Raw genomic sequence first — 60,948 nt, 5'->3', positions numbered from 1 at the left:
AAGCTTGAGTGACATTGGCGCACTTGGTCCATCCTCTCCACCCCAAGATTTTGCTCTACACCCACCGGTGGTTACAGCAGTCACAAAAAGTCACAGGTGCAGTTGCAAGTTGTTCTAATTGCTTGTAGACACAGTTGTAGTATCAATTAGTCGCAGGAGCGACACTTACAGTTCGTTACCGGGAACTACTTGATAAAAATGTGGAAAAGGTGTGTGGGTGGTCAGTGAAACTATTTATAATGTACTAAATTTATATAAGCCTGATGATTAATACCCAACTAGATGCCATCTACAAAGAAGAAGAAGGAGATTGAAACGATGAATTTCTAAGCAATGATTCTTTACATCAGTTGGAGGTTGAAACTTTCTTATTTTTTGTCACCTTACCTGAAATTACAGCTAATAGCTTATCATAATTTTAAAATATTATTTCAAATTTATTCGTTGTTCATTTAATGTCAATCAAACAGATTTGATCAAAGAAACGTAATATGACACTTGAGTATACACGTGTAAAGTATTTAACATCAATTCGAGAAGCATTTCCGGGTATCTCCTTTCTTAGTTAGTTGGGCATTTATGCGTCAACGATAGCGGTCCAGGGGGGAGCTCTTGGGACTAAAAGCTAGTCGTGGGAAGGGGGTCGTTCCCAGGGCTAGAACTTCCGTTCCAGGAAAGTTACATTCTTCGCTCATTTCTAAAGGCAGTCCATCTCTCGCCTTCGTCGCAGCTAGTTGATCTTGTGCTACCTTATTTTCTCTGTGTGTATTCTCACGTTATTTAATAAAGACCATGTACCAACGTTTATCGTCTATCTTTGGAATTTACGTAAACCATCACATCTGCCAATATAAAAGGGCACAAATAAAGGAACTAAATAGAGGTTTACAGAGTGGTGGCAAGCGGTTAAGACTAGTGGAGCATATATCACTAGGGGAAAACCTCCAAGTGACATTTGAGTGACCGTTATAAGTACTTACGACATCTTACGCTACATACTGGCAACATATTGAAGAGCTATTTCGCCCGCTACCAAAATTGCTTGTGATATTGAGCCGCAAATACTACAAAAGACTGATAAAAAGGCATCGAAATGTTACGAGGTATTGAACTTTTTTCTATTCAAAGCGCCTTCTTGAGAAACACTTTCTTTTAAATGAACATTTTGAAATAGGCTGTTACACAATGCCTAATATGGATTTCCTCGCGATAGCTTCTACATACTAATTCAAATTTCTACAACTGAGAGTCTCCGGTTCATTTCTACCTTCACTTAGCCATTCTACGTTTGGTGTTTTTTTTACATGATTTTATACAGTTGACGTGTGATCTACATTTGACAGTTTCCAAACAAAATTTAAAATTTTAAATTCGATAATCGAAAATTAATTCTCAATTGTGACTCCATTTGACGCTAGTGATTTAATTGAGACCAACTGCAATTAGATGTAAGACAGACGACCTTTCGTAAGTGATTTAGCACGACTAAACAACCCAGTAAATTTTATTAGACCCTTGTTGTTAAAGGTGAAGTTTATTGCCCAAAATCTGGCGTCCGTAATTAAAGAGCTGTGTTTAAAACAAATATTTAAATTTTTAGAATAACTGCTTTTCAAATTTTAATCTCAATATGTCAGTTTTTATTCCTATTCTCGATCCGGCGGAAACTGGATATAACAAAAAGGTTGCTTTTGATTTTGTAAAACAGTGGAGGGGAGATGGCATATCTCCACCTCTTTTATTTGACTCAAATGATCCTGATTTCGATCAAGATGAACTTTATGATTACCTTCAAAAGATCAAGACATGGGTCCCAAAAAACCCTTCAACTCCCCGAGCACCACCCCAATTAATCCTCCAATAGAACAGCCTCAACAGTCCCAAGTAATAGGATCGCTAATTGACCATTTTTTTAGTAATAACGTCACTCACAAAGTCAGAAAGTGGAAAAATAATTAAGTTTGTTACAAAATTTGTTACAAAGTTTCAAAAATTGAGTTTGTTGCAAAGTTAAAAAAAAAAATTTCAGTTGTTGTTAAATTGGTCTGATTCAAAAGCTTTGCGCCATTTTTGGCCCATGGTTTGTTTCGCTCCTTTTTTGGGAATCTGGATCCCACGATTATAAATTTGTCAAGTATAAAAGGTGGATTACTTGTAGTATATACCCCAGGCAAAATAGTAGGCAAAATGGTTGCAGAGTTTGTAGGCGTGGCTCAATTTAAGGAAAAGGGTATATCTATTCTATAGAAGGATGCAAAAATTAGGAAGGTCATGCAGGGTGTCCTTAGAAGCCAGGGATGATGGTGTAGTTCTTGGAAGATTTGCTCTAAATTTATTCAAGGAGTGGATCAGACCGTCATACAAACGGTATTTGTTAGAGAATAGTGCAGAATTTTTTTTTTGTTTAGGTGATGCGTATAAGGTTGCAATACAATATGAACAGATGGAACAGATAGTGGGGAAAGAAGAAACGTCTTCTTTTTCCGATGAATTTCTTTCTGCGCTGACGAGGGTGAAATTTGGACTCAATGATAATGAGATGGCACTGCGAGATGGTACTGATTCCTCGCAGGGCGGTTTGGCTACCCATGAAAAGGGAGCTGGGTTTGAAGTCCCGTGGGTTGGTACTGATGCCTCACGGGATGGGTTTTTGTTGCTCTGCGAGATGGTACTGATTCCTCGCAGGGGGGTTTGGCGACCCAGGAAAAGGGAGCTGGTTTTGAGGTCCCGTGTGATGGTACTGATGCCTCTCGGGATGTTTTTTTTTGTTGCACTGCGAGATGGTACTGATTCCTCGCAAGGTGGTTTGGCTACCCAGGAAAAGGGAGCTGGTTTTGAGGTCCCGTGGGATGGTACTGATGCCTCACGGGATGGTTTTTTTATTGCACTGAGAGATGTTACTGATTCCTCGCAGGGCGGTTTGGCGTCCCAGGAAAAGGGAGCTGGTTTTGAGGTCCCGTGTGATGGTACTGATGCCTCACGGGTTGGTTTTTTTTTTGTTGCACTGCGAGATGTTACTGATGCCTCGCAGGGCGGTTTTGCTACCCAGGGAGAGGGAGCTGGTTGTAATATCTCGCGAGATGAGGGTGATGCCTCACGGGATGGCTTTAATGCGTAACGCTAATAGTTATGTAGAGATATCAACAGTAGTACTGCCATTTCTCGAACCACAAGTTGTAGAGAAAAACCAAATAGGTCTAAACCGAGGCGTTCCGCAGCAATAAAACCCCGAGGATTTTATTGGGAATAATATCTTAACGCCATTGCAGCATGGTATGATTTTTAGAGTTTCTGCAACTTCATTTATTTGTCGCTGGTATTTTCAGGATTAATTAGCCTTTCCCGGTCATTCCTTTTGCCCTAATTCAAAGTTTATACATAATCCCAACTTTCCTTGTCCTCATCAAATTCAGGGGTATGGGGAACAAGTCTATTTTAAAGTATACAAAGAAAAATGAAGTGTTAAAATATCCAGTTTCCGACTACTGTTGTTAGTGTGGTTCGTTTATACTATGTAAGATTTTACTTATGCAAGTATTGTGAAATGTTTGTATTATGTAATTGTTTACTAGTTCATGCTGTAGAATGTTAGTAGGCGAGAAGTGAATAATTTGGGAAGGGAATGTTTTGAATTCAATTAAAGTTTGGGGGTTTAATGAGAAGGGGATAAGCCAAATTTGGAAAATTTAACTTAAAACAGGGGGGAGAATCTGTAAAGTATTTAACATCAATTCGAGAAGCATTTCCGGGTATCTCCTTTCTTAGTTAGTTGGGCATTTATGCGTCAACGATAGCGGTCCAGGGGGAGCTCTTGGGACTAAAAGCTAGTCGTGGGAAAGGGGTCGTTCCCAGGGCTGGAACTTCCGTTCCAGGAAAGTTACATTCGTCGCGCATTTCTAAAGGCAGTCCATCTCTCGCCTTCGTTGTAGCTAGTTGTTCTTGTGCTACCTTATTTTCTCTATGTGTATTCTCACGTTATTTAATAAAGACCATGTACCAACGTTTATCGTCTATCTTTGGAATTTACGTAAACCATTACATCTGCCACTATAAAAGGGCATATAGAAAGGACCTAAATAGAGGTTTACACACGCCTGGGTATCCTGCATATACACATCCATATCCCCAAGAGACAATACCAACAATAATGGATCCAACGTAGAGGGGTCCGCCAGAATCATCCTAAAAAAAGCAGACTTTAATTTTGATTGAGACGTACAAAAAAGTTCAAATTGTATAATCTGAGCTTTGAAAGGACGAAATTTACACAACATGAATTTTAAAGAGTAAGATAAAAAAAATTAAAGAGTGAGAAAAGAAGAATAACATATTTGGGTAAAAGGAAAGCTTTTTGGAACCAATCAAGACAAGAGAAAATTAACTAAGCCAATAAATAGGGCTTGCTATGTGCCTATGTGCCTATGTGGGGAGAGAAAAGGTGAAAAAGAGAATCTAATTTCCTTGCGGAAAATGTCTCAATGACACCTTGGCAACGCCATCATTGATCTTATTTACATTGGTTATAATTTCAACTGAAAAATAAAAAAGTAAAGGTTAACATACAACTTAAAGTTATTAACCGCCTTTAAAACGTCGTGGTGCAATCATTAATTATTAACGTTGTGCAGAGATGGTAAATATGGCTGGTAAGGAAGGACCCCCCAATGTGCTCAGTCAGCTAGTACACAAAATGTATTTAAATCACTTCCCATGCAAGCCTTGACAAGTGACAATTCTAGTCTTTGGTAAGGCTTGTAAGATAAAATTAAATAAAAAAAACAAGTTTTTTAAACTGAAAGTAAGGAGCGACATTAAAACTTAAAACGAACAGAAATTATTCCGTATATGAAAGGGCTCTCCCCTCCTCAACGCCTCGCTCTTTACGCTAAAGTTTTTTATTGTTTTAAAAATTAAAGTTGTGAGACAGAGTCAAACTTTAGCGTAAAGAGCGAGGCGTTGAGGAGGGGAGAGCCCCTTTCATATATGGAATAATTTCTGTTCGTTTTAAGTTTTAATGTCGCTCCTCACTTTCAGTTTAAAAAACTTGTTTTTTTTATTTAATTTCTGATCGTTTTTTAGTTAATGCAGCTTTTATTTGTATAAAAATTTTACTTTTCTTTTGCTAAATGGATGTCTTTACAAATTAACTTACGTAACTAACTTCTATATTTGTATATATTTCTTCTGGCAAAATATACAAAGTTGCAGGTTTTTGCAGAAATGAGCTTGAAACCTATGTAATAGGGTTTTCTGATACGCTGAATCTGACGGTATGATTTTCATTAAAATTCTTTCACTTGTAGGGGATGTTTCCCCCCTCTTTAAAAAATCGAGTAAATTTTCTCAGGCTCGTAGCCTTTGATGAGTAATACTAAACTTAATAAAATTTATATATTTAGGATCAGCATTATAAACACATTCTTTTGATACATTTATCGAAATCAAAATTTTGTTTTTAAAAGTTTCGATTACTATTGAGCCGTATCGCTTGTTTTTTTATTGTTTTTTTTTTATTACGTCTATGTTATTACTGATATGAAGGGGTTCTCCCCTTAGTCAATACCACGCTCTTTACGTTAAAATTTAAAAAAAATTTGATTCAAAAACCCCTGAATCACAAAGGCCGTTTAATTAGAATAGATAGCTCTTTTGAAAGCACTAAAAAAAACTGTAGCGTAAAGAGCGAGGTACTGACTTGGGGGAGAACCCCCTCACATACGTTATAATTTCTGTTCGTTTTAAGTTCTAATACTCCTTCTTACATTTCAGTTGAAAAAACTTGTTTTTTTTTATTTAATTTCTGATCGTTTCTTAAATAATGCTTGGAAATCCGGTGCCCCCTTCATAGAAAGGTCCCTTACCCCAAAGAAATATCCACCACGGAAATATTCTCCAGAGTAACCCCCGCCTCTAGCCCCCCCCCCCTCCAGAAACAATTCGTCCTGAAAATGGTTGTATACTTCAAAATTACTAATAAATAATGCTGGCACGTCTGGCGCCCCCTTCATGGCAATTTCCCTTCCCCCATGAAAACTTCCTTCATGAACAGATCCTCCAACATAACCACTGACCCACCCATCCCACCCACTAACCGAAAAAAAACCACCTGAAAACTTCTGTATACTTCCCAAAAACCAATACTATATGTTAACATTTGGTAAAGTTCATAACTTTTAGCCCTCCATCTGGGAACTTCGGGGGATTAAGTCATCCTAAAAGACATGGTTAAATGGCTTTCTCGAAACTTGTTTAATTTTATTTACGAACGTTTTTATTAGTAATAAATATACGTAACTTAGAATTAACTTACGTAACGAACTTCTATATTCATAAATTTTTAACACGTATATTAGGGGGTTCGCCCCCTAGTCAATACCCTGCTCTTTAAACTATAGTTCGAATTTTTTTTTCCAGTTCTTTAAAAATGACCTCTTAATCACAATCATTTTATCAGTTGAAAAACTTGTTTTTTTTTTATTTAAGTCCGCATCTTTCTCTTTAATCATGCTGTGAAATCCTGAGCACAATTTAGAGCAATTTCCCTTCCAACATGAAATCGTAAATCATTTAAAGATCAGTAATCATAGCCCCCGACCCTCGCCGTCCCCCACCGACCAGAAATAAAATCCTCTGAAAAAGTATGTATACTTCCCAATAACAAATACTATATGTTAACATTGAGTAAAGTTCATAACTTTCAGCCCTCCCCCTGGGGACTTTGGGGGATCAAGTCATCCTAAAAGACATTTTTATCATATTTTCGACCATGCTGAACAAAATGGCTATCTCAAAATTTTGATCGGGTGACTTTGGGAAAAAAATGAGCGTAGGAGGGGGCCTGATTGCCCTCCATTTTTTTTGGTCACTTAAAAAGGGCACTAGAACTTTTAATTTCCGTTCCAATGAGCTCACCCACGATATTCTAGGATAACTAGGTCGATACGATCACCCCTGGGAAAAAAAAAAAAAAAAAAAAAAAAAAAAAAACAAACAAATAAACACGCAACCGTGATATTTCTTATGGAAAAAAATTCAAAATTACACATTTTTTTTTAAAGGAGCTTTAAACCACAAAATGAGGGTTATCTGATACGCTGAATATGATGGTGTGATTTTCATTAAGGTTCTATAACTGTTAGGGGGTCTTTCCCCCTTGTTTCGAAAATCCGCCAAATTTTCTCAGGCATGTAACTTTTGATGGGTAAGATTAAACTTAATGAAACTTATATATATGAAATCAGGATTAAAATCTTAATATTTTGATGTATCTATTTGTATCAAAATCCCGTATTTTATAGTTTCTGTTAAAATTGAGACGGGTCGCTCCGTACTTAAAGTTCGTTAACAAGAACTTTTTGATTTCTTAGTGTTTTTTTGCATGTGATGGACTATTTGCGATTGTAAAAATAAATCACCGATAAAGAAGAAGCACTAACTGCACAAATGTCATCTAAAAGAGATGGAGAAAGAGACTGCATACCTGACAGGAGTCAATTCCGCCATTAGAGAGATCACCGGCACAGATCATACTATCAGTGACATCGGTTTCTCCGTAAGCTCCACGGCAATCAGCATCCGAAATGACAGGTACATCGACAGCTCGCAGAACATCGGAAAGGGATCCACCAGCCTGTGAAAAAAAGATGGAATGAACATTAATAAGTAATGGGCACACAAAATGCAATTCATAACCGAGGTTCATTACTTGTGTATAAATTAAAATTAAGCATGACTACAGGGCGTGTTTTTTTAAATCAGAAATAGTGGACATTTAAAGGACGTATGCTATTACCGTGGGGAGGGAACACCTAAATTGTTCCATTTCTAATTTATTAACTTGACAAATATTTGCTTTCAACTGTAGTTTGTAGATTGTCCGTGAAAAGTTAAGGCATATTTTTTTTGAAATTAGAAATAGTAGAAATTTAGTGGAAGTATGCTATTGCCATAGGGAGGGAAATTTTTATTAGTGAGGTTTTCAGGAGAAATCTTACACTGAGGGGGGGGGGAAGGCTTTGACATAATTCATATCCGAAATTCCTTTTATTTGTCTTACTATCTCTTTGCCAACTCAATTTTGCATGTGGATATTTTCTTTGGACTTGTTCGATGGAAATTTTCAGTGGGTTTGGATTCACGAGAAAAAATCCCAAAGAAGGGGGATTTTGGGAATGATCAGGAAAAACGATTAGAAATTAAATTATTTTTCAGATGAAAGTATGCTAAGAAGGATTATACACGCTGAATTGTCCGCAAGAAATTTTACCGAGAGGGGCTAGGGTGGCAGAAAGGCTGTATTTTATGTGACAGGAACTTTTCACGCGGGAGTTTCCCATCAGGGGAGGGAATTTTTCATGCAGGGTGAGCCAGATTTAACGGCATTATTTGAAAAATGATAAGAAATTAAACTAAAGAAGCAAGTATTTTCAACTTTAAATAAGGAGCAACATGAAAACTTAAAACCAACATAAATTATGACGTATATTAGGGAGATTGATCCTTTCTCAATACCTCCCTCTTCACGCAAGTTTCCCGTTTTGTTCCAATTATTTAAGAATGACACCTGATGCGCAAGAACCGTTTAATAAGAATAAGAAGTTTTTCTTAAAGTTTTAGAGAAAACTTTAGCGTTTAGAGCAAGGTCCTCCCACCCAAACCGAGGATGACCTGTTTTCTGTCTAACCCTAGACGGTTGGTCGAAAAATTGAATCTTCAGCAATCTGTCATCCTTCATACGCAGAACGTGCCCTAGCGATCTAAACCTTTCTCTCATAATAGCCCTAGAAAGCGGAATTGAACCACCGTGTTCGTACAAGTTTCTTAGTATTTTTAAAAACAACTTCTTATTATTCTAATTCAAGGAATATAGTGTTTCAGGAGTGGTCCTTAAAGAATTGTGACAGAATTCAAACTTTAGCGCAAAGAGCGAGGCGTTGAGGAAGAGCTTTTAGTACTTTTTAGTACTTTTAAAGTTTTTTAGAAATTTAAAAAAAGCTTCATATTGTTCTAATTAAACGAAAATGGTGTTCCAGGAGTGGTTCTTAAAGAATTGGGACAGAATTCAAACTTTAGTGTAAAGAAAGAGGTGTAGGAGGAGCAGCCCCACTCATATACGTAATAACTTCTGTTCGTTTTAAGTTTTAATGTTGTTCTTTACTTTTAGTTGAATAAAATTGTTTTTGTTTTATATAAATGCTGATCGTTTTCTAAACAATGCCAGGAAATTTGGCAGAACTCCACGGAAAAATCCCTCCTCCCCACGGATTTATTCACTGGACAATTAAATCCCGGAGAAAATTTACCCCGGACAATTACCCTTAATATCTCCACGCTTAAAACTGAGTCGGCAAAGAGAGAGCAAGACATAAGACGAATTTGTACAGGAATTCTGGCTAATTCCCCCAGTGTAAAATTTGCTATGAAAAATTCACTCCCCGGAAACCTCCCTCTCCATGGAAAATTATCCCCGTGGAAAATTCTACCAGCAGAAAATTCGTCCTCCACCCGTAAGATATATGCATATTTCCCAATAAAAATACTCTAAGTAAACAATGGTCAAATTTTGTAACTTAAAGACCTTTACCCAGGGGATGTGGAGATCACGATATCTCCAAAGGCATAGTTATCCGGCCTTTCAACTATACTGAACAAAATGGCTCAAAATTTTGGTAGGACGATTTTGAATCAAAAAGGGATACGGAGGGGGCCTAGTAGCCATCCAACTTTTTAATCACTTAAAAAGAGCACTAGAACTTATAATTTCCGTTTAAATGAGCCCTCTCCCGATTTTCTAGGACCACTGGGTTGATATGATCACCCCTGGAAAAAAAACAAATAAACACGCATCCGTGATCTTTCTTCTGGCAAAAAATACAAATTCCATATTTTTTCGGATAGGAGCTTGAAACCTCTACAGTAGGGTTCTCTGATATGCGAAATCGTATGGTGTCATTTTCATTAAGATGTAATGACTTTTGGGGGGTTTTCCCCTTTTTTCAAAAATAAGACAAAGTTTCTCAGGCTCGTAACCTTTAATGAGTAAGACTTAGACTTAATAAAACTTACATATTTGAAATCAGTATAAAAATCGTATTCTTTTGAGATATCTATTAGTATCAAAATTCCGTTTTTGTAGAGTTTCGGTTACTATTGAGCTGGGTCGCTCCTTACTTACAGTTCATTACCACTAACTGTTTGATTGTCAAGACATGCAAGGCATGCAAAAGTTCTGTCCACTGTTCAAGGTGTGCCAGCAATCATGCTAATTCGAAAGATAGCCCTTGTAATTCTTGTATCGAGTGCAACCTATGCAAAGCATCCAGACCGTCCTAGTTAGAACACTAAGTGCTTTATTGCTAAAAAGCTTATGCAGCTACAATGAATAAACATGATCTTAGAGTGGCGCAACCTGAATTGTGTGGAGTTTGAAAACCGCCTTCTCGTTGAGTGTCTATTATGCTTCATTTTCCTACTATGTATGATTTTTTCCCGCTGACTCACCCCCCCCCCCCTGATGAAAGTAAACAATCATACGACCGTCTCTGCCATTCCTGCTAAGTATCTTGAAAACACAGTTGTATCTTGAAAACAGTTGTTTTATTGGCAGTAGTGGTAGTAATTTTTTCAATCAAATGAGCCCCATCCGAAGTTTATACGACCACTCATTCTATAAAATCCTTATATGTCCCTAGGATGCAACTTACAATCCTTGCCCCTGGGATTAGGATTTTTTATCATCCTTGGAAGCACTGTTTTATGTTCTTTGGACTATCTCTCAATTTCAATCGGATGCGCTTGGGAAAAAGAGGGAGAAGGGGCTTGTTGCACTACATCACTTGTGACTCATAAATGGGGACTAGAACGTTCAATTTCTAATCAAATGAGCCCCCTCTAAAATTTATACGTCCACCCTTTCCATAAAAACCTCATATGTCCCCTGGGCCTAACTTATAACACTTTCCCCAAGGATTTGAGGTACTATTTCAAACCGAAGGCCTTTTTATGTAATCTTTAGACTATTTTGAAAAAATGGCTATCCTCTATAAGAAGCATTTGGAGAAAAGAGGACGTGGGGTAGCTAGTTGCTCTCCAATCAATTTTGACTCTTCAAAAGATCAATAGAACTTCTGATTTCTAATCAAAAAATCCCCCTCCAAAGTCTATGCAGCCAACCCTTCCATAAAAACCTTAAATGTTAATAATGGGCAACTAGAATAAATTATAGCCCTTGCCCTTACGGCTGTTGGGGGTTGTCGTCCTCAAAGACATATTACTGGACCTTTCAACTATGATGAACAAAATGAATATTTCAAAGTTTTGATTGGATGCAATTGGGGAAATTACGAGGGTGGGAGGGGGGGGGGCTGGTTGCCCTCCAATTACCATCAACTATTAAAATCGGAACTATAGCTTTCTATTTACAATTAAATAATTTCCTCTAAAGTTTTAAGACCGCTCCTTCCATAAGAAATTACATGCCCACGGGGCATAGCATACAGCTCTTGCCCCCAGGCTCTGGGAGCGCTGTGTAAGCCCTGAAGGCCATGTTGTATGATGTTTGGACTATTTTGAACAAAATAGATTAATCAAAACTTCTCTCTGGTGCATTTGGGGTAGAGAGGACGTGAGGGGGGCTAATTTCTCTCCAATTGCTTTTGAATATTAAAAAGGGTACTAGAAAGTTTGATTTCCAATCGAATAAGCCCCCTCCAAAATTCATAGGACCGCTCCTTGTATGAAGATCTCATTTGTCAATAATAGGCACCTAGAATAACTTGCAGACCTTGTTGTGATGGCTGTTGGGGGATTTTCATACCTAAGGACATAATTACTGGACCTTTCAACTATGCTAAACAAAATTGCTATCTCAGAATTTTGATTGGATGCGTGTGGGATAGTCATGGGCGTGGAAGGTTGACTACTAAAAAGGGCACTAGAACCTTAAATTTCCAATTGAATGAGCCCCTTTCAAAGTTTCTATGAAAGCTCCTTCTATACGAAGTGCCCTTATCTGAAACCAAAAAACCTAAAATAAATAAATAATGCATTGTGCCAACATCGTTCCTGAATTAGGTAGCGCTATTGCGCTTCCTATGATACCTCAACTGGCTAAACTGAATGTAAACCGTCATAGAAACATGGTTCCCCCCATCTATCCACACGGATGCTGAAACGAAACAGCCACTACATTAGAATGAGAAATAGATTTATAGCATTAGAAAACTTTAGTGTAACGAGTGAATGTTAGATTTAGGGCCAGCCCTCTCATTTATGGAATAACTTTGAGTTATAGGTTTTAAGTTTTAATTTTGGTCGTGACATTCAATAAAAAATGTGCTTTTAAAAATTTAGTATCGGAATTTTCTAAAATCATGTCTGAGAATTCCTCACTTCCTTTAGAAATTCGTTCCACCTGAAAATGCTCCATAGAATATTCCCCTTAAGAAATATATTTCAAAAATTTTAAAAATAGAGTATTAAAAACAAATTCATATTAAAATCACCTTTCCCCTGGTCAGAATTTAGTTATCGAAACGGAATTATGCTAACCTAGAATTATTTAACCAATAGAGTACCTGAAACAAATTCAAATTAAAACCACCTCTCCCCTAGTTAGACCTTAATTGTGGAAACGGAACCATGTTAACCTACAATAATTTAACTTTAATTAGAATCGATAAAGTCAATCCCAAAGGCTCATGTAATAAGATATATCAAAGCCTGCCTGTTGTAATCACAAAGAAGGTTAGACAGCCCAAAAAGATTGAAGCGTCATTGATCTAGCTTGCCGTTCAATAAAACTATCCAGAACAGAACATGTGGGTACTTTGAATGCTGTTACGCTTACAGCAAATAGTATTATCACGAAGGAGATAATGAATTAAATTGGATAGAAATTTGCAGGTATGAAATTTTTCAATTTTTTTTAACAATTTTTACAAAAGAAAAAATTTATTATAGCTGAATGACATGTTACTTAGCTTGTAAAATTCTTTAAAAATTATGCTTCATGATTACTTAATAAATTTCAACAAATTATTTTCCTCAATAAAGTATGACAAACAGAATTAAAGTTTCTAAGTACGACATCATTAAAACTTACAGATGTAGTACCCCAGCCAGACACAGTAGCCATGACACCCTCATCGACTTCAGCATTAGGGAAGGGGAGGCTAACGGGCTGGACATTACCACAGATAATGACACTGGTTAAAAGCTTCAAAACACAGATATCATTGTAGAATGTGCGGGAGTTGTACTCTGGATGTTCCGTGATTGATGCAACACCAACAGTCTGTTAATCACCATCTGTGGTGCTGAGGACGTGATCACCAGCAACAACTGTGATTCCAGATGGAATTTGGCTAGAACATTAAAGAAAAAAGTTAGGCCTCAAGCTCTGGGGACCGGTGCACCTAAAATCAGTAACCCTAAGAACAAGCTGTGTGGTCCTATTTAGACAAAATCAGTGTTTAGGGGAAAAACAATTCCCCTTTTTATTAGAAAGTAGCCTAGAAATCATCGATTTTAATTAAATACATTCTTATTATCAAGGATTTGGGCCACCATGGAATTGAATTTTCATTTAGCTCAGTCGTGCTCAAATTAACCCTCGTTAAATTCAACCAGTTTTTAACTCATACCCCAGTTAGTGGAGCCACCATTTAACTTGGCCGTAATAAAACTTAGTCCCCGTTGAACTCAATCCCAATTCAACCTCGTCCCAAGTAATTCAAGCAAATTGTCTTCATTCATCGTCGAATTCTTATGCAAGTATTTTACTTTATTTTGTTTTACTGCAACTCTATCACCACCACCTTGAACAAAACAAAATACTCTTCTTCTTTCTTATATATTTGACATTAGTAAAACTTTTCCTTCTCAGGAACCGAATACGCTAGAATTAAATGGTTGTAGAAGTAGCCTACCTGAAACGCAGATTCACCAATCAATACTTTTTCTGAATATAAGAATTGTTAGCGTTAAAATTGCAGCCGCCTTTCCTCCCAAAATGCTCGGATAAAATTTTAGGCTGTGTACAAAACTATGATTAATTTTTTGTTAACAAATGTTTCTTCATACTACCAAAAAATACCAAAAAAAAGTAACAACAAAAAATCAGCAATATTTGTACTTAAACTGGGGCTATATTAAGGACGATGGATAGCCTACTATAAATTTCATTTTGTGAGTCTCGTCGTCGGCTGACAATGTAAAGGACAAAGTACCTATAAGTCTTTAGTAATTTTTTCCAAAATCAGAGGCAACTTCTGAAGCAATTTTGTTAAAAATTGATAAAAGGTCTTGAATATGTCGACAGTTCAAAAACTTACAAGAGGTTAGTTTTACTTAAAAATTAGTTAGAGATTATTCTTGCCAACTTTTAATAAAAACGTTGTTCATTCAATGAATATACGGCTAACCTAATATTAATCCAATTCTGGCAAAGATTTTAACCAAGGTGGGTAGAATAACAGGGAAATTCAAAGGTTGTCAAGTTGTGTACTGATAGTTCAGTAGAGCTGATTTTTAACGTTATTCAAGCAAGTATGGGATTATATTCTTAGTATCTAGCTTTTCCTGGATTATATTCTTAGTATCTACCCTTTCATGGTTGACTTGTTTGGTGGTTGAAACTAAGGTAGTTGAGTTAAGCGGTAGCTGAGTTGAGGGTGATTGAGCTGTTTGGTGGTTTAGTTATGGTGGGTGAGTTGACGGTGGTTGATTTGTGTCTTCACCTTTTCTTTTTACCGTTTTTTAAAACAGAAGATTAACCATCTGGTAAAGGGTCCTGAGATACATTGAAGATTTTATTCAACAGCATGGTTTCTAACAGTATTAAACCCCCTTCATTCCAAAATAAATTTGGCTAAAACATAATGGTCTCATTTCGGCAAATTGGACTTTAGTATTAAAAACGTAAAATTTTCTTTAACACCTCCCAAAGTGTGAAAGTTGATTAACACTGATTTCAGATGAGATTTTATGAAACAATTAATTTATTAGGAAGAGAATGAGGCCCTAAATATAAACAAAAGGTTAAGCCTCAAAGTTTAAGGGACCTGTGCGGCTAAAATAAGTAATCCATAAAACATAGACAAAAAAATTTAATGTGCAAAAACACATGCATTATCATGAATTTTTCTAAATCCCACCAAATATGGCAAAAACATAAAATATATTTGCAAGTGGATAAAAAAAAAAAAAAAAAAAATCAGTATATAAATTTTACCTTAAACTATAGAAGACTAAAAATGATTTGATCTGGAGGGCAGGTGATGATTAGAATTGGCATGATTGGATTTTTGTAATGTTACATTTAAGATTTTGAGGGTCATCAAAACCTTGAGCATAATTAAGTTCTTTGGACGAATTCTTAGGACCTTTTCCTAGCAACCAAAATTCCGAACGTGATGAAGATATTATTTACATCACAGATATTATTATAGGATATTATTATATGCTTTCATTTAGCTATTTATTATTATATCCTTTCATAAAGGATATTATCCATATCCTTCTTCATTTAACTGTCTTATATTGTCCCACTGAATTACATTACTCGTAAAAAAATATCATGAAAGTACGTTCTTATATTATTATTCATTATTGGATGCATAGGATTAGCAGTACTAAGAACAAATAAACCACAAAAGGGCATCATAGCATAACCCTATATGCATGGGCATATACAAAGCTCATCAGCCATACAAAATGGGTAAATCAACCAAAGGGTTGAGAATTCAAAAATTGTTTAGTCTGAGAGTTGATTTGCCCTGCGCGTGAAATCCGCATAGACGTTAGATACCTTTTCTTTTGATATTTCCGGTGAAAAATCCCTGTTTAGGCATTTATCAGAGAGCAGGAAAATTGCCCCCTCCTCCTAGACTTGAGAAAATTTTCCCTCCCTGGATGTTCATAAATTGGTGCCACTGGTTTTCAGTTGTGCTGTTTTTTTTTTTTTTTTTTTTTTTTTTTTTTTTTTTTTTTTTTTTGTGGACGGTTGTTGAGACGTTAACTGAGGAAAACTGCTTGAAAAACCACCCAACTAGATTAACTAGACTATTTCTTAGTTGCCAAAGAAATTTAAAAAGTAGTTTATTTAACTATATTGGCTTCATAATATATTTTTTTAATTTTATTATTGAGCCAATTTTGACGGGTTGTTTGAGCAATATTATTTTATTATTGAGCAATATTATTGAGCCAATATCATGAGCCAATATTTTATTATTGGCTCAGCCATAACTCAACCATATCTTTGTTTTGTAGTTTTTCATTGTCCTTTAATATCTTTGGAAGCTAGGTTCTTGGTATGCTTCTGCTGCTGATGCTGATTTTGCTAAATTACCATGCCTCTACTCGGCTACATGTGTAATCTTAACACATAACTCAACTTAACATATAACTAATGCAATCTTAACACATAACTCTTGTTTAAATCGCCGTTCTGTCAATATTCTTTCCCTTTTTCCTGATTTTAACTTCATATTTCAGGTTGCTTGAACCATCTATTCTTTGTTCAAAATCCTCTTTTGAAGCATAGAAATAAAGTTTCATATTTTGGATAATTTCTGGCTGTAGACATTAACCTAAGCAAAGGTTTGAGTCCTAGTCAGGGCCGTCACGTATGGAGGGAAGGGGAACGTCCCCAATATTTTCATCCACTCGTAAAAAAAAATGAGTTGGTATTTTCCGACGCCATCAAATTTTTTTTGTTCCATCAAACAAAATCAGGAAAATACTGACATGTCATTGGTCGGTAAAACCAGCAGTACTACCGACTTCTTCCGTGATTTTACGGGTGGTGTTACAATTTTCCATTTGACTAAATAAAGAGCATGAAGATACTGACATGACATATACCGTAATATCTATCTCGGTCGGTAAATCTAGTGGTTATACCAACTCGTACAGTCATTTAATCTCGTGCAGAATAGCCAATACGAGTTCCAACTTCAACACCGTCTTAGAAGTCCGACTGCTTGTTATTCAGAGGCAATTGCCAATTCTGGAGGAAACCCGCTGGATGACTGGAAATCGTTCTATGCTAAGGAGCTCTGCGGTGTCCTTAGAGCCCTAGTGAACGGCTTGGATCATGCAATCTACGACAACTTATCTTTTCTGGGGCCAGAATACCAAATTTTACTGGGCAAACTGGATGACGGCCATGAAAGCCTTTCCAAACTCGTGAAGATGTTTTCTAGAAAAGTCTTAGAACCCACGGAACCACTGTTAGAGCTAAAGACTTTCAAACACTTTTGAAAAGATTGAGGTTGAAAGCAACAATGTCACAAATCGCACCATCTTTGAGGGAGTATTCCGTGATATTAACGCTGTCAAATCGATATTACCGACTCTCTAGTCAGTTTACCAGTGGGCTGCGACAGCACCGCCAACAGTGGCCACAGCAGACAGAAGTTATAGCAAACTGAAACTGGTCATGATACGTTTAGGAACAACGATGGACGATGACCGTTTTGATCATCTTGGCATGGTGTCTGACCATGCCAAGACAGATCACATGCCGTAGGACTGGCGTTACGGACGAGCTGATACTCGACAAACTACTGAAAGTCTGATTGTCTTCCAAACCAAGACGCTTGAATTTTTAAATAAAGGTTAATATTTTCTTCTTGTTTTTGTTTAATCTGTGTATTTTGATTTAAGTTTGCCAATTTTTCACTTCTAATATCTTTTTGTATATAAAGCATGTTAACACCTTTCTCCTAATATATCGCTCTATTCTTCACCATGTCATTTTTCATACGCTTCTTATGGGAAATGAACTAAGCAGCTATTCTTCTTCAGATTATATGATTATTTGGACTGAATTGCGATCTGAAGTTTCGTATTAGAAATTGACATTATGTTAGTGGTGAAAACAATCGGTATAAATGACCAGCCAGTCGGTAAAACAAATCACTCCCCTCTCCCAACATTTTGGCTAGTAACGCCCTTAGTGCTAGTAATGACAGTTGTTTTATTTGTAACGAGGGTAAATGACGTGACTGTAATCTCAGCCAGAGTCTTAGACAGAGAGTTAGACAAGAAGGATATGCAAATCACTGGATCGCAACCCTCCCCCATTGCAATTCCTGGCTGAAGGACCATGAAACAGAGATCAGTAACATCGGTAAGGACTGTAAAGGTCAATGTTGTATTCCTTATCTTGTTACCTTATTAAATAAAAAAAAGTCATCCACTGAAAGGAAGTATCAACAGAAAACGAAAAAAAATTATTATGCATATGAAGGGGATTGCCTCCTCCTCAACACTTCATTCTTTACGATAAAGTTTTTAGTACTTTTAAAAAGCTTCTTATCGTTCTAATTAACGACCCTTGTGTTTCAGGAGTCGTTCTTAAAGTATTGGAACAAAATGCAAACTTTAGCATAAGGAGCGAGGTGTTGAGGAGGATGCAACCCTTTTCATATATGTAATAATTTCTATTTGTTTTAAGTTCCAATGTTGCTCCTTACTTTCAGTTAAAAACTTGTTTTTGTTTATTTAATTTCTGATCGTTTTTTAAATAATCCCAAGAAATCTGCCCCCACCTCAGTAGAACCCCATCATGAGGTCCCACGACTCACCCCTGCTGCCACCTACAACTTTTTTTTAACACCAAATATGGGCATAGAGTCCCTAGGGGAGATGGATTTCTGAGAAATTGATTGCGTAATTAAAGTGTGTCAATGACCTCCTTTTTCAAGGTCGATTTGTTTGTTGTTCGTCTAGGTGTAATAACTCCGGGGCAAAGGTTGCACATGCACATTCAATTCTAACGGGAACAATGTTATTGATCTAGGACACGAGGGGGAAGTGAATTTCCGAGAACTTGATTGTGTAATCGATCGTGAATGTCAAGGTGTCCAGAAATAGGAAACAGCATTTGTTGTTGTTGTTGTTTTGGGCACGCTCTCAGCGAATGTTACGAGTTTCCCAGAATAGAAAACAGTTAGATCACGTGTTTCCTTCTCAGCCAATCAGAGGGCTTGCTTACATAACAATTTGACCTTGAGATTTCGTATATAACGGACATGCATTGTGATTAAATTAACAGAAACTATTGTGACACAGTGCAAACAACAATGGATAAATTTGATGAATTAGAAGCCATGTCAACTTCAATTTGCAATGTAAGTACATTTTTTATTTTCAAATAAAATTGTTTTCCTTGGTCACCCTCCAGTATATTCAAGTAAATCCTCCCCCTCCCCCACTCTAGTACAAACATCACTATACAATCTTTATACTCGATAGAAAACATAAAATATATTCTTTTTACCCTCAAAACCTAGCCCCCTCCCACATTGTTTTACAATCCCAAAGTCTCGTTAATAGAAATAATTTTCTTTTCGTTAAATTTTAACTTTTCTTTAATGTGATTTAAAGTGTCAACTGACTTCTATCGATTTTAAAATAAAATGCCGCTCTGTTTTTACACAATGCTCTAGCGCGAGGCCTATAATTAGCTGTCACCCTTTTCCTGTTTGTATACATTAGCTGGTTTTAGGCAATCTAGGTTTTAGTGCTTTTACGTAATTCTGTGTTTGTCTGAAAATATCGGACAGCTAATTTTGTCTGAAAATAGCGATAGATATTTAGGGCATTGGAATTCTATGTAAGAGTGAAACGGGATTATTTCAGCTTTCTTTCGATAAAGTTTCCCTTATATTCCCAGGAGGGGAGCGTGAATCCAGGATTTTTGTTGGGGGTGGGGGTTAGCACTTTTAATAGTGACAAAATAGAAATGAAAAGATATTTGTTTCTTACTTCAGTGTCTAACCATTTCTCTTCGACATTTAGTGTTTTTAGCTATAACATTTGAATAAAAGGCAGTAAGATATATTCTTTATTGATATGCCTTTTGCTTGAATAAATCGCAAGATTAACTCAATGAGAGGGAAGACCTAGGGTGGGTTAATTTTCCTAAATTTAGGGGCGGGGGGCGTGAATCCAGGATTTTTGTTGGGGTAGGGGGTTAGCACTTTTAATAGTGACAAAATAGAAATGAAAAGATAATTGTTTCTTACTTCAGTGTCTAACCATTTCTCTTCGAAATTTTAGTGATTTTAGCTATAACATTTGAATAAAAGGCAGTAAGATATATTCTTTATTGATCTGTCATGCGCTTGAATAAAAAAAAACTGAACGTTCATATAATAATGCTTTGAGTTATTTCTGAGAAAAGTTGAATTTATTATAATCAAACCATGATTTTCAGAGTTTAGGTTGCTTTCGACAAAGATTTCTCTTTACATACGGCAAATTTCCACAAGGTGATTGATCCATGGCCCTTCTAAATGTAATAGAAGCTACTACACCCTGCTTCAATCTATTTTTACGTATTCAAACTGAATGTTCGTATAACAATGCTTTGAGTTATTCCTCAGAAAATTGACCCCTCCAAATATTTACTCAGAGGGGTGGGTGCTGAAGTGTAAAACGTTACTTATTTGCCCATCATTTTCACAGTTTTCAAGTTGAGATCTTCAAACACACTCCCTCCTTCTCAGTTTATCCTATGAAAGTGAGCTGTATTTGTTAGAGTTTCAGAAACATTACATATTTATTTAATTTAAGCACTTTTTTTCAGGTATAATAATGTTTGGTGTGACTGACAAAGAATATATTGGACTGAAATATTCCTCAACTGGCATTATTTTCGATGCATATTTTTTACTCCTAGACAATCAACGACGAGAAATTCATTGCTATAAATGGAACATTAGATACAATATGTATAAGTACGAGAAAAACAGATGGAGTCCAACACTAAATTTTATAAATCGAAATGGCTTTTACGCTAAAACCATACGACCACATAATGAAAATGGCTATGAAATAAAACCTATACAAGAGGAAATTCAGGAAATATGCAGTTTTTTTGGTGTGCAAGCTGTTTATGTTAAGGGAAACGTGCCAACTGATAAACTCTTACTAGAAAAATGTGATAAAAACATAGCATTATTCAATTTAGAAGACTTCAAATGTGAAAAATATCTGTATTCAGTACATGACCCAGAAGATGAAGTTAGATGTTTCGCTCAATGGATACCGGAAAAGATGCCTGACAAGGAAAAATGCATCAGATATCCAAAGACCTAAACTTGCTCTTCCTCATATCAAATGGATTAAGCCCTTTTTTTAAATATGTCATTATGTATTTTTTTTTAAATATATCATTATGTATTTTTTCAAAGGTTTTTAAATATGTTTAGGCAATAAATATCTTAAGCCTCAGCCGTTTTTATTCTTTAGAATACTTAATCGCCATGAAAATTATACTTTCAGGTTCAACATGACAGGGAACACACTTTCAATTTCAGCATGTTGGAGAACCCTAAATACTCACCACTATAAAGGTAATTTAATCCTAAAAGGTTAAAAAAAAATTTTCTGAAATCACACTTTCAGATTCATCATGTCAGGGAACACACTTTCAGATTCAGCATGTCTGGGAACAAACTTTCAGGTTCAACACGTTAGAGAACCCTAAATGATAAGTTAACTCTAAAAGGTTAATGAATTTCTCTGAAATTACACTTTCAGATTCAGATTGTCAGGGAACACACTTTCAGGTTTGACATGTAGGACTTTCATGTTCAGCATGTTGGAGAACCCTAAATGCTCATCCCAAGTTAGCCCTAAATGGTAAAAGAATTTCTCTGAAATTACACTTTCAGATCCAGCATGTCAGGGAACACACTTTCAGGTTTAATTAGAGTTTTAGCTTTGAGTCTTAGCTTAGAGTTTTAGTTTAGTTTACTTTTAGTTAAGAGTTTAGAGTTTTTTAGCTTTGAGTCTTAGCTTAGAGTTTTTGTTAGAGTTCTAGTTTAGTATAGTTTTAGTTAAGAGTTTAGAGTTTTTAGCTTAGAGTCTTAGCTTAGAGTCTTAGCTTAGAGTTCTAGTTAGAGTTGAAGTTTAGTTTAGTTATAGTTAAGAGTTTAGAGTTTTAGCTTAGAGTCTTAGCTTAGAGTTTTAGTATGATATTTTACCTTAATACTAACATACTTTTACTGAACAAACAAAAATTTCTCTTAGAAATAATATTTTTCATCACTGATAACACTTTTCTGTTCGAACTAGCAAGTTTTCTAGCAAAGATACCAAATATTTTCATAGAAGTAACATTTTTTGATTGTGATAGCAACTTTTCTGTCAGAAGTAGCAAGTTTTGCTTAACACTAACAAACATTATCATCAATGTAATAATATTTTACCTTAATAATAAAATACTTTTAATGAACACACAGAAATTTCTCTTAGAAATAATATTTTTCGTCAGTGATAACACTTTTTCTGTTAAAACTAGCAAGTTTTCTACCAAAGATATCAAATTTTTTCGTAGACTTACCATTTTTTGATTGTGATAACAACTTTTCTGTCAGAAGTAGCAAGTTTTGCTTAACACTAACAAACATTCTCATCAAAGTAATGATATTTTACCCTAATACTAACATACTTTTACTGAACAAACAGGAATTTCTCTTGGAAATAATATTTTTCCTCACTGATAACACTTTTTCTGTTCGAACTAGCAAGTTTTCTACCAAAGATAACAAATTTTTTCGTAGAAGTAAAATTTTTTGATTGTGATAATAACTTTTCTGTCAGAAGTAGCAAGTTTTGCTTAACACTAACAAACATTCTCATCAAAGTAATGATATTTTACCTTAATACTAACATACTTTTACTGAAAACACAGAAATTTCTCTTAGAAATAATATTTTTCGTCAGTGATAACACTTTTCCGGTTCGAACTAGCAAGTTTTCTAGCAAAGATACCAAATTTTTTCTTAGAAGTAACATTTTTTTATTGTGATAACAACTTTTCTGTCAGAAGTAGCAAGTTTTGCTTAACACTAACAAACATTCTCATCAAAGTAATCATATTTTACCTTAATATTAACATACTTTTAATGAACAAACAAAAATTTCTCTTAGAAATAATATTTTTCATCAGTGATAACACTTTTCTGTTCGAACTAGCAAGTTTTCTACCAAAGATACCAAATATTTTCATAGAAGTAACATTTTATGATTGTGATAACAACTTTTCTGTCAGAAGTAGCAAGTTTTGCTCAACACTAACAAACATTCTCATCAAAGTAATGATATTTTACCTTAATACTAACATACTTTTACTGAAAACACAGAAACTTCTCTTAGAAATAATATTTTTCATCAGTGATAACACTTTTTCTGTTCGAACTAGCAAGTTTTCTACCAAATATACCAAATTTTTTCGTAGACGTACAATTTTTTGATTGTGATAACAACTTTTCTGTCAGAATTAGCAAGTTTTGCTTAACACTAACAAACATTGTCATCAAAGTAATGATATTTTACTATAATACTAACATACTTTTACTGAACAAACAAAAATTTCTCTTGGAAATAACATTTTTCCTCACTGATAACACTTTTTATGTTTGAACTAGCAAGTTTTCTACCAAAGATACCAAATTTTTTCGTAGAAGTAATATTTTTTTATTGTGATAACAACTTTTCTGTCAGAAGTAGCAAGTTTTGCTTAACACTAACAAACCTTCTCATCAAAGTAACAACATTTTACCCTAATACTAACATACTTTTACTGAACAAACAAAAATTTCTCTTAGAAATAATATTTTTCATCACTGATAACACTTTTTCTGTTCGAACTAGCAATTTTTCTAGCAAAGATACCAAATTTTTTCATAGAAGTAACATTTTTTGATTGTGATAACAACTTTTATGTCAGAAGTAGCAAGTTTTTCTCAACACTAACAAAAATTCTCATCAAAGTAACGATATTTTACTTTAATACTAACATACTTTTACTGAACACACACAAATTTTTCTTAGAAATAATATTTTTCGTCAATGATAACACTTTTTCTGTTCGAACTAGCAAGTTTTCTACCAAAGATAACAAATTTTATCGTAGAAGTAACATTTTTTGATTGTGATAACAAATTTTCTGTCAGAAGTAGCAAGTTTTGATTAAAACTAACAATACTTCTCATCAAAGTAATGATATTTTACCCTAATACAAACATACTTTTACTGAACGAACAAAAATTTCTCTTAGAAATAATATTTTTTCGTCAGTGATAACGCTTTTTCTGTTCGAACTAGCAAGTTTTCTACCAAAGATACCAAATTTGTTCTTAGAAGTAACATTTTTGATTCTAATAACAACTTTTCTGTCAGAAGTAGCAAGTTTTTATTAACACTAACAAACATTCTCATCAAAGTAATGATATTTTACCTTAATACTAACATACTTTTACTGAACACACACAAATTTCTCTTAGAAATAATATTTTTCGTCAGTGATAACACTTTTTCTGTTCGAACTAGCAAGTTTTCTATCAAAGATACCAAATTTTTTCTTAGAAGTAACATTTTTTGATTGTGATAACAACTTTTCTGTCAGAAGTAGCAAGTTTTGCTTAACACTAACAAACCTTCTCATCAAAGTAACGACATTTTATCTTAATACTAACATACTTTTAATGAACACGCACACAAAGCTCTCTTAGAAATAATATTTTTCATTTCTATGTCTGAATCTATTTACTTACATGTCTGGGTTGGTGTTTGGTTAGGTTAGGTTAGCTAAGTTAGGTTAGGTTAGCTAGTAAACATTTCTCCATGTTTAAGTTAGGTTAGGTTAGGTTAACGTATCATGAGCGCTCATGATAAGCTAACCTAGCCTAACTAAAGCATGGTACAAAGTCGATATGGGTGGATTTTCCGGCGAGTATGGTTAGGTTAGGTTAGGCTAGATTACGTTAGGTTAGGTTAAGTTAGGTTATGTTAGGTTAGCCTACGTACGCGCGCGTACGTAGGCTAACCTAACCTAACTTAACCTAACCTAACCTAACTTGATCTAGCCTAACCTAACCTAACCATACTCGCCGGAAAATCCACCCATGTCGACTTTGTACCATGCTTTAGTTAGGCTAGGTTAGCTTATCATGAGCGCTCATGATATGTTAACCTAACCTAACCTAACTTAAACATGGAGAAATGTTTACTAGCTAACCTAACCTAACTTAGCTAACCTAAACTAACTTAGCTAACCTAACCTAACCAAACACCAACCCAGACATGTAAGCAAATAGATTCAGACCTAGAAATGAAAAATACTATTTCTAAGAGAGCTTTGTGTGCGTGTTCAGTAAAAGTATGTTAGTACTAAGGTAAAATGTCGTTACTTTGATGAGAAGGTTTGTTAGTGTTAAGCAAAACTTGCTACTTCTGACAGAAAAGTTGTTATCACAATAAAAAAATGTTACTTCTACGAAAAAATTTGGTATTTTTGACAGAAAATTTGCTAGTTCGAACAGAAAAAGTGTTATCACTGATGAAAAATATTATTTCTAAGAGAAATTTGTGTGTGTTCAGTAATAGTATGTCAGTATTAAGGTAAAATATCATTACTTTGATGAGAATGTTTGTTAGTGTTAAGAAAAACTTGCTCCTTCTGACAGAAAAGTTGCTATTAGAATCAAAAATGTTACTTCTAAGAACAAATTTGGTATCTTTGGTTAAAAACTTGCTAGTTCGAATAGAAAAAGTGTTATCACTGACAAAAAATATTATTTCTAAGAGAAATTTTTGTTTGTTCAGTAAAAGTATGTTAGTATTAGGGTAAAATATCATTATTTTGATGAGAAGGATTGTTAGTGTTAAGCAAAACTTGCTACTTCTGACAGAAAAGTTGTTATCACAATCAAAAAATGTTACCTCTACGAAAAAATTTGGTATCTTTGGTAGAAAACTTGCTAGTTCGAACAGAAAAAGTGTTATCATTGACGAAAAATATTATTTCTAAGAGAAATTTGCGTGTGTTCAGTAAAAGTATGTTAGCATTAAAGTAAAATATCATTACTTTGATAAGAATGTTTGTTAGTGTTAAGAAAAACTTGCTAATTCTGACAGAAAAGTTGTTATCACAATCAAAAAATGTTACTTCAATCAAACAATTTGGTATCTTTGCTAGAAAAATTGCTAGTTCGAACAGAAAAAGTGTTCTCAGTGACGAAAAATATTATTTCTAAGAGAAATTTTTGTTTGTTCAGTAAAAGTATGTTAGTATTAGGGTAAAATATCATTACTTTGATGAGAAGGTTTGTTAGTGTTAAGCAAAACTTGCTACTTCTGACAGAAAAGTTGGTATCACAATCAAAAAATGTTACTTCTATGAAAAAATTTGGTATCTTTGCTAGAAAACTTGCTAGTTCGAACCGAAAAAGTGTTATCACTGACGAAAAATATTATTTCTAAGAGCAATTTCTAGGTTTTCAGTAAAATATGTTAGTATTAAGGTAAAATATCATTACTTTGATGAGAATATTTGTTAGTGTTAAGCAAAACTTGCTACTTCTGACAGAAAAGTTGTTATCACAATCAAAAAATTTTACTTCTACGAAAAAATTTGGTATCTTTGGTAGAAAACTTGCTAGTTCGAACAGAAAAAGTGTTATCAGTGAGGAAAAATATTATTTCCAAGAGAAATTTTTGTTTGTTCAGTAAAAGTATGTTAGTATTAGAGTAAAATATCATTACTTTGATGACAATGTTTGTTAGTGTTAAGCAAAACTTGCTACTTCTGACAGAAAAGTTGTTATCACAATCAAAAAATGGTACGTCTACGAAAAAATTTGGTATCTTTGGTAGAAAACTTGCTAGTTAGAACAGAAAAAGTGTTATCACTGACGAAAAATATTATTTCTAAGAGAAATTTCTGTGTGTTCAGTAAAATTATGTTAGTATTAAGGTAAAACATCATTACTTTGATGAGAATGTTTGTTAGTGTTAAGCAAAACTTGCTACTTCTGACAGAAAAGTTGTTATCACAATCATAAAATGTTACTTCTATGAAAATATTTGGTATCTTTGGTAGAAAACTTGCTAGTTCGAACAGAAAAGTGTTATCAGTGATGAAAAATATTATTTTTAAGAGAAATTTTTGTTTGTTCAGTAAAAGTATGTTAGTATTAAGGTAAAATATCATACTAAAACTCTAAGCTAAGACTCTAAGCTAAAAACTCTAAACTCTTAATTAAAACTAAACTAGAATTGAACTCTAACAAAAACCCTAAACTAAAACTCTAAGCTAAGACTCTAAGCTAAAACTCTGAACTATTAACTGATACTAACCTAAACTTCAACTCTAACTAGAACTCTAAGCTAAGACTCTAAGCTAAGACTCTAAGCTAAAAACTCTAAACTCTTAACTAAAACTATACTAAACTAGAACTCTAACAAAAACTCTAAGCTAAGACTCAAAGCTAAAACTCTAATCAAACCTGAAAGTGTGTTCCCATGACCTACTGGATCCGAAAGTGTAATTTCATAGAAATTCATTTACCTTTTAGGGCTAACTTGGGATGAGCATTTAGGGTTCTCAAACATGATGAACTTGAAAGTCCTACATGTCGAACCTGAAAGTGTGTTCCCTGACATGCTGGATCTGAAAGTGTAATTTCAGAGAAATTCTTTAATCTTTTAGAGTTAACTTATCATTTAGGGTTCTCTAACGTGTTGAACCTGAAAGTGTGTTCCCAGACATGCTGAATCTGAAAGTGTGTTCCCTGACATGATGAATCTGAAAGTGTGATTTCAGAAAAATTTTTTTTAACCTTTTAGGATTAACTTACCTTTATAGTGGTGAGTATTTAGGGTTCTCCAACATGCTGAAGTTGAAAGTGCCTTCCCTGTCATGTTGAACCTGAAAGTATAATTTTCATGGCGATGAAGTATTCTAAAGAATAAAAACGGCTGAGGCTTAAGATATTTATTGCCTAAACATATTTAAAAACATTTGAAAAAATACATAATGACATATTTAAAAAAAAATACATAATGACATATTTAAAAAAGGGCTTAATCCATTTGATATGAGGAAGAGCAAGTTTAGGTCTTTGGATATCTGATGCATTTTTCCTTGTCAGGCATCTTTTCCGGTATCCATTGAGCGAAATATCGAACTTCATCTTCTGGGTCATGTACTGAATACAGGTATTTTTCACATTTGAAGTCTTCTAAATTGAATAATGCTATGTTTTTATCACATTTTTCTAGTAATAGTTTATCAGTTGGCACGTTTCCCTTAACATAAACAGCTTACACACCGAAAAAACTGCATATTTCCTGAATTTCCTCTTTTACATGTTTTATTTCATAGCCATTTTCATTATGTGGTCGTATGGTTTTAGCGTAAAAGCCATTTCGATTTATAAAATTTAGTGTTGGACTCCATCTGTTTTTCTCGTACTTATACATGTTGTATCTAATGTTCCATTTATAGCTATGAATTTCACCTCGTTGATTGTCTAGGAGTAAGAAAGCTGCTTCGAAAATAATGCCAGTTGAGGAATATTTCAGACCAATATATTCTGTGTCAATCACACCAAACATTATTATATCTGACAAAAAAAGTGCTTAAATTAGATAAATATGTAATGTTTCTGGAACTCTAACGAATACAGCTCACTTTCATAGAATAAACTGAGAAGGAGGGAGTGTGTTCGAAGATCCCAACTTGAAAACTGTGAAAATGATGGGCAAATAAGTAACGTTTTACATTTCAGCACCCGCCCCTCTGAGTAAATATTTGGAGGGGTCAATTTTCTGAGGAATAACTCAAAGCATTGTTATACGAACATTCAGTTTGAATACGTAAAAATAGATTGAAGCAGGGTGTAGTAGCTTCTATTACATTTAGAAGGGCCATGGATCAATCACCTTGTGGAAATTTGCCGTATGTAAAGAGAAATCTTTGTCGAAAGCAACCTAAACTCTGAAAATCATGGTTTGATTATAATAAATTCAACTTTTCTCAGAAATAACTCAAAGCATTATTATATGAACGTTCAGTTTTTTATTCAAGCGCAAGGCAGATCAATAAAGAATATATCTTACTGCCTTTTTATTCAAATGTTATAGCTAAAATCACTAAAATTTCGAAGAGAAATGGTTAGACACTGAAGTAAGAAACAATTATCTTTTCATTTCTATTTTGTCACTATTAAAAGTGCTAACCTCCTCCCCCAACAAAAATCCTGGATTCACGCTCCCCTCCTGGAAATATAAGGGAAACTTTATCGAAAGAAAGCATGAAATAATCCCGTTTCACTCTTACATAGAATTCCAATGCCCTAAATATCTATCGCTTTTTTCCGACAAAATTAGCGGTCCGATATTTTCAGACAAACACAGAATTACGTAAAAGCACTAAAACCTAGATTGCCTAAAACCAGCTAATGTATACAAACAGGAAAAGGGTGACAGCTAATTTTAGGCCTCGCGCTAGAGTATTGTGTCAAACCAGAGCGGCATTTTCTTTAAAAATTGACAGAAGTCAGTAGACACTTTAAATCAAATAAGAGAAAAATTAAAATTTAACGAAAAGATAAGTATTTCTTTTTGCGAGACCTTGGTTTGTAAAAAAATGGAGGAGGGGTCTAGGTTTTTAGGATGAAAATAATATATTTTATTTTTTCTATCAGGTATCAAGATTGTATAGTGATGTTTGTACTAGAGTGGGGGGGGGAGGATTTACTTGAATATACTGGAGGGTGACCAAGGAAAATAATTTTATTTGAAAATAAAAAATGTACTTACATTGCAAATTGAAGTTGACATGGCTTCTAATTCATCAAATTTATCCATTGTTGTTTGCACTGTGTCACAATAGTTTCTGTTAATTTAATCACAATGCATGTCCGTTATATACGAAATCTCAAGGTCAAATTGTTATGTAAGCAAGCCCTCTGATTGGCTGAAAAGTAAACACGTGATCTAACTGTTTTCTAATTCTGGAAACTCTTAACATTCGCTGAGAGCGTGCCCAAAACAACAACAACAACAAATGCTGTTTCCTATTTCTGGACACCTTGACATTCACGATAGATTACACAATCAAGTTCTTGTAAATTCACTTCCCCCTCGTGTCCTAGATCAATAACATTGTTCCCGTTAGAATTCAATGCGCATGTGCAACCTTTGCCCCGGAGTTATTACACCTAGACGAACAACAAAAAAATCGACCTTGAAAAGAGGTCATTGACACACTTTGAATACGCAATCAATTTCTCAGAAATCCATCTCACCTAGGGACTCTATTCCCATATTTGGTGTTAAAAAAAGTTGTAGGTGGCAGCAGGGATGAGTCGTGGGACCTCATGATGGGGTTCTACTCACCTCCACGAAGAAATACCCTCCCCACTGAAATCCTCAAGATAATTTAATCCCGGTGAAAATTATGTATAGGAATTCTTGCAATTTCCCCAAGTTTTTAATTTTCCCTGACAAGTTCACCCCTGGAATCTTCCCTCCCCATGGAAAATCCCCGTGTAAAAACCCAAAGCATAAAATTCGTCCCCCTCCCACCCTAAAATGTAAGCATTCTTTCCAATAACAAATACTATGCGTAAACAAGGTGGGGGAGGGGGCTTAGATGCCCTTCAATTTTTTGGCCACTTAAAAAACGCACTAGAACTTTTAATTTCCATTCAAATGAGCCCTCTCACGATATTCTAGGACCGCTGGGTCGATACGATCATCCCTGGAAAAAAACAAAACAAAAAAAACGAACAAATCAGCACGCATCCGTGATCTTTCTTCTGGCAAAAAATACAAAATTCCACATTTTTGCAAATAGGAGCTTACAACCTCTACAGAAGGGTTTTCTGATACGCTGAGTCTGATTTTGTGATTCTCATTAAGATACTATTACTTTTAAGGGGCGATTCCTCCTTTTTTTGATAATCAGGAAAATTTTCTCAGGCTCGTAGTCGTTAATGAGTAAGGCTAAAATTAATGAAACTTTATATTTAAAAGCAGCATAATAACCCAATTCTTTTCATAAGACTATTGGTATCAAAATTCCGTAAGTATCGGTTACTATTGAGCCGCGTCGTGCCTTACTTACAGTTTGTTACCACGAACTGTTCGAGTTTATGATAAGTGCCAGTCTTGTGCTTGGCTAGAAGAGCAAAGGAAGCAGCTGCCTACTCAGGTACAAAAAAAGTTTATTTTGACATAAATAAGTTTTCACTGCAGTAAAAACTATTTTAAAAGTTTTCGAAAAGGAGGTTTGCTTTTGTATTATCTTGTTTTTCCTAGCAAAAGTGCTGGCTGTTCACCTACGCTTCACTAATACCCTGACTACTTCTACGGTGCATCTGCAAAACCTTTTCAATTCTTTGGCTCTTAATTCTAGATCGGATATTCCATTATAAGCAAAAGAATTCACATACCCGTCAGTGCAATGAGCAGCGGTCAAAACAGTGTCCGCATCCAAGATAGAGCCTCCACAGAAGTGAGATCTTCCAAAGAAACCTTCTGCCTGGAGGGATACTTGCCAGGGGACGTCTCCCTTGTTGACTGGATCACCACCAACAATTTTTGACTCTGGTACAAGGTTCACTCCACGACGAAGCATGTAGCTAAGGGGTAGGCGTGGGAGAACATAGTTCTCACCTGTAAGGCAAGAATGATAATTTATTAGACATCATTTGATGCTGATAAAAACAATTCTTCGGTTCGGAATATAAAATTTTAGGAAAACAAATCTTTATGACAGTGAGGTTTTCTATAACCTTGACTAGTTAGAAATCTAGAAGTGTGTTTCTCAACTGTCCAATTCGGTCACTTCTGTAGATTATATGGTGTTGAACGAGATATTTGTAAACCGGGATTTGAAATTCACACATTTTGCCATAAACCCTGCCAAATATCTGTTCAGTCTATTTTCACGTATCCTTTTCTTTATTTATTCATTTTATGTGTGTCATTTGTTTCTCCTGTTTCACAATATGTTTTTCGCTCTTTTCTTTGTCAAGGAAATGATAATAGACTGCAACTTTCTATATATGTTTGTGATGTTTTAAGGACACAAAACTTGCCTTCCTTTGAAGGCCTATTGGTGGCTGATACCAGGCCTAAAATGTAGAATATATTTTAAATTTTTTCTACTCTCTTTTATAGTTTAGTTTATGCAACATACAACCTTTTGAATTAATACAATCATTGAGTGGAATGCCAAGGTTGTAGGGAATCAAACAAACAAATACAACAACCGCCAATACAACCTTGTTTATTCTGAAAGAACTGACTGAGACAATAGTAAATAATAGTAAATAGTAAATAACCCATAGTAAATAAAATAGTAAATAACCTAAGATAACCAGTAAATAAGAGCTATAACGATAACCAGAGTTAATAAGTGATCGAAATTTGAAGATTTTAAATGAAATCCCAGTACTCAGCCTTCTACTAACCTGGAAAAAAAAAAAAAAACAATGAAAATAATCCATTATTTTTCATTCATTATCACCCCCAAAAGAGCAAAGCTCAGCAGTGTTGAGGAAAAAGATACTCTAGATTTGTTTTGAACTTTAATTACTACTGTGAAAATGCCTTACACTTTTCAAACAGTTCGTGGTAGCGTGTTGCAAGAAAAGAGTAGCTTGTGATAACAGTAAAAGAAACACTGACAAATGGAACTTTTTGTAACTAAATGAAAAACATCAAGCATGGTCCCAGCAAGGTAATTCAAAATATGTAAGGTCTATCAAAGCTAAAATAAATCAAGCAAAACTATTCGCCTTAGAAAATTTGCCCGATTTAAAAAAAGGGGGAAAACGCCCAAGAGGGAAGAGATTTTGATGATAACTATATAAATTGTTGTTTTTTTTTATTGCTAGGAGTAATTGGAATAGAAAACATAAATTAAAAATCAAATGAAAATAACAAAAGTATCATTTTAAAGGAAAGTGGCATATTCTTCCATCTTCTAGTGCAAAACAATAAAATGACTCGAAAAGGGCTAAAAAGCAATCGGGTAAATTTTCTTACGTGGATTTATAACTATTGAAAAGTTTGAAACGTAGCTTCCCGGTCTGGAAAGCAAAACTCCGTGCTCCGTTGTCTTAGTTCTTGAAATGTTTTCGTTTCTAAGAAAATAAACGGTTAAAACAAAACAAGATAAAACTGACATTTATTTTTAAACTTAATTGAACTTGATTAATCCATTTGAGGCTTCATAAAAATGTGTATAGTTCTATTTCTCAATAGCTGATGAATCAGCTATTGAGAACTAGGGATAGTGGATTTTCTGTGGGCGAGGGGAAGGGATGCCTGAAATCTCAAAATTGCAGCTTCAAAATCGTAGTATTTTAACTCTCAAAAAGTTTGAAAATAAAAATAAATTTCAAGGGAGGAGAAAAGTTCCTCCTGAATCTTTTTTCATTCTGGATAGTTTTAAAAAGGCGAGGTAAATTAATTTTTTTGTTTTATATGAAGAAGTAATGAGTAATAAGTAATGAATTACTTTTTGTTTTGTTTTATATGTATGAGTAATGAGTAATAAGTAATGAATGAGTAATGAGTAATGATCAACATAAAGGCTTATAACTAACATAGACTAATCTGCGGATATGAGGCTTTTTCCCCACTCATTCCGCCACTTTTTATGCTGAAGTTTTACTTCTTTCCTCGATGTTTTCAGAACAAATGCTCCAACGTAAGGGAATAAAAAAGAGATAAAAGTGTTTTTTTTATAATGATTCGAGGATAGATAGGCCAACTTTTGCACATTTACCCTAAACATAAATTTTGGGTTAAAACGTTGTGAGTATAGCGAAGCATTCCTAATTACCAACTTTTTAAAAACGCTTTAACTAAAACTTAAAAAGAACTAAAATTATATAAAAAATAAAACTCTATCTTGGACAATAAAGAGGGAGGGGATGAGGGAGCACTTCTTCTTATATAGCCTAAAGGTTAATTTCTCTTCGTTTTAAGTTTGAGTATTGCATTTGAGTATTTACTTGCTTTCGAGTATTTACGTATTTGCCCTAAAAATTAAGTTTTTGGCTATAAGGTAATTAGTAAGTTAAATATATTTAATTACTAATTGGTAATTTGATGAGCGCAAGAATTTGGAAAAAGCAGAAACAAAATTTTAGCTTGAACAGTGGAATGGGGCTGAGGGGCAAACTTCTTTGATATAAAGGATAATCCTCTCTTCATTTTAAGTTCAAGCATTTCTCTTTGCTTTTCATTGGATCTTTTCTTTTTTATCTAAAATACTTCATGTTCTTTTACCTCTTTTACATGTTTTTCTATTCTAATTGAAATTCATTACTCTTACTTGCAGTATATTCGACACAACTCAGTGTTTCAAAAATTTGGAAAGGACAGAAATCCGTGTATATTATATAATCCTGGATTAAAACTAGATAGATTTGATAAAGAGAAAATCTAAGCTTGTCGACAAAAATCAACATTAACATCTGGTAATTTATAGGCAATTTATCTGGTAATCTGGTAATTAACATATTATTTATTTTTTTATAGTTTGATCGTTTTAGGTGCTACACCAAAGTGGTTAGGTAGCACTCCTAACACCAAGTAGCTCAGTAGGTAGATAACCAGGCCCGATCTAATTTTGGGGTCACAGGCTCTAGCTATGCTTTGTTTTAACCTTTTGCTAGAACCATGGATTGATCTGTATAGACACTGTAGACCCTAGGCTCCATCTGTGCTGCCACAGAACCTAGAAATTGATGAATTAGTGTCTCCAAACTATCAAACAAGAAGAAGAAGAACATTGTTTTAGTTCCTATTAAAACACACTCTACTATTTTAGTTTGGTCTTACAAAATTATTGGAGAAAACAAGTTTTTTTTCTTAGGAATCACTTTTGGAAAGTTGTTTCGTTACAAAATTCAAATATCGAAATATAAAAATGTTATGTTTTTACAGAAATTCATAGAAACTAACTCTTTTTCCCCATTTTAGATATATTTTATGCTTGTGCTGTTGCTGAAAGTATTCTAATCCCATAAAAATGTTGGCTTACCAAGCTTACCAACAGCTGCTGCCAGGCAGAGAAGTGTCGCAATAAAAACTTTCATGGTAATAATTGAATTGCTTCCAGTTCCATTACGATTTATACTTAGGCCTAAATATTATTATCGCTGATAAAATTATTAATCTTTGGATATAATATGTAAACGGAACTTTGTCAAGATGTTTTTTTTATTTATCTCTCTGTCAATAAAAATCGGGAATTCACTTTAAATAAACATGACTTAACGATAATTGATAAAAAAAAAAAACAGCATTAATGGTTATCAACAATACAAAACTAGATTGATTACGCATTTACTTTTTAAATTTGATTATTTGATGGCTCAGAGCCGGATAACTTTTTTTTGTAAATATTGTGTTGACTTAAGGAATCTTGTTGTGTAGTTGTTTGTGCGTACTAATTAATTGGTCAATTATTTATAGTTTCAGGGGTTCCCAATCTTGTAGATACGTCTTAAAGTACCTTATCTTAAATATATATCTGTTCGTGGCAATCACTAGTGTTTTCAAACAACTTTAATTGCACGAGTCAGGTTTTTGTTGAAAAACTTGTAAGAACGTATGCGTGCTTATAATAAGCTATTTTTTTTTATTTTAGAAAAGGCAAGACTGTCTTTACCTATAATAATAAAAAAGAGACGTTAAAAGAAGTTAATTTGTTAGATTATCCATTTTTTTGAGGTGAGTAATGGAACTTAAATATGATAGCGCCAAAAAAAAAACTCAAAAATCAATGTTAACCTAGGGAAATTTCTAATAAATTTCTAGTTCAATTTTAGTTATGCTAAAATTGCATACCTAAAATTGCATACAAGCGATGACCTTGGACAAACCGTCTAGCAATACTGGGCTATTACTTTCTTTGCTTCTTCTTATCCCTTTTATTTAACAATGCAGTGGATATTACAATTTTACGGAATTAAGTACTGAAATTTAAATATGGTGGTGAACAACAAAAAAAAAACGCTTAAAATCAGCGTTTATCTTTAAATATTAACGTTTTTTGCTAATAAAGTTAATCCCTTAAAAATACCCTCTACCAATATTTGCTTGTCGATTTCTATTCTTCTTCTTATCATTTTTTGCAATGCAATAGATAGTTTAATTCTATGAAACTGGGCACTGAAACTCAAATATGCCAGCACCTAAAAACCCTCAAAATCAGTGTTAGCTTTTAGATTCTAGCACCATTGGTGGATCCAGGGGAGGGGTGAGGGTGGTTCCCCCCCCCCTAACGTAGTCTAAAGTAGTGTAGTTTACTTAAATAACGCAAATTTGCGTTAACTAAACTTGCTCCTAACGCAAGTTTATCGGATCAACCCATTCCCCCCCCCCTAAGAAAATGATGGATCCGCCCCTGTCTAGTATTGATTTTGATTAAAATCAAAATCAGTGTTAAAAAAAAAAATACTACTACTTTTAACAACTCACAGCAGCAACAAGCCGCTTGAGGCCAACACAGCTACGCATGCTCCTCCTCCACCCAAATCCATTCAAAGCCTCCCTTTTTACACCCGCCCACGTAGTTCCCATTTCCTTTAAATCTTTCTTTATGACGTCCTCCCACCCCTGACGGGGACGACCTGCTTTCCGCTTAACCCTAGATGTTGGCCGAAAATAACAATCTTCCGTAATATGTTATTTGTTTTCTGCAAAGCGTTTCCATGCCAATTCAATTTTTCTTTGGCTATAGCCTAACAGAATGGACTTGAACCGCACTTGTCGCATAGCAGTCTGTTTGGCATGCATACTCTCAGTTGTGAATCCAAAGCAACCCCAAACTGCTTTCTCTGGACAATATCTAGCAAATCTCAATCCGCATTTCTTAACGCCTATGCTTCAAAGTGATATTTGACTATTGTCATCACTGTAGCGTCTAAGATTCTAATCTTAGTTTGCAGACTTATCTTCCTATTTTTCCAGACTTTTTTTTAACTGTGAAAAAACACCCTGAGTCTTGGCTATTCTATATTTAACATCTTCACTGCTCCCACCATCTTTACTAATAATACTACCAAGGTAAGTGACGCTGCCCACCTGATCAATCTTTTCATTACATAACATCACATTTTCATCTTCACTTATTCCTAGCCTTAGTGACTTAGTCTTCCTAACAATAATTTTCAAACCTATTCTAGCACCCTGAAGTCGCAAAACCTCTAAAATTTCATTCATTTTTGTTCATACTTTCATCTAGAATGCTTAAATCATCAGCATAATCCAAGTCCAGAAGACATTTTCCTCCCCATTTGATTCCGTGGTCTCCCATTGCCTTTCCAGTGTTCCTTAAAACAAAGTCCATCAAAATAATCCATACAAAGGGGGATTTCCTACCTTAACCGCAGCAGTGTTATTCTCGTACATAGCACTAATCACTTTAATGTATTTGTTTGGTATACCATACAAGGATAAAACCTTTACTAAAGCTCTTCTATCAACACAATTGAACGCTTGTTCATAATCTATAAAAATGAGGACCAAAGGTGTTTGTAAACTCAGGCACTTCTCAATTATTAGCCTAAGAGTGAAAATTTGGTCAACGCATCCTCTACCTTTTCTAAAACCGCACTGTTCTTCTTAAAAACTTTATCTGCAGCATATCTCAGTCTAAAATGTATCATATTACTAAGTAATTTACTACCTACAGAGACCAGACTAATGCCTCGATACTTACCACGCTCGCTTTCATCTCCTTTCTTATGAAGCGGTTTAATTAAGGTTTTCCTAAAATCGTTAGGTACTTCCCCTTTTTCAAAAATCATATTCATAATCTTCAGTAACTTATTTCTAACCTCAGAGCCACCATGTTTAAGAAACTCATTTACCACCATCTCAGCACCTGGAGCCTTATTATTCTTTAATCCTTTTAGTACTGTTGCGAATTCCTCCTCACAAAACAAATCTTCCTTCACATCCAAGGTATCACAAACTTTTTCATTTTCCTCTATATTTTTTCCTGCAACTCTCTCTCGGTTAAGCGAATTCTCAAAATGATCGGCACATCTCTCTTTGATTTTTTCCTTATCACTAATTATAACCCAATTCCTGTCTTTAACTGGGCCAAGTCTCGGTTGACGATTCCCTCTCGATTTGTTAACTTGCCAATATTTTACAATATTTTGAACAATATTTTACTATTATGTCATGTAGCTGCATCTTCCCGATCCTCGGCAATTTTATCCGTGGCCTCCACTTCACACCTCTTTAGTTCATATTTTAATGCTTTTTCCACTTTCTTTACATTTCTTTTGTTTTCATAAGATATATCACTGAGATAATTCTTGTACAATTCCTTTCTCCTTTCTATGAAACATAAAGCTTTATCACTAATATTCTTAGCTGCAGTTCTAGCTTTCTTCCCTAATACACCTTCAGCAACTTCACAAATTATTTTTCTAAAATGATTCCAACCATCTTCCACATTATCAAATTTTAAACTCTCAAGTTTAGTATTCAACTGTTCCTGGAAAGTTTTCCTCAAATTTTCATCCTGGAGTCTACCAACATCATAATGTCCCGGGAGGTAGTCAACCTTCCGATATTTCAGCTTTAAATTAACCGTTGACACTACTAGATGGTGATCTTTACTTTTAACATCAATAACAGCACTCCTATATACCCTAGTATCTTGTATTAATCCTGCCAGTCTTCGGTTTACAATAACGTAATCAATACGGTTTGCTGTCTTACCATCAAGTGAATACCATGTTTACTTATGAGCCATTTTATGACCAAACACCGTATTGGTTATAACTAGATTGTTATACCTACAAAATTGCAAAAGTCTGTATCCATTACTGTTTTCTTTCCTACACCAAATTTAACTAGGCTAGGATACCATCTATCCCTATTTCTACTAACCTGGGCGTTAAAATCTCCCAGTAATAACATCATATTTTTATCTGGGACCCTGTCTATTTGCTCCTGTAACTGTAAGTGAAATTCATCTGAGTCACTAGTATCTCCGTCAGTCGGTTCAACAGGGGCGTATACTACTATAACTGATACCCTGAACTTTCTAGTCATAATATGAGCAATTAGTATTCTATTATTATTACCTTCCCAGCCTAAACAAGATTAAGCAGCTTCCTTATTCATCATGAGCCCTACTCCCTGTCTATGTACCCCATCCTTTCTGCCTGAGTAAATAAATTTTATATCAACTAATTTCATGCTTCCTACCCTTGGGATATGAGTTTCTGAAATTCCTGATATATCCAGTTCGAACCGTCTGAATTCGTCAGTAAAAATGTCGATACGATAGTCATTTTTTAATGTCGTAATATTCCAAGTTCCAATTTTCATGTTCTTTAAATCATTCAATTTATTTTCGCCTCAGGAAAAGCAATGATCCCGGATACCAGTGCAGGACGGGGATCACATATCTTCTCAAGTCTACACCAAAGTGCTTAAGCCAGCTTTGAACTGGACAGCAAGAAGTCCCTGGGACCTCCATGAATAGAGGCTTTGTGCAATCCTAGGCCCATCTTGGTCACAACATGGTTTTCAGCATTTGGCAATGCTCTTCTATCAACAAGAGTCGAAATCTGGCACAGACAGTCTCAAGCCTATTACCTCCGACTCATTATATATTCATGCCTACAAATATTCTGCTACTACGGGGAGGCAACCCATAATAGATAAATTAGCTAGAAAGAGGTTTTTCAGCCCAAAGACGCCCATCAAAACATACCAAGCCCATAAAAATTGTCCATTAGTCAGAATCCCGTACGAATGCTGTTTCGTTTACTAGGCTATAATTTCCACGAGGGGCGCCACTCCTCAAGTGGGAATAGAGTTGACCGCAAGGTCCCCAGTCTTGCAGGTACCCCTAAAAGGTCGAGCAAGCCCTTTGCAGAGGCCGTTGTCCATAGATCTGGATCTTACGTCCTGCCGCAGTTGATCCTCCCGCGATGGTGTTCTGCATCACCATGCAATTTAACCCATTACTGGGAGAAGGTTTTAACTCATAGGACTTGTGGACAAACCAGTGGGCCCTTTTGAGTGTACATTTGAGGGGCATTCTTCCTCCTCCGCCTGCATTTGTGACCCGGGGCGAAGGTGCCCCAGTTTCTATTATGGACCCCCAGGGACAAGATCCCCCCTTGGTCCGTGCCTCCTATGGAGGTACCCTACATATGTGTAGAGCGTCCCCCTATCGCCACCTGGGGACACGCTGAATGGCCTGGGGAAGGCCAGGAACATAAAAATGAAATTAATTAAAAATATTATGTTTCCTTTAAACATGGAAAATGGTAGTCTTCTGTATGACTTTTTAAACATCAAATTCTTATAGGGAAGTATGAACAAAAATATACAGAAGACTTTTTGGTTTTCTTATTGTAATAAAAATTCATATTCGTAAAGTTCAGGATTTGTAAAATGTTTTTCAAACCCTTGCTTTTCAAACCCTGACCCTTGCTTTAACCCTTGCTTTTAAACCCTTCCTCAAACCAAATGCTTTTCAAGGTCCTATAATGACAAATAACTTCCTTATGAGGGTATACAATTTATTCTCTTGTCTCTAATCCATGTCTGAGGGGACATACTTGATTTTCATGACTTTTATCCATATAATTTATCATGACTTTTATCCATATAATATTCGGCTATTCGTATCATTTAAATTTAAGTTCCCAACTCAATCTTATTGAATTAGGGACTGACACTTAAACATGGAAGCAAAAATAAACGCACAATCAAGGTTAATCTAGAAGTATTAATGTTTTTAGCTAATAATATTAATCGTTTAAACATACCACCTGCATATATTGGGCGGCCGATCTCTTTGGGCGGCTTCTTCTTGCTGTTTTATTTTGGAATGTAATGGATACTTGAATTATACGGAGTCTCCCCATGGATTAATGCCTCGATGTTACATAGCGAATAATCATAGGATGTGCAATCGCGCTGCCTAAGTAAAGAACGATGTTGCCACGAAATATTTCTTTTTTTTTTTAGACCAGGGCACTTCGTATCGAGGGAGTTGTCGTAGAAACTTCGAAAAGAGCTCATTCGATTGGAAATTGGAGTGGCCTGTGCCCATTTTAATAGTCAAAAGTCATTGGAAGGCAACTGACACCCCTTCCATGCCCACCATTTCCCCAAACACATCCAATCAAAATTTTAAGATAGCCATTTTGTTCAGCGTAGCTGATTTCCGGATAGAAGTTATGTTTTTGAGGAGGACACTCCCCCACAGCCCTCAGGGAAAGGGTCGTAAGTTATACCCTGGGGGCATATACGGTTTTTATAAAAAGTGCTGTCGTAAAAACTTCAAAAAAAGGCTCGTTTGACTGGGAATTCAAAGAGCTAGTGCCCTTTTTAATAGTCGAAAGTGATTGGAAAGCAACTAACCCCCTCTGACGCCCACCTATTCCCCAAACACATCCAATCAAAATTTTGAGATGGTTATTTTGTTAAACGTAGTTGAAAATTCCGGAAACTAGGTTTTTGAGGATGAAACTCCCCCCACAGCCCTCAGGGTAAGTGTTGTAATTTATGCCCTGGTGGCATATAAGGTTTTTATTGAAAGCTTTGTCGTAGAAACTTGAAAAAGGGCTCATTCAATTCAAAGAGATAGTGCCCTTTATAATAGTCAAAGATGGTTTGAGGGCAACTAACCCCCCTCCCACCACCACCTTTTCCCCAAACACATCCAATCAAAATTTTTAGATAGCCATTTTGTTCAACGTAGTTAAAAGTTTTAGAAATTAGGTCTTCGCGAATGATAACCCTCTCAGGGTTATAAGTTATGCCCTGAGGGTGTATAAGGTTTTATAAATAGTGATGTTGTAGAAACTTCAAAAAAGGCTCATTCGCTTGGAAATTAGAAGGGCTTGTGCCCTCTTGAATAATCAAAACTGGTTCGAGGGTAACTAACAACCATCTCACACCAACCATTTCCCCAAACACATCCAATCAAAATTTTCAGATAGCCATTTTGTTTCGCGTAGTTAAAAAGTCCGAAAATTATGTTTTGAGGATGACACTCCCACACAGCCCTCAGAGCAAGGGTTGTGAGTTATGCCCTGCGGGTATATAATTCCCAATAAGGCATCTCAGCAGTATTCCGAGAACGACTGAGGGTATTATGTTCAAACTTTCGGGGCTTTTTCAGCTCTTAAAATTTAACCAAATAAAAATAGCCTAAGTGTATCCAAGCTATCAAAGAAAGTAAACAGATTTGTTTGCGAATGGTATCAAGTTTTCTATTTCAGGCCAACTAGAGGAGGTATGAAACTAAATTAAAAACTACTATTTGTGTCCAGATTTTTAAAAGGGTGTATGTTGTTAAAAACTGCTGAAAAGTTTTCTCCAGCATACAAATAGCAGGCCGAACTGTAAAGTCTTAATAAAACTAAAAAGATTTAAGGTTTTATTTTCTTTTTCCCTGAAAAGACCATGTCAATATAAAACGAACAGAAATTAATTAAAAAAATCTTTGTCCACAAAAAATAAAATAATCTACCAAGCGCGAAACTACTACAAATCAGCATCTATAAATAAATGAAACCCAAAACGGACAGAAATTACAATAAATAACCGAGTCAAACTCAAAACGAGCAGAAATTAATATGAGTAGGGCTCAAAACCCCTATGCCTTCCCAAGGCCAGAACATAATCTGCACTTTACTGAAAAAAATACAAATGAATGTGCATTGTCAGTTTAATATATATATATATATATATATATATATATATATATATATATATATATATATATATATATATATATATATATATATATATATATATATATATATATATATATATATATATATATATATATATATATATATATTTACTGATATTTATTAATCAAAATGTTAATATTAAGTGATTTATTAAAGTTATAAAAGTAAAAAGATTTATATTTTTTCCGTAAAGGGCAAATTATGTTCTGGCCTTGGGAAGGCATTGGGGTTTGAGCCTTACTCATGTTAATTTCTGTTCGTTTTGGGTTCCATTTTTTTATCGTTACTGATTTGTGGTAGGTTCACGCATAGTAGATTATTTGATTTTATTTTTGCTGATTTTTGGTTTAGTGGAATTCTTTACTTTTCTTTGAAAAACTTATTTTGTGGAAAAAGTTTTTTTTAATTAATCATTGCAAATAGAACGGAGCTACTAGGAACTAGTTCGCATGTTGGTATTGAACTGGAGTAAGGTTAACTAAAACGAAAATCGCTTTAGGATTTTAACATTGATTGGACTCTCTTTTTTTGGAGACGAACTTGACATTTAGTATTATTATTTTACAACTTAAATCGGTTAGAATTGAAGAAGAAGTTAAGATGCTGGCCTGTCTTATGGTACAAATCCTATTATGGTACAAATTTTGCAATTGGAGGGAGGATGCTCAACGATTATTTATCTTCCTCGCGTAAAAATCACATACAGTAGAGTAACTTTAGGGAGGGGAAGAACTGAAAATTTTCCAAACTGTGCTAAGAATATAAGATATAAGCACTATAAAAATATTGAAATTTTAGTCTGGAATGAGTCAAAGCAGATATAATTTTGATTCCATTCTCTACAATCTTGGTGACGTTTCTTGAAGTCTTGATCACAATTTCAATATTTTTAGTGCTATTTTTGTGATCCTCGGCACATCTTTTCTTCAGACTTTTCGACAAATGGAATCAATCCCAACCATTGGCAGGCAAAGATTCAATGACAAAAGTAGCAATCTTGGTTAAATTTCATAAATTTTCGGTGATATTTTATGCATGAAATTCTCTCTTTTGTCAAATCTTAACCAAAAAGAACGGTTATATGCTAATTTTCTTACCACTAGAGGATTTCTTAATGTTTACAACAAAGTACAAAGTAACATTATTTGAAAATTTGTTATAAATCTAATATTTATTATTCCCCTTCTGTTCTTATTAATGACAGTATTTGCGAGCGCATGTATCTTAGTTCTAAGACCAAGATTCCTAAAATAAATCATTATTCAGAAATATTAACCAAGCAGAATCAAACAATACAAAAGGGGTGGGGTCAACAATTGTTTTTTAAGTTTACTCAAAGTTCTAAATGTACTTGACAGTTTTTTTTGAAAAATCCCAAGATTTTGAGATAAAGCTCAAATTCCTTATGATATTCTTCCAAATTCCTTATTTCTAAATTCCAAATTCCTCAAATTCCTTCTTACGATGATTTTTATGTGAGTTAATCTTAACTTTGTTTCAAGCTTCATTCTTTCAAAAGTTTATATTTCTTGAGTAATTTTTTTCTTTAAATAACATATGTTAGAACTTAACTTCGAAATTCATCTTCAGAAGGCAAAGAAAAAAATATATTGCAATTTTTTCGTATGTTATTTCCTAAACATCTATCGCAAAGGCCTCTTCAAAAGGTTTGTTAAAGGTAAACAAAGTTAGTATTTATCAAATATTTGTTCGAGTTTCTTTTCAAAAGCTTGAAAGCGTTAATCTTTCTTGCAGTGATAACAATTACTCTGGGTAAACAAGAATTAAAGAAAGATAAATAACAGTCAGAAACTTCAATGATCAATTTAAATTATTAAAATGGCGAATCTCTGCCTACAACACCAAGCCAAAGATATTATATTACTAAGGTTAAATTATGCCTATGTTGCATTTATCTTTCTATCGGTTGGATACAAACCTTCTAAAATCAAAACAATCTATCCCTGAATCTTGACAAGTGTGAATTCTTATCTTATAATCTGTCTTCATCTAGTCCTCTGGTATGTAATGAATGTTCTGTATTTTCAGTCTCTTCCTTTCGGTGGCCTGGTATTACTGTTTCTAATTCTCTAGCTCTTTTCCGTAAACAGATTTTTGCTGATGCAGTAAGAAAAATTCCGTTCAGTTATTCAAAAATTGTAGCAAACCGTGGAAAATATAACAGAAGTGCTCTTGGGCGCTTATTCTCGACTTTTCTGATGATTCTGTAATTTATTTTTCGGGTGTTCATTCTGTTCTTAAGCTAAAGTATTTGAGAAAGATTAAAGTTAAATATTTCAAATTTTGCAAATTTCTTCTTTCTCTGCCGCCACAGACTAGAAATTGGTATCTAGTTAAAATTTCTATGTTACAGATGTAACTAAAAAACTCGGTGACCTACAGAAAAAGATTTCTGCAGATGTATTTTGTACTATTGGCGCTGACCATGGTCTTTTACAGTTTTTTCTTAGTAGAAATTAATTGATAGTGTTTATTGATAGTAGAGAGGGAGGTGCTACTCCGAACCCTCACCCCTGCTGCCACCTACAACTTTTTTTAACACCATATATTGGCACGAGAACCACGTGGTTTATGGTTTTTGTCAATGAGAATTTGAAAAACAGGACTTTTGTCACATTTATGTATGTTTTCTTGGATGGTTATGTGTGTTGGTCGATTTATTTGATGTTTTTCATGGATGTTTAATGGTTTTTGTCAGTGAGAATTTTAAAAACAGGAAATTTGTCACATTTATGGATGTCAACAGCAATTCATGTCTGTTATATGGTTTTCTCAGTGAGAATGAAAAAACAGGAATTTTCTCACATGGAAAAACAAAAAATTTTCTCACATTTATGGTTGTTTTCATGGATGGTTATGTGTGTTGTTCGATTTATTTGATGTTTTTCTCGGATGTCAACATCAAATTATGGATGTTTTATGGTTTTTGTGAGTGAGAATTGAAAAACAGGAATTTTCTCACATTTTTTGTCTGTTTTCATGGATGGTTATGTATGTTGTTCGATTTATTTAATGTTTTTCATGTCTGTTTTATGGATGATACAGAAATAGTATTTGATGTTGTTGTTCAAGCCAAATGTTATGGGGTTCCCGGAAACAGTTAGATCACATGTTTCCTTCTCAGCCAATCAGAGGGCTTGTTACATATTAGCGGCGGAGTGAATATAAAGAAAGGATTTTTGCTAGAGTTTTATTAGTCTGTGAATAGAATTCAAGGAGTGAGAAGAAGAAGAACAGTTTGACTCTACTCATTTGGATATATATTTGTGTTGATGGCGATGAGTGGAATGTTTACCATATTAGAAGTTGATAGTGGAATTGATGATAATAGTACAAGAGCACCAAGAATTGCGGTGGAAATCACGAAAGGATCACGGCTTTGTCTGGAATGGGATGTAGTATATGCAAGATATGTGATATCCTTGAGCAAATTTGAAATGGAAGATCAATTATGTTTTGCCGCTAAAGTTGATATAACACATGTGAATAAACTTCAGTGTGCTTTAAGTGCATTAGTGAAACATATTGAAGACAATAAACAGTATCGCTAATTGTACATGCTCTATATTATTGATGTTGTTGTTGTTGTTGTAATTATTCAATAAAATTGTTTCGAAAAACGAAAATGTTCCCTTTCTTTTCTGGTTAGGGCTAACGAATCAGGGTCAGTCTAGAGTCAGCAGTCAGAGTGAAATGACCGAAAAATGAATAAATTTGAGAAAGAGAGAATTAGATCAAATCTAGTGTTTATGGAAAAAAAATTTGATTTTGGATGATGATTTTCTCGAGTTACCTCTTCAACGCAGGATATTCTCTTGTCAGGGAACACTTGATAATATAATGAGGAGTGATTCTCCCCCATTGGACTATTGTATGAAACTTTTAAAATGTGATTCAAATGCTTATACTCAATTTATTTATATATTAATTGGAACAAGACAGAATCATATTGTGGATATACTTTTGAAAACATTGCCAATGGATTCAATGTAGATGGCTCCCCCATCATTCGAAAGAGGTAACGTCACAGAGCTACTCCTCTCTCCCCCATTTCCCTCTCGTTGAATTTATCGAACGAAGAGGATCAGTTTCGTTTTAGCTGTGAGTGAGTTGACATTGGAAACCCAAAAATGTTCTATATATGTACATTGTGCATGAACACTCTTGGCAGTTGGAATCAATGTGAGAATTGTACAATTATTGATGACTATAGTGAAAAGTGTAAATTATGTAATCCTTGTAAATTACATAGAGGCTATGCGGTACAAATTAACGGATGTAATTCATGTCTTGAGGAGGTGTGTGACTCTCATCCTAGAGGGCACCTGTGCTTCAATTGTCACTATGATAAATGTGATCAGTGGGAGAATACTTACCCCGCTATGATTGGAAAGAATCCCAAACGTGATTTTAGTTTATTTCTACGAGATTGGTATCGTCGTGGATTTAAATTATTCTGGGAAGAGGAATCTGGTCTACGATTCAACTGTCCTTTTCTACATGCAACATTTTCGAACACTGCGTAAAAGTATATCTCGGCGGGAATATTGAAAGATTTTTTCTCCCCAAAGGAAATATAATGTTCTCCCTTTTGAATCACGTCAAGTGCATGCATTCACCCTTTTGCTAAATTAGATTAGTGAAGCAAAAAAAGCACTATATTCTGGTCATAGTAAGGTTAGATAATTTCTATTGCGATATAAACGAATGGTTCGCCTTGCCTCTACAAATATTATAAAAAAAAACTTTATATCTGAATGAGTTGTGTATCATGACAGGTGATGGCTATCCATTTCAAATCATGTTTTTTTTTCCAAAGCAGATAAAGAGTATTAATATGAAATTTTATTTGGAGGAATTGTTTGAGCAAAATCAAAACCTACTATGTCATGTTTTAGATTGTAAATATCTTATATTAAGGTGGGGCCGGCGCGGAGTCCAGGACGGGCCCGGGAAGCACTGCGGGAAGCGCCGCGATGACCGGCTCTGGGGGGGGGGGTTTAATAGCGGACCTGGGGGCGCGGTGGAGTTGTTTGAACAAAAACAAATCGTCAATTCTATGTAAAGCGGCGTTTTTGATTGTAAATATCATATATTAAGTTGGAAATTGGAACTTTCAGAACATCGATAGTTGAGGGGGAACAGTGAATTAACCAAATGCTACTATGTGCATACTGCTACTACTACTACTACTAAGTACGTTTTTAAAAATACGTCAATAGTAATCCAAATTTTAAACAGTAGGGGAGGATTTGAACACTTTGAAAATAAGCTATTTTTTCATTTATAGGCTGTCCTGGTTCCATACTCGCCATCTCCCCCCTGCTCGTCAGTTGGAGAAGGAGAGGACGTGCCTATGGATATTTACAACAATGAAGTATCTACTATCAGTGAATGGCATGGTAATTCCCTAGAAATAGCATTTAACATTGATGACCTTTTAAGTGATTTTTTTTTAAATGTTGATAATAGCACAGCTGAGCAGGGTAATGTAGATAATTCAGATTCAGACTTAGCATTGCTAAGCCCAAATACTATGCAGCTTTTGGATGATTTTGTCGGTGAATTGAGGGGAAACCCTTCCCCATCAGATTACAAGCCCATTTCCCTACGTCACTCTAATGAAGCGGCTGCCTAGCGCCCTCTTATTGAACACGGGGGGGGAGGGCGAAACATACCCGCGACGAAAACAACTCTCCCAGACTTTCAGCCGTCCAACAGAATTTTAAATAATATAGTTGTTTTCACTGCAACGTTTGGGGATCCCTTTAATACCCTTATGGGAGGAAAATTTGTTTATGACCCTATAAAGATTGTACACAACTATGTAGACAAAATTTGTGCACGTCTGGAGAATCACATTCAGGTGTGGTGGAGGGATTCAATTAAGGTTTCCGTTGTTTTAAAGGTGTTTTATTTGAATGAGGGAAAAAGTGAAGTTTACTATCATTTTGTACATTCCGAGATGCGTTTGGTTTATTCAAATTTAGAAAATTTTGAGGGAGTTTTCATAGATTGGGTCGATCAAATTATAACGCATCTCGAGAACTTTAATGAAAACAGTAGTGGCTCAGTAGTTCTTTTTGTTGAAAATTTAAGTGTAAATATATGTAAATTTAATAAATATTTTATTTTAAGAGGGGGGGCAAGCGGGGGATATGAAGAGGATACAGTTTTAAAATATAATCCAGATCTAGAAGGTTGTAAAGGTGTCCAGAGGATCTGTTTTGAAATAGATCAAAAGTGTTTCAAGTACGCTTTCCTCATATCAGCATTTGAGCCTCTAGCTCGGGACGCTACCAAGAAGAATGTAGACAATTGGGCTGTGCATGGGAAGGAGGGGTCCAGTTTTCCAATTGTAGATTTTTCATGCTTAGAGGGAAAATACCCAGTAACGCTTCAATCTATTGATATGTTTGAAAGGGCTAATTCCCACTTAAATATTGGCGTTACTGTGGTACAATACAAAACAGAATTTGAAGATGGGGTTCGTTTAAAAAAGAAGGGGGTGGTATTCACCGTAAGGGGTCCTCAGTTGATTTGGTTAAACACTGGGTTTGGTTGTTATACACACCACCGAGACAACCGAACACAATCGGACATGTTAACCCTAACACTGACATTAGTAGAGTTCTGGGGGGTGGTAAGCAAAGGGGGGAACGTTTCTACTGTCCAACATGCTTGTCACAATTCCGTAGTGATATAAAACTACGGGATCACATGAAGCATTGTAGACGGTATGGCTATCAGACAGTGGAAACGGTTTCAGGGGATAGGGCCATTCTACGTTTTAAAAATTTCCAAAACACCCTTCTCTAGTGCAACAAAATATCTTTGGATTGTGAAGCTAAGTTGGTGGATGTGAATGACACCAAATTTCCAAACCGAGTCAAAGAACATCTGGACATTGCAGTGTCCTAAGCCCACGCACAAAGAGACAGTTCTAACACCCTGCGGTTGTTAGAAATAGTTGAAACATTGGATGAGCGACCTGAGTGCATGGACAAGGCATTGACTAAACTGATTGGCATGGCTAATGGTGCTATTTATCGTTTGAGAAATACTAATTATTCACTGGTGTTGTATGCAGAGGATCGTCTCGCTATTAAAAATAAACAATTTTGTTGGGTTTGTATGGGGGTGTTTGCAGAGGAGGATACGGGGACTAAAGGTAAACGTGGGGGGAGGGGGAAAGTCAGAGAGCAGGACCATGTGGGGCAGGACCTCGCCTCGGCGGCTAGTAATTTGAGGGGGTGGGCGCATCAATCGTGTAATTTAAATGTTAGCCAGCAGTTTTTTATCCCTGTTTTTATTCATAATTCCAATTAGGATTTAAAATTTATTTTACCGGCACTGGCACGTATGCATAGGGAGGGAGGGGGAGTAGATTATCCATGGGTAAATAGTTCATTTACCTACAGCATCATTCCCAAATCGGCCGAGAAGTTGGTGCTTCTTGAGCTGAAATGGCAGGTAGGGGATAATGGGCGTTCGTGCTGGAATAAAATCAGGTTTTTAGAGTCCTTTAGTTTTTTCCCCAAGGCATTGAGTCTATTGATCCAAGTGCAAAAAAGCGACAATTTTGATAGCTTTCACTTGCTTAAACAGCACTTTCCAGACAGTGAAATGTATGACCTGTTGACCTGCAAAGGTATATATGCATACGATTATTACTGTTCTGGCGCACGCTTAAGTGAGGAGAAACTACCTCCAATTGAAGCTTTTTACAATTCACTGACCAACAGTGAATGCACAGCCGCGGAGTATGAGTTTGCCAAGAAGGTGTGGTCCAAGGGGGATTGTAAAAATGGGTGGGATTATTGTAGACTGTACTTGGCCAGTGACGTTTTAACTCTGTTGGATATAGTCTGTAAGAACACAGATCAGATGTATTCAGATTTCGGGTTAGATATAGGCTACTATTTTTCTACACCCCATTTAGTGATGGATTTAATTTTAAAAATTAGCAGGGAGGAAATAGGTCTAATCACCGACGTAGATCAGCACCTTTTTGTAGAGCGTTCAATGAGGGGAGGGTATGTTTTTCATGGGGACCGCGTCTTATCAACCGATCCGAGCGGACAATGCACCGGTGCAAAGTCAAATGCAGTGTTCTTGGACATGAACTCATTGTACCCCTCGGGAATATCACACTACTCTTTGCCGTGTGGGAACTATCAATGGCTTGAGAATCCTTGTGAGTTCCCCGACATTACCACCGTCGAGGACAATGGGCCACAAGGATGGTTCTTGAAAATTGATGGTCACATTCCATTGGCGCTTCACGACTCAGTCAGAGATTTTGTTTTCCCCTGTATCAATCGGCCCGTGAGCAGGGACTCTCTGAGCCCCTACAATCGTTCATTGGTTGAGGATATGGGGATGCACTGGACTCCCTCCAAACAGAAACTGATTGCTGATTTGGACCTTAAAGAGCATATCGTTGTTCACCATGTGCTTTTGCACTGGAAGGTGAGCAACGGTTTCAAGATAACTAAAATACATAGGGTCCTACACAATCAGCGATCCTACTTGAATAAAATCGAGACCGTTGTCGATAAACGCTCTAAGGCAAATTCAAAGGTGGAGAAGGAATTGTATAAGCTCATTCTAAATTCAGCGTTTGGCAAAATGTGTGAAAGCGTCCGTAATAGATCTCGCTGTGACGTCGTGACTGACCCTCTAGAGTGTGCACGAATTATGGCCGATCCTAATTTTACATCGTTCACGAGCATAGAGACTGGCATGGTTCTTCTAAACAGGCGAAAGTGAAATGTAGAACTGAACAAGAATATTGCAGGCGGTAATTCAGTACTGGAAATTTCAAAAAAGCTCATGTTGTCGTTTTTTTACAATGTGTGCAAGGTGCAATGGCCACGGGAGGGGGAGGTTCAAGTTTACTATGGTGATACAGATTCTCTGCTGTTAAAGGTAAATGGGGCTGAATTGGATTTATTGGGTGATTTGCAAAAGGGGGTGCACATGAGCTCGCGAATGGATTTCACCAACTGGAATCCATCACTCTACCCCGAGCTGGTGAAACGTCAAGCCCCCAACCAACTATTAATGTTAAAATCAGAGACGGGGAGTGATTTGATATCCAGGGGGGTGTTCCCAGGTCCCAAAGTTTATTGCGTGGAAACACATAGTGGAGAAGAAAAGAAGGCGTGTAAAGGGGTGCCTACACATTTTGTAAAGAGCAATTTCAACATGAGCGTGTACAGAGACTGTATGGAAAGTAGCCTAGTGCCAAGAGCACAAGTGCTTGCAATTCGCTCTCTACAGTATAGAAATTATACTGTGAGAGTGGAAAAGAATGCAATGTCGTCTATATCCGACAAGGTCTCTGTGCTCGAGAATGGTGTGACTGTCCTACCCCACGGCCACTATCGTATTTCAGACAAAGTTGAATGCATTGACTATCGCAATCAACTTGGTCGGGATAAATTAACCTAACCTGAACTAACCATCACCCCAACCTTTCATAAATTAACCTAACTCAACTGTTCATCTAACCCAAGCACTAACCATCACCACCACTAACCCAACCTCAACTAACCCATAGCAGTGACGACAACTATTCTTTTTCTCCCCGCGGCCCCCGGGGGGGGGGTCCTTCCCGCGGCCGCCCAGGGGGGGGGGGGGGTCCCGCCCGCGGCCGGCCGGCCTTCGGCCCCGCGGCCCGGGGGGAGGGGGGAACCCACCTTTAAATTCATAATGTTCAACTGTGCTACTAGCAATTTCCAAGTGTGTCTGTTTTTTCTGTTGTACAAAAAGTGTTGTATAGAAAAGTGTTTAAAGACAAAAAGTGTTGTACAGAAGTGTTGTTGATGATGGACAAAAAGTGTTTTTTTTATTGTACATAAAGTGTTGTACAGAAAAGTGTTTTTAAATACAATAAGTGCTTATTTATAAAGTGTTATCATTGCCCCGTGTTCATGTTGAACAAATAGAGTTTTCATGTTGACCACTGGAGATATTTTTTCGATTGTTCTTGTTGAACAAGTGTTATTATTTTTATTGTTGTGCAGTTCATGTTGACTGTAAATATTTGTTTTCTTGCAGTGTCGAAATAAATACTGCCATTAAATATTGTTTTTTTTTTGCTGTTATTGAATAGACAGATCTATGGGTGAAATTAATGCTACTACTTATTCATTGAGCATATGTGATTTAGAGTCAGTTGTATTCCGACTGTTACCCCCAACAGCAGCATGTATCAATTTAAAAAAACATTAAGATTGTGTCTGTATGATCCGTCAATGTCGGGGAAAACAACACTTTTAACTAGAATAATTAAAAATTGCGAGAAAATGCTTTTGGAAAAACCGAAAAAAATCTACTATTGATAAAGTATTTGGCAGGAGTCATATGATCAAATAAAGGCAATTGTCGCATCCATACCAATACAATTCATACGAGGACTTGATGTTTTCAATAGTATTGAACAGAAATCGTGGTTGATCATCGACGATTTGGCTGAATCAATTGAACAGTTCTCACAGAAAATGCTACAACTGTTCACCGTTCGCTCCCATCATGAACACATTTCCGCTACCCTAGTTCTACACAATCTGTTTCATCAGAGCAAATGTATGCGAACCCTTGCATTGAATTGCACTGTTTATATTATCTATCGAGTCGTTCGTGATTATAGCTCGCTTAAAACACGCAATAAGCACATATAACCCCGCGCCCCTAAATTTCGGTTGTCAGCGTACACTCAGGCGACTAGCAAGCCCTATAGTTACATTTTGTTGGATCTTAATCAGAGCACGCCTGAGGATCTACGCGTAGTCACCAACATTTTCGACACTGAAATTACAGTATATCTTCCCGTGAACAGTAAAAAAGACTATTAGTCGCCATTATGACACTGAAGAAACTGCACGAACAACGGCATCTGTTTTCTGTTTTAAGCACTTCAAAACCACTGCTTAGGAAGACTATACTCAAACATGGGGTTGACAATGATTTCATTAATCTAATATCTTAACTTTGTTTAAATTTAACTGCGGGAAATTTACAACTGAAAGAAGGTTTTAGACAACAGAAAAATAAACTTCTTTCAACTTTACGCGACTTGGCTTTTAAAAAAATTTGACAAATTATAAAATGAACACGGCTCCTTCAGTCGGGCGGTAGCTTTTTCACACTTTTACTACCGATAATTGCAGGACTTGTAAACAGTTTTCTCTAGTGAAAGAGAATAGCAAAACCAAATAAATTGACACCATTTGAACTTGTCCTCTCGCCCATCGAACATTTTGAAGACAATCTAAGCAAATTCATTAACGATGAGAATATTGCCGATGACAAAAAACTGCTTTTACTTCAAGATGCATTGCGACGTGTGGACAAACATAAACCTTATCGTGAGAGAGCCACTGTCACCACTGATCCCTTTAAACATGAAACATCTCAAGATTCGACAGCACTGCAATCAAAGGAGAAGGACTTGATTTCAATTGTATTGAAAATTGGAAACCTAGTGCTACTCACCTATCGAGAACAGAATAAAAGAGTATTATCTTATCTCATGTTGGAAACTGGCGATCAAGTTCAAGTCGATAGCACAGGGAAACGAATTATAATTCAGGGAAAAAGTTATAATCTAGTTGATTTAATTTGTGATATGGTAATGAATCGTAAAGGACTTATATCCTTTGACAATAATCTATACACCTTTCTGTGTGTATCAAACTTCCCCAAAAGTCTTATTGGCAATAAGCAAATTCTAAAGAAACTAAGAGAATATAGTCCTCCTCCTCCTCCAACACCATTTAAAAAAGAAGAAGATTCAATATTTGAAGATACTATCAGCAGCAGCAATGATTTTACAACACCTGTGACTGCTATTCAAATGCGAAGACGAATTGATTCAACCGCCAGTGTGCAAAAGGGGAGTGGACATTACACTACATGTCTACGCTCAAAATGGATAAAGTTCTGAAAGGTGTCTATGAAACTATTGGCGAAGAGGGAAGTTTAACTTCTTCCAAAACGCCTTTCAAAGCTGTCACTGGCACCACCACATTGAAAAAATCAATGGAGTCTCGAGAGAGTGAGGCAAGATACACTGAGCATCGAAATCAAAGGCTTCGCAGCAAACACTATCGACAAACTAAAGCCTTTTTCCCTCTGCATATAATGCAAATGGATCTTTTAACTTTAGACGCAGTTCAACGGCGTCACAATGCGCCCTACAAATATATTCTAGTGGCAATCAGTATCTTTAGTCGCTATGCCTATGCCATTCCACTACGATCAATGAGAGGTGTTGAAGTTGCTAGGGCCATTGAAAGTATTCTTGAACAGGATTCGTATAGAAAAATTCAATCGGATCGTGGCAGTGAATTTGTTAATCCCCATGTACAAAAGGTTCTTTTGAAATATAATACAACACTTTATCATAGTCACAGCCCGATAAAGGCTGCATTGGCTGAACGATTAATAAGAACGATTCGTCTATTAATTTCAATATATTGCAAATTGAAAAATACATCGGCTTTTATTCATGATTTAGATAAAATCATGTTGATTTATAATCAACGACCCCATCGATCTCTGTCCAACTCAAGCCCTCGGGGTGTTCACTATAGTGAAAATACATTTGATGCTTTTCTAAAGCAATACACCAAGGGTGAAAAAGAGAAAAAAAGAAGAAATTCAATGTTGGTGATACTGTTCGAATTAATAGAACCAGCAATATTTTTGAAAAGGGGAATTATTTATGGAGCACCTAACTTTTTAAAGTGTCCAAAATCCTAGACACCGAGCCCATAACTTATCTACTGCGAGACACCAAGGATGATGAGATTCTCGGTGGTTTTTATGAATATGAACTGCAAAAAGTTAGACATTAGTGAAATGTATCAAATTGAAAAGATATTAAAGAGTCGTACACGCCATGGTAAGAAACAGTTGCTTGTTCATTGGCTAGGATACAACTCAGATTTTGATTCTTGGGTCAGTGCAGAAGATATTGAAAATACCCAATGATTTCTATGTGACTTCCATGTCCAACGTTTCTGATCCTCTCTACAATGATCTAAATAGAACAAGTGATTTTTGGACTAAACTCTTCCCCACCATCAAATTTGACGGAAAGTGTGAAGTGGCTCTTGTCGACTGTATTCTCAAAAGTACCTATGACATCCTGAGAAAGGATCGTAAATATGAAATAAAAATTAGACCCTATGATTGGCCACCACTACCAGGTGATCAAGAACAAATTCAAAAAATCAATTGGTTGGATTATCCATATATTAAATTACCCTACGAGGAACTCACCTGTATGAATGATTTATTTTGTTCTATTAATAAAAGAATTTCCGATCGTAAAAAATCAGATTTTAATTTCAACTATTCAAAGGAGGAGGGCAAGATCTACATTAGTTCACCTATTGCCAGTGAAAAGGTTATTCTCAACGATAATCTAAAGGATGTTCTTGGTTTTAAGCTCAATATAATCAATGGTAAAATTGCGGGAAACACTAATTTCATTTTCGCTGACTACCCGCCTGCCTTCTCCACGGACACTTGTATATTTTTCTATGCTTCATTTGTGGAAACATCTCGGGTTGGTAATTCAAATGTTCTCCTCCTACGAGTTCTTGAACGAAAAACCAATCAAGAACATATTCACCACTACAATATAAAGCATCTTCAGTATATTCCCGTAAACACTTCCTATTTGGAACACTGTCAGTTAACACTAAGAACCGAATTGGGTCATCCAATAGCAATTTCAAAAGGTTTGGCTGTGATTACATGCCATTTTCGACCCATCGTTCAAAAGCAAGATGTCTAATAAAAAAGTGGTATTCACTTGTCCTGATATTGACTGCTATGTTAATACTCTTGGCCCAAGACAACAGGGCAATGGAATGGACTACTACAAGGGTCGCTCGTCTTTGTCTGGCTTCGGTCTTGGCAGTTGGTTTGCTAATCTGTTTCGCTCTTCACTACCACTGGCTAGAAAATTTCTTGTACTGGCTGCGACAGATTTTGCATCCTCTACACTATACGTTTGGGGCTCTGGCAAGGATTTTAAAAAAAGTGCTTCGGAAAATCTTAGGTCCAGTGCGTGAACCCTTGGCGAGGAATTAAAACAAAATGGTAAAGGTTTAAAAAGGGCACGAAACAATGCATCACTCATCAGTCTCTGCTCAGGTCGGAAGCGAAAGACATCCCTTTTGTCAAAGAAAAGAAGGAAAAAGCCGACACGTAGTGTAACCAGAAGTCCCAGGAAGAATAGAATTGTCAGATCGAAACTAGATTTCTTCTCCTAAAATGTCCTACCTACCGCATAAGGATTCCCAACCTTCAATCACCGCCTCATTGAATCTATTCAATGCTGAAAATGTTGATGTGAGTGTCAAGCATGGATAATATGAACAATTCTATCCTCAACAACCCCTCTCCGATAATATCCACTTTCAAATTTATTCCAATGAAGACTACTTTATGGACATGTCGTCAACATTTATAGATTTGCAAATGAAAGTCCGGAAATCCGATAATTCAATGACGATTCGGGACGATGGAATATCTTATGAAAATTGTATATTACATAATTTATTTCGTCAAATGAGTGTCTACATCAATGGCACGCTGGTGAGCACAAGCACCACTCTCTCAAATTATACAAGCTATATGCAATTCATGCTGATGACACCCAAGTCATACAAGGAATTGAGAGGCACCTCCAATGGATATGAATATATTACTAATACTAATAGTACAGATGCACTTAAAAATGCTACAACTAGTGAATTACATCTAGTTGGAAAAATATATCATGAAATATTTAAAATACCCCAATGGCTGCCGCCCAATGTTAAAGTGGATATAAAACTAACGCTTGCACCCTCCAATTTCATATTGAGAAAAGAACTTGCTGCCAATCCTGATGTAAGTCTCTCCCTCACCTCGGCAATACTTCATATACGCAAACAACAGGTTATGAGTTCTGTTGCTTTGGCCGTGGAAAAACTGAGAGCCGATGGCAACAATATTAAACTACTTGTTCCTCATACAATCACCAATCAGCGTCATATTGCAATGGGCTCACGCACCTTCACCGATTCATCCTTTATCAATGGCGAAATTCCATCAAAACTGGCTTTGGCATTTGTAAAAAGCGCCAGTGCAATAGGATCATGGACTGAATGCCCACATAAATTCGAGACGTTTGGAGTTTCATCTCTTGTGTGCAAAGTAAACGGCATCCCACTCTACAATCTATCTTTTGATAAATCCTATAGAACATTGTACGAGTTGACCGTGCAAACCCTAGATCATGACTCTCAACTATTTGAAAATGGTATAACCGAAGATATGTTTGCTAAAACACATGGTATCATTGTACTGGATTTGTCGGGTACACAGGATATGAGTATAGTACGTACAGGGAGTGTGCGTTTAGAGTGTACATTTGCCGACCCATTGGCTGAGAGTATTGCCCTAATCTCACTAAATCAATATGAAACCTATTGGGAAATCACTCCCGAGGGCAGTGTTCTACTAGACTTGGCGCCATGAACACCAGTCAAATAATCAATGTATTTAATATGGACCCCTACATGTCACAGCACGAATCCTATTGTCTGCCCTCGGACTATCTTGGAAAAATTCAACGTGTCAAAAATACCTTGATTATTGTTAATAGCAGTCCCTCGACTGTGCTGACGGGTCATTGGCTGTGCATCTTTCAAACAATGAAGACGATTGAAATTTTTGATCCTCTTGGTCTACCCTATACATTCTACACACCTCACATCAGCAACTATATTGAGAGCAGTGGGAAAACTATTATTCAAAATCGAAAGAGGGCGCAGGATCTAACGACTAAAAGCTGTGGTTTCCATGCACTACTATATTTTGTGTTCCGATGTCGTGGCAATACTTACAAGCAGTTTCTCAACATTTATGTAGACAATCCCCGTCTGAACTACTTTCTAGTGGAAAATATCCTCTCAGACCTATAGAGTATTGATTTCAGTGCCCTAAGAGTAAAGTGCTTAAAAAATGTTTGTGAATTTGTTTATTAATAAAATGCATATATATACACAACAATGTCTTTAAATCTACACTTTAGATTTCTTCATCTTCGATGTATAGGCAACTGTCGTGAACCACTAATGCTGGAAAATCATTTGGATTCACTGTACAATGATCTTGATTTACTGCAAAGTCAGGGTTACATTTTCAACAATATAATGTAACTTCACTATTGTCATATCTCTTTGCATACTCAATGGTACTATTTATATTCACATTATGAAATTCACGTGTTTCAATCTGTCTATTTGAAGAAATATCACGTACTGTGTTTGCAAATGGTGAATCACATTTGTTCACTGAAAAATAAGATTCGCTAGGCTTATAGTCATTGTTGGCGGTGCCGCCACAGCGGTGTTGTAGAAACAAAAGTGTGTCGTTACTCCAACAGTTGAATCGTAGACCAGATTCCTCTTCCCGGAATAATTTAAATCCGCAACGATACCATTTTCGTAGAAATAAACTGAAATCACGTTTTGGATTCTTTCTAATCAAAGCGGGGTAAGTATTCTCCCACTGATGACATTGATCATTGTGACAATTGGAGCACAGGTGTCCTCTAGGATGAGAGTCACACACCTCCTCAAGACATGAATTACACCCTTTAATTTGTACTGCATAGCCTCTATGTAATTTACAAGGATTACATAATTTACACTTTTCACTATAGTCATCAATAATTGTACAATTCTCACACTGAGTCCAACTGCCAAGAGTGTACATGCACAATGGACATATATAGAACATTTTTCGGTTTCCGATGTCAACTCACTCACAGGTAAAACGAAACTGATCCTCTTCGTTCGATAAATTCAACGAGATGGAAATGGGGGAGAGGAGTAGCTCTGTGACGTTACCTCTTTCGAATGACGGGAGAGCCATCTACATTGAATCCATTGGCAATGTTTTCAAAAGTATATCCACAATATGATTCTGCCTTGTTCCAATTAATATATCAATAAATTGGCTATAAGCATTTGAATTACATTTCGAAAGTTTCATACAATAGTCCAATTGGGGAGAATCACTCCTCATTATATTGTCAAGTGTTCCCTGACAAGAGAATATCCTGCGTTTAAGAGATAGCTCGAGAAAATCATCATCCAAATTCAAATGTTTTTCCATAAACACTAGATTTGATCTAATTCTCTATTTCTCAAATTTATTCATTTTTCAATCCTTTCACTCTGACTGCTGACTCTAGACTGAGCCTGATTCGTTAGCCCTAACCAGAAAAGAAAGGGAACATTTTCGATTTCGAAACAATTTTATTGAATAATTACAACAACAACAACAACATCAATAATATAGAGCATGTACAATTAGCGATACTGTTTATTGTCTTCAATATGTTTCACCAATGCACTTAAAGCACATTGAAGTCTATTCACATGTGCTATATCAACTTTAGCGGCAAAACATAATTGATCCTCCATTTTAAATTTGCTCAAGTATATCACATATCTTGCATATACTGCATCCCATTCCAGACAAAGCCGTGATCCTTTCGTGATTTCCACCGCAATGTTTGGTGCTCTTGTACTATTATCATCAACTCCACTATCAACTTCTAATAGTGTGAACATTCCACTCATCGCCATCAACACAAATATATATCCAAATGAGTAAAGTCAAACTTTTCTTCTTCTTCTCACTCCTTTGAATTCTATTCACCGACTAATAAAACTCTAGCAAAAATCCGTTCCTTATATTCACTCCGCCGCTAATATGTAAACAAGCCCTCTGATTGGCTGAGAAGGAAACATGTGATCTAACTGTTTCCGGGAAACTCATAACATTTGTCTTGAACAACAACCTCAAATACTATTTCTGGATCATCCATAAAACAGACATGAAAAACATTAAATAAATCGAACAACATACATAACCATCCATGAAAAACAGACAAAAATGTGAGAAAGTTCCTGTTTTTCAATTCTCACTCACAAAAACCATAAAACATCCATAATTTGATGTTGACATCCGAGAAAAACATCAAATAAATCGAACAACAAAAATAACCATCCATGAAAACAACCATAAATGTGAGAAAATTCATGTTTTTCCATGTGAGAAAATTCCTGTTTTTTCATTCTCACTGAGAAAACCATATAACAGACATGAATTGCTGTTGACATCCATAAATGTGACAAAGTCCCTGTTTTTCAAATTCTCACTGACAAAAACCATTAAACATCCATGAAAAACATCAAATAAATCGACCAACACACATAACCATCCAAGAAAACATACATAAATGTGACAAAATTCCTGTTTTTCAAAT

The 60,948-nt window shown here is 35.6% G+C and overlaps 1 pseudogene across 1 annotated transcript; it reads right to left on the bottom strand.

Moving 5' to 3' along the window:
- Positions 1-447: 447 nt before the first annotated feature.
- On the bottom strand, positions 448-34,925 carry LOC148951818 (trypsin-1-like; annotated as a pseudogene). Its single transcript, XR_016141776.1, has 6 exons — positions 34,880-34,925; positions 31,263-31,485; positions 13,103-13,364; positions 7,481-7,630; positions 4,094-4,182; positions 448-511 (listed from the first exon to the last, which is right to left on the bottom strand). The product of XR_016141776.1 is annotated as a trypsin-1-like (transcript).
- Positions 34,926-60,948: the final 26,023 nt, after the last annotated feature.

Source organism: Artemia sp. Qi Xiang Cuo, chromosome 5 (genome assembly GCF_049724085.1).
Source record: "Artemia sp. Qi Xiang Cuo chromosome 5, ASM4972408v1, whole genome shotgun sequence".
Classification (NCBI taxonomy): domain Eukaryota; kingdom Metazoa; phylum Arthropoda; class Branchiopoda; order Anostraca; family Artemiidae; genus Artemia; species Artemia sp. Qi Xiang Cuo.
Note: the sequence above shows the minus strand (reverse complement) of the source record. Positions and strands in the feature narration are given on the sequence as shown.